Source organism: Martes martes, assembly GCF_963455335.1.
Source record: "Martes martes genome assembly, chromosome: 2".
Lineage (NCBI taxonomy): Eukaryota > Metazoa > Chordata > Mammalia > Carnivora > Mustelidae > Martes > Martes martes.
This window is the reverse complement of record NC_137889.1, coordinates 135,081,258-135,142,205: the sequence shown is the minus strand read 5'-3', so window position 1 is coordinate 135,142,205 and position 60,948 is coordinate 135,081,258. Positions and strand designations below refer to the sequence as shown.

At 40.9% G+C, this 60,948-nt stretch overlaps 1 protein-coding gene across 1 annotated transcript; it reads right to left on the bottom strand.

Annotated features, from left to right (window-relative positions):
• Positions 1–591: 591 nt before the first annotated feature.
• Positions 592–31,817, bottom strand: NOCT (nocturnin). Its single transcript, XM_080797316.1, has 3 exons — positions 31,413–31,817; positions 6,087–6,356; positions 592–3,387 (listed from the first exon to the last, which is right to left on the bottom strand). The coding sequence occupies exons 1-3, from the start codon at positions 31,600–31,602 to the stop codon at positions 2,552–2,554; spliced, it is 1,296 nt and encodes a 431-aa protein (XP_080653442.1). The 5' UTR covers positions 31,603–31,817; the 3' UTR covers positions 592–2,551.
• Positions 31,818–60,948: the final 29,131 nt, after the last annotated feature.

The following is a 60,948-nucleotide window of genomic DNA, read 5'->3' as shown; positions in this document are numbered from 1 at the left end:
AGCAAGCATTCTGGACCAAGACAGACGTAGGCCTGAATATTGGCTCTCCTATGGCTAGCTATCACTCTGGTCAAAATGATCTGATGTTTTTTACACCCATTTTAAATTAAGAGTAGTTGTAGAAAAATTAATTCAGAGTAGTTGAAAAGATCATATTGAAAGCTCTTAGAGCCAAAGGTAAGGAACTCAAATATTAGTTTTTTCTTATATATATACACCATTATCCTTTGCTCAAATGAATGAAGTGGTCATTCCTATTCCTTTTACCTTGTAGAAGGGAATCTACTGAAATATGGCATGGGGGAAGAAAAAATCCACTGCCACTTTCATTCTCTCTCCAAATATGCAGTTTACTTTCTCTTTTAAGACTCTTATTATGACCACAATTAAAGTATTATGTGATATAAAAGGAAAAGCTGAACCAAAAGGTACACGGGGGACAGAATAAGAGAAATTCATTAAATGGAACATGCCTAAAAATTGAGAATACAGATTTGTTACTTACCATGCTGCTTCTGGTTACTCTGACAGTCCATAAGGAAAAGGTGTCTACAAAGACTTAAAAGGAAAAATAAAATATGAAGTACAATCCAAGATTTAATATACTACTAAAAATTGTTTACATAAAATGCTCACATAATTCCATTTTAAATAAAGACAAAATACAAAACCAACAAACAGAAGTATACTGCTGTAACTCCAAAGGATTACTCATAAGTAGAGTTCCATTATAATTTCTGCCCTTTTTCCTTAATTTATAGGCACATTACAATTGCACAGGATTTCTAGCCTTTTTCCTCATTAGTATTCCCAGCCATCCCTAGTCTAACCCTCAACCCTAGTCTAACCCTCAAGCCTGTTAATTCATATACTGGTGGACAACATCTGAAATGCAAACATAATTTTGGCTTTCATTCTCATCTGTATTTGCTCTCTTACGGCTGCTGTCATCGTTTCTCTTCAGGTTGGTGTACTTTGGGGCATGCAAACAATATTTAATGCCTGTATGAATCAGTATTGGGTTTCTCAATAGCTGATATGATTACCATTATCACGCTAAGATTTGAACCAAATGACAGTTGGTACAGATGTTCTTCCTGCTTGCTGCTCCTTCCAGGAAGCCCCAAGATGTTGTGTATACAATGTACTGAACACCTCGCTGGTTTCAAAAGTAGATCTAATGCAGAATACTTGGGTGAACCATTTTGGGGAACTCCAACTGTGCCTAGAGATGTTACATAAGCATAGCATAGATGACTTCAATGTGCAGCTACAGATCCACTTAAAAAATGAAGGTCTGTGTGTAAATGGATACTGTGGGTCACCATGTTAACAGTATTAGAAGACCAAATCTCCTCCCAGATTCTTTTTGGACTAAAAAGACAAGATATTAAAATCACTAGCTTTAAAAGACCATTTATTATTCTTAAATATTTACAACTCATGGGTTAAAATATTTATCAATTTATTACCAATACGTTATTTGTTGGGATTTTGCTTGAAAGGGGCTTCACCTGTTATCTCGCACCACTTTTATTTCTTATGGAAGAGAATTCCAGGTTATCTTTCTAACTTTTTACATTCTTCCTTTCTAGACATTTTGAACTAGCCACCTGGCTCTCAAGGAGGTTTCAAGGATAGACTCGTTAATAGGCTTTCTAGTTTCCCACCTCTGAAAAGAAGGCCCCACTCACTTTCTTAGCTACTGCCATGTAACAGCTCCTAAATAACCTAGTGTAAGAGCACATTCCAATACAAATAGACACTGAGCGACCGCAAATGAATACCATAGCATTCCAATGGAAAGCTATAAATGTGAAACAGTGATTCAATAATGAAGACTGACTGGCCATGGAACCTCTGTTAAGAAACACAATAATGGGAACATGGAGGCATAGTGAGGATTACTTATGAAGAAAGTATCAAGGAGACCTGATATTTTCACTTAAACAAAAAAACCTCATCAGGCTAAACAGTCCCTTTGTACACTACTATTGTTAGACCCCAAATAAAAAGATCTGAGATTTAAGAAAATCACTATAAAATACTCTATAACTTATGTTTCGCATGGTTTTAAAACATTCACAATGCTCTTAATCATACATGAAAATATAAAAAAATAAATATTGCCATGCATATCTTGCTGACATTTTAAACCCTCACAAATAAATAACTTGAAATGCTATCTAGAGAAATTGCTCCTGTATACTTATTGTTAATTATGGAGGACTCAAGCAAGTCTATTTTTATATAGCATCCTTCAACTGAAAAAGCTATAAAAGAAGCCTGATTTTTAATGCCTGTCAATGAGCAAAATGTAATGCTAAGGGAAAAAATAATACAAGCCAAAAGTGGAGTGCAAACACCTCTTTTGCTGTAGGTTTTAATGGAAAAGGTTTGCGCACTAATGGGATTCCTTCCCAAGGGCATGCTGGAAACATGGAAAATGATGTTAGAGAAACTGAGAATCCTTCCTCAGGCAACTTCTTATCCTATTTCAGTTTCCTGAAATATCCCTGGTTAAGACTCTTGTGATTAAAAAGACAAGCACTTATAAAAGTCCATCGGGTTCCTCATTAAAGCTGAAGTCACACACTAGAGACAGGTGGTCTGAAGGGTAATTAAAAGATGGTAGCCGGTTGGGTCCAATCTGTTCTTCAGTGAGCAAATCAAGAGCTGACCTCACACTGAGGGCGTGTTTAGAATACCAGATATAATCCAGGGTATGCCGGCATTCCCCTGAGGTCCGGATCTTCCAGGTAGTATACGGAGGTTCTGACTGCCCATCAGCACTCAACAGCTTGTAGGCACTGTTCAGGTTGAGGCTGGAGGAAGCAAAGTGTTTGTAGACCTCCTCTGTTGGCTCTGCATTGAAGTCCCCACACACGATAAGTGGAATCTTGGCTCCTTGGGTAATGTTCTGCAAGTTCTGGAGGAGGTCACAACCTTGAGCGGAGCGAAATCGTTCCCAGCCAGTACGTGCTTTTAAGTGGGTGACAGCAATGCAGAACTGTCGGCTGGACTCCTTGCACTCTAGAGTTTGTGCGATGGCCACCTGATTGGTTTTCAGTGTCATGGCCGTCAGCCTAATATTGGCACTGTTGACTAGCTTGAATCGGTTCTGGAGGAAAAACAAGGCACAGCCATCTGGTCCATTGTTATGTTCTACATCTAGACAAGGTGACCAGGGCTTTGGGAAAAATGTGCCTTGATAGCCCAATCTACTGAGGAGTGGTTGGAAGGTGTCAAAATAGTGGTCCACTTCTTGGAGGCATAATATATCAGGCTGGTAGGCTAGGATTTCTTCGAGGATGAGACATTTCCTTTCTTCCCACTTGAGTGCTTCCACGGGGCATTGTACAAAGTTGTCTTTTCCTTCTCCAAGAGCTGAAATAAAAAAGCCAGTCAGCTGTCACAGGTACACAGAAGTCATGGTGCTATAGTAGCTAAATACCAGAAGTCTCCTTCAGTTTGACACTACTCAAGAACCTCAGAATGCTTTCTCTATTTCAGATGCTTTGGATGATTCTTCGCTGTCTGAACTGTATTAACCAACCAAACTGGGGCACCGAGGTGGCTCAGTCGGTTGTGTCCGACTCTTGATTTTGGCTGAGATTATGATCTCAGGGTCATGAGACAGAGCCCCGCATTGGGCTCTGCTCTGAGTGTGGAGCCTGCTTCAGATTCTCTCTCCCTCTACCCCTCCCCTGCTCATGTGTGTGCATGTACATGTGCCCGCTCTCTCTCTAAAAAATCCCAAAACAAACAAAACCTACCAAACTAAATAAACTCTTAATATCCAGATAAGGCAAACAATTTATTTTCCTTCATATTAAAACTGTCTCATATGACTATATTCTAAGATGAAAAACCTTAAGTTTGAGCCTTCAACAGTGTTTTTTTTTTTCCCTCTTAAGATTTTATTTATTTATTTGACAGGGATTACAAGTAGGCAGAGAAGCAGGCAGAGAGAGAGGAGGAAGCAGGCTCTCTGCTGAGCAGAGAGCCCAATGCAGGGCTCGATCCCAGGACTCTGGGATCGTGACCTGAGCTGAAGGCAGAGGCTTTAACCCACTGAGCCACCCAGGCGCCCCTTCAACAGTGTTCTTTACAATCCCAGGGACTGAAACTACGTCAGATGAAGTAATACATTTAACTTCATGTGCTAATTTTTTTTTTTTAAGATTTTATTTATCTAAGAGAGTGCACGCACAAGCAGGGGGAACAGAGGGAGAAGGAGAAACAGGGTCTCCATTGAGCAAGGAGCCTGATGCAGGGCTGGATCCTAGGACCCTGGGATCATGACCTGAGCTGAAGGCAGACCCTTAACCGCCTAAGTCATCCAGGCACTCATATGCTAGCTTTAAAAAAAAAAAAAAAAAAATCTTTGTTGGGACATCTGGGTGGCTCAGTTGTTAAGCGTCTGCTTTCAGCTCAGGTCACAATCCCAGAGTCCTGGGATCAAGTCCCATGCAGGGCTTCCTGTTCAGTGGGAAGCTTGCTTCTCCTTCTCCCACTCCCCTTGTTCCCTTTCTCACTGTCTCTGTCAAAGAAATAAAAATTCTGTAAAAAAAATTTTTATTTTTAAGTAATCTCTACACCAAACATGGAGCTTGAACTCACAGCCCCAAGATCAAGAGTCACATGCTCTACTTGACTAAGCCAGCCAGGCGCCCCCTCTATACACTCATTTTAACACCTAACTCTATGAGCCATATGAAGTGATATGGAACCTATCTTAAAGAGGCAGCTTTTCCTACTTATGGACAAACGCCTAGAAGAAAAAAAAAAACCAAATCTAAGATTGAAAAGTCAGAGTATATGCCCCTCTTTAAAAAGCTACCTTTGTTTCTTTTTCTTAAAATTGCAACTGCTACAGGAAAGGCAATACTTTAAAGGTATCTTTAATTCAGTAGACCTAGGAAAGGTGTCCTTTCTACCCTAACAAAGTAGTTATCTTTATTTTTTTTTTTAAAGATTTTATTTATTTACTTGACGGAGACAGAGATCACAAGTAGGCAGAGAGGCAGGCAGAGAGAGAGAGGAGGAAGCAGGCTCCCTGCTGAGCAGAGAGGCCGATGTGGGGCTCAATCCCAGAACCCTGAGCCATGACTGAGCCGAAGGCAGAGGCTTAAACCACTGAGCCACCCAGGTGCCACACAAAGTAGTATCTTTTTTTTTTTTTTTTAAAGATTTTATTTATTTATTTGACACAGAGAGAGAGAGAAATCACAAGCAGACAGAGAGGCAGGCAGAGGGAGAGGGGGAAGCAGACTCCCTACTGAGCAGAGAGCCTGATGTGGGGCTCGATCCCAGGACCCTGAGATCATGACCTGAGCCGAAGGCAGAGGCTTAACCCACTGAGCCACCCAGGCGCCCACAAAGTAGTATCTTAATGAACAGGGAACTAAAGCAATATCCCTTTGACCTCAAGTTCTGCAGACACATATGGGTGAGAATCTGGCCTCAAGAATACCCAGACTCAACACCACCCATAGTGCGTCTCCATTCCTTGCAGAAAGTTCTACCTGCCACTCATTCAGCAGATTTTGTTTCTCCCTTACAAATGTTATCTTAGGGGGCACCTGGGTGGCTCAGTGGGTTAAGCCACTGCCTTCGACTCAGGTCGTGGTCTCAGGATCCTGGGATTGAGGCCCGCATCGGGCTCTCTGCTCAGCGGGGAGCCTGCTTCCCCCACTCTCTCTGCCTGTCTCTCTGCCTACTTGTGATCTCTACCAAATAAATAAATAAAATCTTTAAAAAACAACAACAACAACAACAAATGTTATCTTAGCACTGTGGACTGAGAGTTGGAGGCAACAGGAAGTTTGAGACTGATAAAAGACAGGGTCCTTTAAACATGGAAGGTGAGGTATAAATCTTGAGTGCTGGATTTATTTGTGAAAACCAGATGGCCTTCTTTCTTACCTTCTCCTTCTGGGAGCTCCTGGCGCTGTCCTAGTCACCCCATCCTCCTACACCTCCATCTGCCCACACCTCTTCCCTCCGGTGCTCTCAGGTGTGTGCAGAAACAGAAAGGCAGTCACGGCAAACCTAACTGCTCAGTACAAAAGCATCAGGCATACCTTGGGCGAGGATGTTCCACTGCATGACCCGAATAGGTGGGTGGCTACTGGGGCAATCTGTCCTCAGATCCACAAAATCCCTCTGGAACCTCGGAGGTCGAGTGTGCAGGACAGCCCTGCATTCCTCAAGGAGTTCTTTAGGATCAATGGGCTCCAGATGTTCTGGGTCAGGTGACACCAAATATTCTGAGTGCTGGGAGGCAGCGCTGCTGTTCAGTGTCTTGGCAAGAGCGCTATAGAGTCTGCTCGTTCCGTTTCCCATGGAACACACTACAGAAGAGAAGAGTACAATTATACACGCAGCTCCCTTTTCGGCCTTTCTTCCATTTTCACTCAGCTCAAATAGAAGATAAAACCTTTACTGTCCAAAGAAGCCAAGAACTTGACTGACTGCAATGTTGCCACCAGGTTCATGTATGAAGCCATTTCCGCAGAGGTGGTTTAAAGGAGTTTCCAGGCTCTAACTTTCTATAGGACAGATTAATTGAAATACCAATTTTAAAATTGATCTCTGATTAACTAAGATATTCTTTTAAGAGAGAAATACCTTGATCTTTAAGGTCCCTTCTAATTTAGGATTTGCCTTAATAATTTATAAACCCTGTCTTATTATGAAAGCATAGCTAGACAAAATCCACGTTCCTTTTTCTAAATATTTTAATAAAAACTTGAAGGCCAGTTTGTAAAGAGCCAAATGTTAGAAAGCCCATGATAATCCTGAAGAAAAGATTAGGTGATAACAGGCTGCTGCTCTGGCCACCTCATTTAGACAGATTCCTCTGTTATGGAAAGTAACAGCTGGGTTAAATCCATATCCATTTCTTAGCTGTTAACTATCCATTAGGGCTCTGGCTTTCTGGAGGACTCTGAATGTCACTGAGCAATACAGTCTATAATATAAATTGCCAGATTTCTTAAGAATCCAGAAAAAGGGTTGGAGGTAGAAGGGGTAAGAGAAGACTGCCTGCCCTGTGCTGGGATCCCGAGGGGAGCCTGCTCAGTGCATTTTCTAAGTGCTTCTCTTTATCCTGATAGATTATAATGCACTTAGGAGAGGAGAGCACAATCTCCCACTAATCAGCCTGAGGGAAGTTCTACCTGTAAGCAGGTGATTCTTCTTTTCTACTGTTCAGTACAGTATAAATTATGGTCAAGTTTTACCTGGAACAACCTCCAAGATTCTGTGTTAGGATGAATCGTCATATGAAGGAATCCGGATTTCCCTACCACATCCATATCCTTGCCTTCTCTTGATAAAGACACACAGTTTTCTTATAAAATACATTATCTGGCTGGCTCACTGACTGCATCTGAAACCAGCAGTCAAGTATATTCACTGTGGCAGGTCAGAAAAGCAAGTCCAAATATTTACCAACGAATGTCCTTAAACACCAAGGTCAATAAGCACGCAAGCGTGCGCTCTATTGTTCCTTTTCATCAACTCAATGTAGTTGTCTTTTTTCCTCCCAGTTAAGACTACTAGATTAAGGCAAACACATCATACATTTAAGTGTACATGCATCTTGAAGCAAGCCTGTTTGTTCTCCCACACACATACATGTGCAATGCATGCACACACCTGTTTCCAAAGTGTTTGATTCAAATATATTAAAATTCTTTTTAATCAATCTGCTTGCCTATCTGAGTACATGGGTCCAAAGGAAGAAATTTTCTTCTTGGCTGGTAGTATAACTTGGAAAATCTTTCTTCTATACTTCTAGTTTTTAAGAAAAAGAAATTAAAGGTCTTACTGGTTGATTTCTCAAGTGTAGTCCCTCCAGAAAAGTAGCACCTGCCCAGCTGTGAGCCCAAATGTCACATAGGTGGCACAGCAAATTCACGGGGCACCATGGAGCATTTCACATGTGAAACATATGGCAATGTTTGACCTAGGTCAGCCTTTAAGCATACCACTAGCCGGATGTCCTTCAGTTTCAACAGGACTGCTCCACATCCCTTTGATATATCTTTGTCAAGCTGAGTTTGGGGTGGTTATTGTGGTAAAAAAGCAAATATGTAAAAATGATCACGAAAAAAGAGCAATAGTGTCCAACAGGAGTTTGTGTATTTGGGGAGTTATGTGAAGTCAGAAAAACCATCTTGAACTGTGCTTCCTTCTAAAAAAAGGTTAGAAAAACCTTCACATAAAAGAGTAAAAGGAACAGAAAAACATCCATTTCAGACAATGAAAGCATACCAGAAGACATGCCCAGAAAGCAAATCAAAACTATCTTATTAAAAATGAGCTAAAAGTCGTTAAGAAAATGATAGAAGAGCCTAAATCAGAATTAGGAAACTCAGAAACAAGGCAACAAAGAGAATTTGTTTTTTAAAAAAATGAAGAGACAGAACATTTGTGAGATAGTAATAAATACTATATGTTTAATTTAAGCAAAGATCCAATATATGGGCAACAGGAATTCTTGTAGCAGGAAAACCAATGCAAGGAAATGAAACAAATACTAAAAACTGCACGTAAATCAAGGAGACTTTTATTGAGAGTACAAAATTTCAATCATTAAGGGTTGAATTATATTCTGGAGGTATAATTTCAGCATGGTAACTATAGTTAATACAGTATTGTATTCTTGGAATCTTTTTTTTTTTTTTTAAAGATTTTATTTTTTTATTTGACAGAGATCACAAGTAGGCAGAGAGGCAGGCAGAGAGAGAGGGAGGAAGCAGGCTCCTGAGGAGCAGAGAGCCTGATGCGGGGCTCGATCCCAGGACCCCGGGATCATGACCTGAGCCGAAGGCAGAGGCTTTAACCCACTGAGCCACCCAGGTGCCCCTGTATTCTTGGAATCTTTTAAGAGAGTAGATCTTAAGTGATCTCAACACACACAAGGTAAATGAGGTGACAGATGTGTTAATTAGCTTGGTTGAGGCAATAATTTCACAAGGTATATGTATACCAAAACACGTGGTATACCTTAAATATATACTACTTTATCTTTTAATTATTATCTCAACCAAGCTGGAAAAAAATAAAATGGTTTAAAAGAATAAATTATGTAAGGTTAAAAGAAGACATGTATCATGGATATATTTAAACATCAGATACATAAAGTTCTGCCTTATCTTTTTATTCTAAAAAAAGGGGGAAAAAAACTGAAAAAAAAAAATAAAGAAAAAAGAAAAAAAAAAGACTCAGAACTACATATTGAAAAACACATCACATACCTGAGAATATCAACCCAGAATGACCAACACCAATTGGACTGTAAAGAAGGAAAAAAAATCCCTTGGGCATCTAGGCAAAAACATCAAGTAACTTGTAAGGAAAATAAAAGCAGGCTATCACTAGACTGCAACTGCAATGTTTTACGCCAAGAGAAAATGAAGTTACATATTTTAAATATATAACTCAAACTTTATATATTTGGCTCATCTGTATGTGAGCAAGGAATTTTATATTCAGCAACACTGGAATACTGACTCCATGAGGAAACTTTAGAGCAGGGCTGACAAACTGTACTCAGAGGTATTTTTGTACAATCCTTGAGCTAAGAATGGTTTAAGGGTTGTTAAACACACAAACATGATCCTGGAGCAGGATCCAGGATCCTGCGTTGGGTTCCCTGCTCAGTGGGAATCTGCTTCTTCCTCTGACCCTCCCCCATCCGGTGCTCTCTCTCTCTCTCAAATAAATAAAATCTTTAAAACAAGAACAACAACACACAAACACCGACATATAGACAATATGGAATAGGATCACTTTTGGCCTAAATGTTTAGCCTAAATGTTTACTATCCAGTCCTTGGCAGAAAAATTTTTGCCATCTCTACAACTAAAGCACAAACTTCTGACCAAAATGATCAGTAAGACTTTGATATAAGATGGATGGTAAGCATTAAACATATAGCTACTTAGAAAATCAAGTCTAAATGAGGTTGAGAGTACAATGTATAATGGCTATGTGATTCCACAACAAACTTATGAAGACTTAATACAACTCAGAGGGGAGGCAGGGACAGGGACCAGAATGAGGAAAATATATTCAACTAAAAGACTTCAAAATGGGGGCATCTGGTTGGCTCAGTTGGAAGAACATGCAATTCTTGATCTCAGGGTTGTGAGTTCGAGCCCCACATTGGGTGTAGAGGTTACAAAAAATTGAAAAATAAACTTAAAATATTGTAAACTGTTTTCAGTGGTCATAATTAGTAGTGGTAGTATTTGGACAGTTATTTTGACACTGTTGTGAGGATGTGAAATGAACCAAATGAATATTCCAATTCCATTATTCTCTGTTCTTTTTTTTTTGGTTTAGTTTTGAAAATGCATTTAAGAGCTATTAGCCACACAATCAAGGAAAACACTCTTGCCAAAGCCAACTCATTTTGGACCACCAGCAGATTATTAAATTTGATTATCTATCTTATTTGTAAGAGGGCCTCTCAAAGTATTCTGGTGTTATTAAAATATTAAATCTACCCTCAAAAGATAAACTTTGCAGCAAAAAAGATGAAGAACACACTGTAGCATAGCTAATAAGGCCTTGAATGGGATAGACAGTCACAGACCAATTCCAATCCTGTTCTACCACTGTGTACAACTCTCTAGACCTGCTTACAGACCTATCAAATCATGGCTTGGTAAAGGAACCTAATTTCCTCAAGAACTTTTGGAAAATGCATGTAGGTTAGAACAGGTGGCAACTTCAAAATAACATCTATTATTTATATTAGAGACATATATATTTCTAATAAAAAAAACTTGCATGTAGGGACAACTGGGTGGCTCAGTCAGTTAAGGGTCTGCCTTTGGCTCAGGTCATTGATCCCAGGGTCCCGGAATCAAGTCCCACAATGGGATCTTTGCTTAGCGCAGAGCCCGCTCCTCCCTCTGCCCTCCCCTTCGTGCATTTGCTCTTGTATGCACTGACAAATAAAAGGACAAAAACAAAAAAAAACTCGCATAATTGTTCATCCAGAATGAACAATTTCATGTGTTAACAGTACAGCTGATTCTGAACACTGGTTTAAACATGTGATCCAATTATATGTGGATTTTTTATAGTACAGTACTCTAAGTGTATTTTCCCTTCCTTACAATTTTTTAATAGCACCTTCTCTTCTCTAGCTTGCTTTATTATATGAATACAGTATATGATACAAGTAACATACAAAATAAGTGCTAATCAACTGTATGTTACCAGTAAGGCTTCCGGTCAACAGTAGGCTACTAGTAAAGTTTTGAGGGAGTCAAAAGTCACATGCAAATTTTTGATTGTGTAGGGGTCTGGTTCCCCCACCCTCCCTACGTTGTTCAAGAGTCAACTGTACTTGGGTATGGAATGCACTGAAAATAGCCTTTAAAAAAGTTTTACTAGCATAGACCTTTTACTGTAGATTCATCTACCTGAGAAAGATATCATTAGACTCAATTTCAAATAAGAGACTAGGTAGAAGGTTACTGTTAGGGAGTATTTATTAGAGTCCTGTCTTTGCTCCTTAGATCTTACAGGAACTCAAGGATGGTCCTTAACGTGGACTGATGCAAATGTGAATATCAAGTTGTGTAATAACAAAGTGACACAGCACATGCCTTCTAATACTAAAGTACCAGGCAGCAAAGCAACCTGTCCTGTACTGAGTCTGAATTAGGAGAGAGCCAGATGATTCTGAAAGATGTCTCTACCAGTCCACCCTTCCCCTGCACACCCGAGGGCCACCTATGTGTCAGGCTCTGTCCTCACAACACACTCTGCAACTGAATCACCTCTACAGACTTCTACTCCTTTGGGTGTGGTCTGGCGTAGAACTCTATTCTTCATAATCTAATCCAATCTCTCAGTCCTCAGGCATAATTTACCGCAGGACGTTGATTTTACATTCTTATTTCCCTATTCTCGGAGTTTTGAAAAGGGCACTTCATCTTGAGAAGTTACCAAGTATCTGGGGAAAGATTAACACACATGAACTAATGAGAGAATAAGCAAGTACTTACTTTGTGGAATGGGCTAGGGTATAATAAGGGTTAAAACAATCAGGATAGGTAACAATAATCAGAAGAAGACTAAAAATATGGAGTTTTAATTCCTGACTAAACCACTTACTTGGTCCATCACAGACAGGTAGCCACCATAATTTAATTTCTTGCCTCACTCTCCCAAACACACATATGCGCCCTGGATGCCAGACTAGTATTCTAGTCCACTGGATCAGTGAACAGGCAGACTAGGATCTCTGTCCTCTTTGAGCTTATGCTGCAGTGGGGAAATACAAGACAATGGTCATATGGTGAAAAGTGCAATGGAGAAAAATAAAGGAGGAAGAGGATATAGGGAATGCTAGCGGCTGGGGAGATGCTGATTTACGTGGGATGCCCAAGGAGGTCTCACTAAAAGATGGTATTTGAACAGAGACCTGAAAGTGGTAAGGAAATAAATCTGGAAGTCTTAATGGGGATACAATGGAAGAAAATTCTGGGCAGAGAAACAGCAAATGCAAAAGCCCTGAAGATAGGAACATGCTTGGCAAGGCTGATGAAACAGCAACACACTGAAAAGATTTAAAGAATGAATAAAAAGATGAAGTCAGTGAGGTAGTGAGGACGGGGGGCGGGCGGGCGGGGGGAGGCATGGATTATATAGCACACTGTAGTCCATTCTAAGGACGTGAACCTTTATCTGATATGAGAAGCCACTGGAGAATGTTAAGCAGGAATAAGAATCTGATTTACATTAAAAACAACAACAACAACAACAACAACAAAAACAACTTACTGGGGACACCTGGGTGGCTCATTCCGTTAAGTGTCTGCCTTCACTCAGGTCATGATCCCACCAGGGTCCTGGATCAAGTCCTGCATCCAGCTCCCTGCTCAGCCGAGAGCTGGTTTCTCCCTCTCCTGCTGCTGCTCCCTGCGCTCTCTGTCAAATAAATAAAATCTTTAAAAAGGAAAAAAACCCCACACTACAGTGTAGGGAAATAAGGGCAGACAGAGAAAACCCATTAGAGGACAATTACAATTATGCAGGCAAAATGCAGTAGCTTGGACTAGTGATAGCAGTTAAAGTGGCTGGATTCTGAAAAACTAGTTAGAGCCAGTAAGTTTTAATGGTAACCTGGATGTGGTCTGGGAGTGAAAGAATGGCCAAAGAGGTCCCAACGGTTGCCAGGAGAGCAATAAGAAATATGAAGTTGCCAGTACCATCTAGGATGATTCGATGGCGTTGGCAGAAAATAGAGAAGTTTGGTGATTCGATATGATTGAGGCTTAGGAGAGAGGAGCAAACTGGAAATAAATGTTTGGGAGAAGTCGGTGGGCACTTGAGACTAAAGTGAATTGAGAAAAAAAAATTAAAAAATAAAGTGAGTTGAGAAAAGAAGTCCAAGTACTGAGCTCTGGGGCAAATTGGGGAAGATGTGGTGAAGCTGCAGAAGAAGAAAGGGAACATGATCTTCCTGCAAACAAAGTAAAGAAAGTGTTCCATTCCTAAGTAGTTACCTTCTGTGTCAAATGTTGCTGATAGTTCGAGGAAAATACAGACAAACCATCTGGATTAGCAACATGGAAAACTTCAGTGGCTTTAACAATGGCGATTTCAGATTTTTGGTGGAGTTGTGGGAAAAGAGAAAATAGGACAGAGCAGAGAAGTAATTTGCGGAAATTTTTTCCTGAAAGAGGAGAGAAATGGAGTCGTGGCTAGAGGGAGGCAAGAGAATTTTTGGAGGCTATTATACATGTTTGTCTGCTAGCTGGGGTGACACAAGAGAGAGAAAAACCATGGAAGCAGGAGGCTTTGGCCACGATGGGCATGAGGGAGCCCACAAATGCTCTCCCCAAAAAGCATTAAAAATCTGGACAGAACTGTCAAAACCAACCATTTCAATGCTCTGGATATATACCAAAGGCATACAGCAAAGAGAAGCTTTTTTATTCAGGAAAGCTACTGAACTTCAGCTAAAATCTGTGTCATTCCTGAACCGGCCAGCCCCTCAAGCTCTATGGGAGTAGTTCGACTAGGTCAGCAAAGGCACTGAACTATCAAGCCCAGGCTCTGATGGGCTTCACTGGTATGTCTATCAAGTATTTAAATAAGAAATACCACTCCTTCACAAACTGCCATTTATTGCTTCCCAAGTACAGCCTCTCTGGAAGACAGTTTGACAAGTTTTTATGAATTAAACATAGACTTACCATATGGCTCGGAACTCATACCCCTAGGTATTTTACCTACAGTGAACTGAAAACTTACATTCATGCAAAATGTATGTACACAAATGTTAAGAAGCAGTTTTATTAATAATCACCCCAAACTGGAATTAATCAAGGTGCCCTTCACCTTGCGAATGGATAAACTATAGTAAATCCTTATAATGAAACAGTATCCAAAAATGAAAAGGAACAAGCTGCTGATTTGCAAGATACACCCATGCAACGTGGATAAATCTCAAATGCATTTTCTAAGTGAAAGAAGTCAGACCCTAAAACTTACATATTACATGGTTTTGTTCACATGACACTCTGGAAAAGGCAAAACTATACAGATTGGTAGCTGCCAGTGAATGGGGGTGGCGGGGAGAGGGAGCAAGGGAAGCAGAAGAGTAGGGGAGAGCTATCTGGAGAATTTTGAGGGTGACAGAACTGCTCTGTACAGTACTAGGGTGGTAGATACACAACCCTAGGCATTTGTCAAAAGCCATACAACTGTCCACCAGGAAGAATAAACTTTAATGTGTACAAACTTTAAGTATCAATCGGAAGGTGGAATGATCTCAAAACGGAGTGCAGGTTTTGACAAATGAATCTAACTGTATTACAGATGTATGGCAATCTCACAAACGGGGTTCAGTAAAAAAGGATCTGTGATCTGAGTAATTTTGGAAAAAAGCATTTTAATGGAAAACTATCCAGCTCAAGACTAAAGAAACTGTAGTTAGTAAAGTTTCTCATGGGGGTAGTAGGTGTTAACAATTCCAAAACTGCTTCACATATACATACTGGGGTTGAACAAGTAAATGGACAGTGGATGATGGGAGCCATAGTTCTCAATGACAGAGAATGAACTTACAGATAGGCAAGGAAAAAAGTCTAGGATGAATCATGTGGTACTAAGCTAGGGTCAGAGATATCAGGATGAATTCATGTTTCACTTACTATACACATAAATATATAGGTACAGAAATAATTTTAGGTACGTGTATTGTAGGACTCTGGTTTCCCACTTGGTGTCCGCCATTAGCTGACCATTTAGCTACCTCTGCCATCTACCTGTTTTCCCATGCCACAAACATATTTTACAGCTTTATATGTCCAGGATTATTGTGAGGATAAGAACAAAGACATGAGTCTAAAACATTTTTTAAGTATTTTATTTGCCAGAGAGAGAGAGCACAAGCAGGAGGAACAGCAGGCAGAGGGATAAGCAGACTCTCCGCTGAGCAGAGCCTGATGTGGGACTTGATCCGAGGACCCCGACATCATGACCTGAGCTGAAGGCAGACACTTAACCAACGGAGCTACCCAGGCGTCCCTAAAACATTTTTTATAAAACCATTACACCTAAGGAATTTTGCTTGGGTTTATGTATTTATTTTTGGCCCGAGGTGGTCCTGATGCCTTGTCTATTCACTCCTCAGCAGGCACTGCCTCTCTGTGGTGATGAACATTTTAAGTTCAAAATGTCACTAGAAAAAAAGTCATTTCACATGTTACTGTGTGAACATATATAATGCATGTATTTATATACTCATATGTGTAACTTTTAAGATAAATATTTTAAGCCAGTCAACATGAAAACTGATGTGACAAATAAAGCCTACATTCCCAACTCAGTACATACCCGTGGCATATATTAATGTCTAATGAGTTTCACAAAATGATTATTTTTTCTACAGTAAATGTGTACTATTTCCTAGTGTATTCCTTTTCATTTTTTAAAAATGCTGGTTTTGGCCCAATGAAATTGAGTTTACAACCAACTAACAAAACTGTTCTAGTAGCAGTTCCCCGAGAGTAGTCTATAGACCCTCTGGGAAGCCTGAGACCCTTTCAGAGGTATGTATTGCCAAAACTACTTTCATAATACTAAGACACCATTTTCCTTTTTCACCGTGTTCGTACCTGTTTTACCCATGAACGTGTTAAAACTGCTGCTACCTCAGCATGAATGAGGCCCTGGCAACGGACTCCACCAAGTAGCCATAGTATTCTTCACCACTACACACTCTTCAGTTTTAAAAAAGTCAGTTTTACTTAAAAGTGTCCTTAGTGAGGCAGTAGTATTTTTGTTAGACCCGGAGCCTTAATGACATGTCTTTTTAATATGTGACAAGGAAAATACACAATAAAGCACTTTTGCCCCATACCAAAATACAACAGCTTACAGAAAAGAACTTGGGTTGCAAAATGAACTAGCCCCCTTTTTTCATGGAACACCATTTTTGCCCAATGGTAAACCTGACAAATTATAGTTAATCAAATAAGGATATCAGGCATTTTCACTAATATGCGTAAGCAAACCTGTCACTTTAAGGAAAACAAAAGACCGTATTTATGTCAATGATAAAAATTTTCAAGGGAAAACTCTGGAAAAATCTTATCTGCCATCAGGAGCATGACGGGTTCCCAATACTTAAAGACTTCTGACAAGACGGGTAGTATTTTAACTAATGCTATTTCTTGGTATCGTATAGTATTTGAAAGATCTGCATAGCCCAGTTAACCAACATTTTCTAAATGACCCAGACAAAATCATTCATGGGTAAAAAATCCATTCAAAATACCAGATAAATCAGTTGATTTTAATGTCACAGAATACAAAAAGCTCACTGATAGGGCACCAGATTTCATGCTGTAAATAACTACTAACATAGACTCTACCACAAAGTATGTCCACAATGATCTAAAAATGACGTTAAAGTAATTTTTTCCAACTACGTTATCTGTGAGAGACTGGAATGTCTTCAAAGACTTTAACCAAAACAAGGTATCACAACATATTGAATGTAGAAGCAGATATGAGAATCCTAGCAGTTTCCTAATAAGCAGTCTTCAAGAGATTTCAAAAAATGTAAAACAAGGCCACTCTTTTAACTAATTTCTTGTTTTGGAAACTATAGCTACTTTTTCATAAAAATGTCATTTATGTTAATACTGATTTTATTATACTAAATGACTTGATAAACATGTTTATATTTTCTCATGTTCTACTTTCTAACATATTTATTGATATGCATATGAATATATAACCCACATAAACAAAAGTTCTGTGGGCCCTCAAAAATTTTTTAAGAATGTAAAAGGATCTGGGGTGCCTGGGTGGCTCAGCTGTTAAGCGTCTGCCTTTGGCTCAGGTCATGATCCCAGAGCTCTGGGACTGAGTCCCATATCAGGCTCCCTGCTCTCTTCCTCTCCCACTCCCCCTACTTATATTCCCTCTCTTCCTGTCTCTGTCAAATAAAAATCTTACTTAAAAAGGAAAGAAAAAAAAAGACTGTAAAAGGATCCAGAGAGTAAAAAGTGAGAATTTCTATTCTAGATCAACCATCTTTTATTTTTTTAAAGATTTTATTTATTTTTTTGACAGAGAGAGAACAGCGAGAGAGGGAACAGAAGCTGGGGGAATGGGAGAGGGAGAAGCAGGCTTCCCACTGAGCAGGGAGCCTGATGCGGGGTTTGACCCCAGGATCCTGGGATCATGACCTGAGCTGAAGGCAGACACTTAACGACTGAGCCAGCCACCCGGGTGCCCCGATCAACCATCTTTTAAGTAAGGACATCCTGTTCTGAGGGACATAAAATAAGGCAATTCCCTGGGAAGAAAATGAGAACTTTTTTTTACCTTAAAAAACAAAACAAAAAACAATAGATTGAAAGCAGACATGTATATAATTGATATGAACACAGAGCACATATCTAAATTTGTTTTAAACTGGCAGAAGGTAAAATCACAGAAGCTGGGAGGTCACTGCTGTAAAGCCATTTCCTTGCTGCTCCAGAGAGTACAAATACCCCCGAATCATGGATACTCTTCCCTTACCTCCCTCTTTTATTTCTGCTATCCAAACTAGATTTTTCTGTACTTCAAAAACATTCTTTTCAGGGGCGCCTGGGTGGCTATGGTTGAGCCTTTGCCTTCGGCTCAGGTCATGGTCTCAGGGTCCTGGGATCCAGCCCTGCGACGTCTCTCAGTGGGGACCCTGCTCCCCACCTCCCCACCAGGTCTCTCTCTGCCTGCTGCTCTGCCTACTTGTGATCTCTCTCTCTGTCAAATAAATAAATAAAATCTTACCAAAACATTCTTTTATAAAGTCATGAAACCAGAGAAAAATCAGAAAGGATTTGGGGAAGTCCCAATGCATTTTCTTTTCTTACTCTAGTCCCCAAAATGTATGAGCTTACTTAGTAATTTCTCAAGGCTGTATTTTCCAAAACTTTCTGGTAATATACAGACATCATGTCAAGGCAAGTACAAAATCCCAAGCTAGGAATTAATAAGTAAAACTGAACACCAAAGACTTCTCGTATTATTTGTGTGAAGCCAACCAAGGCTCAGACTCACATAAGGACTGCAGTGTAGTAAGGCAATGTAAATTTGAAAACAAAAGAAAGCAAAAATTATGGGGCACCTTTCTTCCCTCCCCTACCCATCCTAAAAGTAAAAAACAAACAAACAAAAAACCAACGATGCCAGTGGCAGCTAAGGATTACTTAATACTTAACATGCACCATTTACAAATTCTGCCTGCTTTGACTGCATTTTCAATTAAACCTTACTACAAATCCTAGGAGGCAGCTACTCTTATTATGCCCTTTTTACTATGAGGAAGTAACTTATTCTCATTGTTTCTCACCTGGTTGTTTTTTTTTTTTTTTTTTTTTAAGTAACATTCATTTTTTTCTTTTAGAGTATGAACCGATTTTTAAAAATTCTTCCCATGGGGCACCTGGGTGGCTCAGTGGGTTGGGCCTCTGCCTTCAGCTCAGGTCATGATCTCAGGGTCCTGGGATTGAGCCCTGCATCGGGCTCTCTGCTCGGCGGGGAGCCTGCTTCCCCCTCTCTCTCTGCCAGCCTCTCTGTCTACTTGTGATCTCTGTCTGTCAAATAAATAAATAAAATTAAAAAAAAAAATTCTTCCCACACATAAAACCATGTCCGATTCCCAGATTTCAAGCCATCCTACTTAAGCTTTATGCCATAAAAGTGGTTATTATGTGGAGCTTTGAAAAAAACCGTCCAAGGTTCAGAATAGCCAATTTTCTCAGGCAAGACAGCACAAATAATTCATCCCTGTGGTAATTAAGATACTGAAAGTACAAAATTTCGACAAAACCTCTGTTAAACTTTATCTGGCAGTCATACTGGCTTTTAGGTCAATTTTATTATATGTATTTGGGGATGGGTATTCTTGATTTGACCCCATATTGTATTTTTTTTTCCCCCAAAGTTCATTTCTTTCCCCAGGCATTTTACTAGGAAAAGTTATCAGCTGTCATCCTGAGTGTGGTACACATTGTATAAATTGTACAGGCAACAGGCAGATCAAAATGGCTTCATTTCTATCCTAGCTATGATTTAACAATAACACTTCAATCCCCTGCCTCTTCTTCTTTCTGTAACCATATTTCCATTCCCATTTAGAATTGGACGCCTTCATTCCTTACATTAATACCTCGCAGCTATTTTACTTTATAGGAACAAATAACTCTCACCTCCCTCATGAGAGCCTTTAAAGATTTGCCAGAGAATTGAGATTTAGATTCCTGAAATATAGAAGTAGTATGTAAACATCCCCCGTTTAGTCCTCTCTTTCCCAGAAAACAAAGCAGAAGTGGGCTAATCACAAAAATACAGAAAATATGTTTACTCTTTATATCACTTCTGAAGCAACAGGCAGACCACAGTATCAGTGCCTAAGAGTGCCAACCATCAGAGGGAAATGATCAGGGTTAAATGAAACACTTTCACACCAATGATCAGAATGCTGTATGAGAGTCATAACGGTTGAGACCCAAACTGGCTGGGCCTACCGTTCCAACCAGTCCTAAGAGCATTTAGAAATTACACCAGAGAGATATCTGTTCACTCTAGTTACTCAGCAGTTGCATACACTGGAGTTTGCTCAAACAATTCAGCCTGTGAAATTTCTCTCAAAATTAGTTTGAGCTTAGTCTCCTGAAACTGTGGCTTGGCAAAAATTGCTGATTAAACACCAAAAACTAAATAAAGACCAGGATAATCTGCATACACACCTGGGAAGCTGCTGGAGCTGATCAACCTCCGCCCAAGGAAACCTCAAAGAGCAGAGTACACAAAAACTGTAAGCTACCTGCATCACAGGAAGGCATCATGGAAACAGCAATCCTTTGCTACCATCTACTGGCCATGTGTTGAACTACCTCAGAAAGTTCACATCATTCCTTCAGTAGCAAGCAAATTTTCATTAGCCTTCTTAGAGTTCCTGAATAAATGCAGCCACCTTCAAGACAAATTAGTGGTGATAGGCAAAGATAAGCAACATAACCAGCTTGGATTGTTGGGTATGAGGTATATTTATTTAATATTTATTGAAAAAAAATCAGTAAAGATTTCCAGCTTCCCTGCCTATACAGCTTTATGACTCAAAAGCCCTAGTGCCTCCCTCTTCCTTCCACCTGGCCTGCTTCTCTGAAGTTGTCCTTGACATTTGAACTACAAACTCTGTCCTTTACTTATTAGACTGTAAATTCCAAAAGGGCAGGGGCTGTGTCTACTTCGTTTACCACTTCCTCAAACACCTTGCCCCGGGCGTTTAAAACTGTTGACAGAAGATGCTGAAACTGCTATAACATTGTATATATGTATATGCCAACTAAACTGGAATAATAAATAAACACACACACAAAGCCAAGACAGAGCGAAGTGCCAAGGAACCCTGTCAAAGTCCTTGGCTCTTCACAGGTAAGGACACTGAGGTTCAGAAGTTTAAGTGACTTGTCCTGAGTCACTATGAAACTTAACTAGAGTTTGGTGAGACTGTAGTTGGGGCCCTCTCTCTGTGTTAGTACACAGGTCCACTGGTAACTGCACATAAGCACCTTCAAATTTTGTGTATGAATGTGGATGTGAAGGACATTAATTCCTGGATCCTAGGGACTGGATTCTAAGTGCCAATTTAGGAAGATACTATTTTCTGGTGAGGATTAAATATTTTAGTCAGTGTCCAGTCTTCAAATCTGTTATTCAGCATCACGGATTAAATGTGACACGCACGCACAGAGCACTTAGCAATGAAGTATGTTAGTACGTGAAAGTCCTATGGCCAAAAAGCCTCAACTATTCTCAGTACCATCAGGCTATACAGTTCAGCAGAAGCAAAAAGTCTTTTTTTTTTTTTGAAGATTTTATTAATTTATTTGACAGAGAGAGATCACAAGTAGGCAGAGAGGCAGGCGGGGGGTGGGGGTGGGAAGCAGGCTCCCTGCTGAGCAGAGATCCCAATGTGGGGCTCCATCCCAGGACCCTGAGATCATGACCTGAGCCAAAGGCAGATGCTTAACCCACTGAGCCACCCAGGTGCCCCCCCAAAACAGTCTTAAACACAGGAACTCAAGTTAGGCTGGCTTGCATCAACCCCCAGCTCTTCCTTTTACTAATGAGATCCTGAACAAGTTACTCATCTTTTTGGGGCCTCAGTTTCTTCATCTGAGGTTCACTCTAATTTACTTCACTGGGTTACTGGGAGGATTGAGTTAAACTAGATATACCTAGTAACCCTAAGTGGTCAGTTAAATGTTCACTATTCTATTATATTTAGCAAAGTTCACTTCCTGGGTTTAAAGAGAAGGCTGGCTCTTAACATCTGAGAGCCCACATGCCATACTCCTTCCAAGTATTTTCATTACTCTTTCCAACAATCCACCAAAGTAGGTATTGCATTCACTATATGATAGAAACGGATACTGAGGTTGAGACAACAGGACACAGTTTTTCAAGACTGCACAACTCCTGAGGGGTCTGGCCTTGGAGAAAGTTACCCGCACCTTGTACTGTTGCTCATCAGCATCTCTGACAGGACTGACAGGACAACTGCAATGGTACCTTGCCAGGGCACACACAGGAATAAACAGAGGTCGAATTCCACCTTCTCTATCTGCCGACGTCACTGCCATCACAGCACACGCACTGGCATGGCACAGAGTGTACAGAGCAGTGTTAACAACCTGCGTGGCATTACTAGAGATACCAAGTGAAGGTCATGACTCTCAACCTAACATGTCTAAAAATACGAACACCTAGACACAGTGTGACAATCCAAACGACCTTTCTTCACTAGGCAGCAGTCACAGACTAAACAAGAATGCTAAAATGTTTTCCAGGCTAAGCCATACCTTCAGTCATGCCAGATTCATCTAGAAAATATCACTAAGAAGGGGTACCTGGGTGGCTCAGTGGGTTGAGCCTCTGCCTTGGGCTCAAGTCATGATCTTGGGGTCCTAGGATTGAGCCGTGCATAGGGCTCTTTGCTCAGCAGGGACCATGCTTCCCTCTCTCTCTGCTTGTCTCTCTGCCTACTTGTGATCTCTGTCAAATAAATAAATAAAATCTTAAAAGAAAAGAAAAGATCACTAAGGAAAAAGAAATCCCTCCACAATCAAAGCTTAGGTTAAATGTTTTAATTGGTGCTCAACTGTTGGCTGACCAACCATTTCTACAAACTGGGTTTTTCTAGCATAATGGCTCTGAAGTGAAATGTGAAAAGGTAGAAACTGACAGAATCTGGTGGGATAACTGCTCTCCACTTAATACATTAAGTCTGTGTTACTACATGATGCCTAAGAAAATGGTCTGTTTTTAGTTGTGAATGGAAAAATGAAAGCTAAAAGGAAAAATCTACTGATAATACAGACTTTTTCCTTTGTGATCAGGAGTCCACCAACTATAACCCATGAGCTGCATCTAGTCGGCACCCCTGTTTTGTGCTGCTGGTGATCTTGCACATTTTTTAATGTTTGAAAAAAAATCATAATAATAGTATTTCATGACATGGGAAAACTGTATGAAATTCAAATTTCAGGGTCTGGAAGCTTATGTCCTGTCTAGGGCTGCTTCCACACTACAATGGCAGAGCTGAGTAGCTGTGACACTGACATTATGGCCCACAAAGTCCAAAATATTGCCTACTTTTCAGCGAAAGTTTGCAGACCTCTGTTCTAGATTATACTGAAATGAAATTTTATAGCCACTTTGTATGTATTTCACAAAACCAATAAAAGATTTTCAGTCACTTGAAATAAGGGAATACGATTTTCACATACAAATTTCCATGGCCTGCCTTGAATAATTAAGGGACGTGAAGAAAAAGAATGATCTTTCACAATCTGAAGTGAAAATGTTAACAGTTTTAAAATCTCTATTCCTACCACTCATTTTTTAAAAATGGGGATTGAAACAAATAATTTAAAAAAAGAAAATGGGAGTTGAAATGTTATACTCAATAGGTCACCAGGTATGAAGCAGAACATACATTCACTCTCTCCTTCCCAAGAGCTTTCAGGAATAAAGTAGGTGTATTCAAATTTTTAAAAAGAATGAAACAATAGTATGGGAAGACAAGAAAGGATGCCATCAATGGGCCAACAATTTGGAAGAATACCAGAAAGGTAGAAACAGACAGGTATGCATTAGCAGAGAAAACCAGAGTGGAGGAAAATACAGTACAAGTTAGCACAGGTCCATTAAACAAGGTTCTTCAAAGGGAGCTCTGAAGAAACTCAAAGCTGAATCAAAAAAGACAAAGGGCAGGAGAAGCTGAGGGGCAATTGTTAGGGTAATTCTTTCAACAATGACTTCTGAAAACAGCTGAGCTAGTTGCCCTGCTTCTCCCTTAGAAGCCAGTAAGGGTGGCTTCTGCCTGTGGGACAAAACCAGAGAATGCTTCAAAGAAAAGTGGGATATAAGCCTCCGAAGGGCTACCACGGGTGACAGATCTAAAGGAAAAGCAGACGGGGGGAGCCTGGCTGGCACAGTCAGAAGAGCACGAGACTCTTGAACTTGGGCAGTGAGTTTGAGCCTTACGCTGGGTGTAGAGATTACTAATAAATAAATAAAAATTAAGAAAGCAAGCAGACAAGATCAAGGTCTAACTCTGACCTCAAGAATATTTAAAGAGGAGTTCACTCTAGCCTGCTCCCTCCTAGGGGAGCCTACCTGTCCACCCACCACATAACGCTCCCACTTACAGAACACATAAACTGCTCTCCCCTTTAGGAGAGGCCTGTGGGAGAAATGGGAGAAACAGGGATACGTATCTACATTATCTTTAAAGCTACAGGAGAGGACGCCTGGGTGGCTCAGTCATCCACCCAGTGGCTAAGTGTTTGCCTTCGGCTCAGGTCTCGATTCCTGGGTCCCGGGATTGAGCCCTGCCAGTCATCAAACCCCCGCATCATAGGCTTTCCTGCTCAGTAGGGAGCCTGCTTCTCCCTCTGCCTGTGCACTCTCTCTCTCTCTCTCCTAACAAATAAATAAATAAATAAATAAATAAAGCTACAGGAGAGTATTATGGACATGAAACAAGAATAGGATTCTATCAAAAAAGGGAAAATGTCTAGAAATTTTAAATGACTGCAAAATAGAGGGACACCTGGGTGCTCAGTCGGTTAAGCGGCTGCCTTTACAGGTCATGATCCCAAGGTCCTGGCATCGAGCCCCGCATCATCAGACTCCTTGCTCAACAGGGTTCTCCCTCAGCCTGCTGTTCCCCCTGCTTGTGCCTGCTCTCTGACATATAAATAAAATCTTTAAAAAAATTAAAAAAAATAAATGACTACAAAATAGAAATATTCAGAAAAACTCAAAAAATGGAGAAGAGATATAGACATTTAAAAAAATGAGAGAAAAGGGCACGTGGGTGGCTCAGTCGTTAGGCATCTGCCTTCGGCTCAGGTTGTGATCCCGAGGTCCTGGGATGGAGCCCCCTATCGGCTCTCTGCTCAGCGGGAAGCCTGCTTCTCCCTCTCCCACTCCCCCTGCTTGTATTCCCTCTCTCCCTGTGTCTCTCTCTATCGAATAAATAAAATCTTTGGAAAAAAAATAAATAAAAATTTAAAAAACTTAAAAATAAAAAACGAGAGAAGAGACACACAGGATAGATTCAGATGGCCACCAATCTAACAGGAGTTTAAGAACATGAGAGTAAGAGATAACAGAGTTGATTAAATGATCCAAAAAATAAGACACTTTTCCCTGTGCTAAAGAAAGGTGATTCTAGGGGCACCTGGGTGGCTCAGTCATTATGTGTCTGCCTTCGGTTCAGGTCATGATCCCAGAGTCCTGAGGTGGAGCCCACATCAGGCTCCCTGCTCAGCGAGCAGGGATGCTGTGCTTGCTCTCTGTAAATAAATAAATAAAATCTTAAAAAGAAAGAAATAAAGGTATGTCTTTAGATTAAATGGGATTGCCCAATGCTGAGACATTTTTCCTGATGGAATTTTGGAACACAAAGGATAAGAAAAATCCTGTAAGCTTCTAGAAATAATCAATACTCATAAAGACATTTAAAGTTTTTTTTTTTTTTTTAAGATTTTATTTATTTATTTGACAGAGAGAGAGAGATTACAAGTAGGCAGAGAGGCAGGCAGAAAGAGAGAGAGGGGGAAGCAGGCTCCCTGCTAAGCAGAGAGCCTGATGCGGGGCTCGATCCCAGGACCCTGGGATCATGACCTGAACCGAAGGCAGAGGCTTTAACCCACTGAGCCATCCAGGCGCCCCGACATTTAAAGTTTTGAGGAAAAAAGATTTTTCTTAATGCGCATGTTACTCCTGTAACTTTCTAAACACTTAATTTAACAAATCATCATGACTTTTTTCCAAATAAAATTCAGAATGATGAACCATGTGAAAGAGAAACTAATTACAGAATAGGTCTCAGCAAACCTATTTGACTTAGAAGATTTGAAAGACAGACTTCTTTCCACAGTCCCTCAATAATGGCTGACATTCATGACAGCAAAACATAAAAAGGAAATATGAAACTATTGTATTCAAGGTATCTTTAGAATCTGCAAACTAATTTACTTTGTACCCAGGCACAAGTTTATCTGGAGACTGGCAATGGACCTGGCTCAAGGACTTTCAGAAGCTCAAAGAGCTGGGGGAAAGAAGTCAGTGGGAGCAGGCACCACAAGATTAAGGGACTCCCTGGACATTCTACTGCATCAATTCTTTGCTGTAATTTTGTCTGCATTGTTAACTTTTATTTTTGTGGACTTCTCATACTACTCCAATTCTGAAAATGGAATAAAACTGGCTTTAAAATTTTCCTTTTGGGGTGTCTGGGTGGCTCAACTGATTAAGCATGACTTTTGATTTTGGCTCAGGTCATGATGTCAGGGTTCTGAGATTGAGACCTGGGCTCTGAGCTGGGTGTGGAGCCTGCTTGAGATTCTCTCTCTCCCTCTGCCCTCCCCTTCCCAAGCTCTCCCCCCACCGCCAAGAATGTACACATGTACATATATAAACATATATATATATATAAAACATACACACACATATCTGTATTATACATACATATATACACATATATTATACATATATATACACACATATATACATAAAATTTTCCTTTCTGCACAATCCCTCATAATTCAATAGTAGAATCTAACTTTTGGAGGCATGGGAATCAATGTGTTGTTAAGAAACTTCTAGCAGGCTTCTGTGCATTTAGTAAAACACATCTCCTCACTGGATGGGTGTCCACCTGTGTGTGTGGTCAGTAAGTAGCTGTGGGTCTGGGCTATACATCAGAATCACCAGATGCTCAAGCCCCATGTTAAAATCCAGAAGATCTGAGTGTGCACAGGCATTTGTTGATAATGGAAGGAGAAAAGAGTATTTTTTGGGGGGGCATTCAAATATGACTAATAATTTTCTTTATCCTTCTTTCCCCCTGAGCACTCCTGCCCACATCCCTGACAAAGAATTCATGGTAACAGTATGTTAAGTGTTACTTTGACACCATGTGGAGACTAGAGGACAACTAAAATTATCCACTTGAGGTCTTATTCCTTCCTGTGGGAAAGTGGTTTTGCCTTTTTTTTTTTTTTAAAGATTTATTTTAGAGAAAGAGAGAAAAGAGTGTGCACAAGCGAGCACGTGGGAGGGAGGGACAGAGGGAGAGGCAGAGAATCTTAAGCAGACTCCATGCTGAGCAGAAGTCCAATGAGGGGCTCCATCATACCTCCCTGAGATCATGACCTGAGCTGAAGCCAAGAGTCAGACATGTAACAGACTGAGCCACCCAGGTGCCCTTGTTTTTGTCTATTCCAACAATAAATCCAAAATATTTCAGCTGCTTTTTATGAAAACACAAGTGAGTTTAGTATGAAGCCAAACATCCGTGCACATCATCTTTAAATTTCTCAGCATTTATTCAAGTCTATAAATCCTGATTAGAATTTAAGCAAATACAGATGCTCCCTCACTTCCTTCTCCTCCATCCAAGAAATCAGAAATTGCCTCACTTCTCCATTAACAGACATCATTGAAACCTACATGGTTTTCTACTTACCCACTTATCCACTCCCAAAGTTGTACAACTACACTGATCCACTTCCAGTACAACGTCAGACTCAAGTTTTCCTCACTGAACTTTCATAAATACACCAACTCCTTCCCTTTCATAAAGCCTGCTTTTGTTCCAGTAAATGTTCTTGCTCAGAGGCTTCCAAAATGCCTGGGGGCCCAAGCTCACAGACTTTAACACTCTTCCAGAATCCTCTCCCAGGTTTCTCGAACTTTCCAGAAATACATACCTTTGGAAAGAGGAGTGGAGCTTATAAAATATTCCCCAAGTTTTCCAGAAAGAATCACCTGGGGGACTTGTTAAATATACAACTTAACCAGGCTTCTCCAGGAAGTAACTGACTAAAGTACGTAGGTCAAATATAAGAAATCTACATTTTAACAAGCGTCCCAGATTCTTGAAGTACCTCTTTTTCTGATGCTGTTCATCACTGCTCGCATACCTGCCACCTTCTCAAGTCATCTTCTCTCCCCATCACTCACCTTGCTCCCTTCCACAGATGTACCCTCCTTTTCCCTATTCAAAGCAGTTTTTTCCCAGTAAATCTACCAGCCACACTGATTTCTGTCTCCTCAATTTCTGCTGCATGTAGTCATGTGATACAATATTGAACCTTTTAAGTGTACTGTATTCAATAAAATTTCTGGATTAAATGAATTTCTTCTAGGTAAAGTCCAGTGTAGAGATAGCAAGCAAGATTAAATGACTTGCAAATGTTCATATGTAAGTGTGCTGAATGTGATTCTGAAGACATGATCATTAACTCAAATGCCTCCAACAGCTCACTATTTAAACTCTTAGCATTGAATGCTACAGGAAAATGATACCTTTGTTCTCCCACAAGGAAAGCAATTTATTCTGTAGAAACTTGATAATTACAAGCTTTCCCATTTCTTCTCTCTCATAAACAGCTTACTCACAGAGCTAAGGGACATACTAAATAGGGCCGCCTCCTGAAATGAGCTGGTATTTGCTTTAAAAATTGTACCAAGAAAAAAGCAACATGTTCCAGTGGTGATGAACAGTTAATTCAGCCAACTCTTAATTATCTGAGGAGGAGGGATCTGGAAGACTGCATTTAAAAACCCACAGATGACTCCTGACTGCATTTCATCTAGTACAGTAACTGTGACAATTGCTGCTTCTTTATGGGGGTGCTGTCCTTGTGTGAGAAAGACAGCAAAACATTGAGATTATCTCCAAGTTCCCCTTTAAATTGTAGTAACATTTAGGATTTGATGACTGTACTCACCTTTCCAGTGACCTCTGACTGCCAAGGGGCACAAGTTAGGAAGGAAATGATTATCAAATAGAGTCAAGGATTGGGACTCGTTACCTCCCCCATCCCCTCAATAACAGACTCTCTCGGGGGGAAGAGTAGCTTTTAGCTACCTGAAGACTTCTCTTGCCAGATGCCTAAACTTTGGGACATACAAGAATAATCTGCAATCTGGGGCCCACCAATAACAAGTCTATTAATAGGTCTACAGTAGGATCCATTAATCTGCATTTTTTTAAAAGATTTATTTTATTTATTTATTTGACAGACAGAGATCACAAGCAGGCAGAGAGGCAGGCAGAGAGAGAGGAGGAAGCAGGCTCCCCGCCGAGCAGAGAGCCCGATGTGGGGCTTGATCCCAGGACCCTGAGATCATGACCTGAGCAGAAGGCAGAGGCTTTAACCCACTGAGCCACCCAGGTGCCCCCATTAATCTGCATTTTTAAAAGCACCTAATGCTGGTTCTGAGGCTCTTTGGAAAACATTTTACAGTCTCTTCTCGCACACTGCTGCATCCATGCTTTATGCCTTTTCCCAAATAGAATATTTTAATTTCAATCCCAACCATGTTTCAAGGCTGAGCTCAAATATCAATTATGTTTTGAAGGCTAAAATGATCACCTTTGCTGAAAGGGACTTCCCAATCTCCAGCACCCGTGTCATGTGCAAACTTTAACTTGAGAGAAGAAAAGGTGTTTCATTTCATTAAACAGTTATTTTTTTGTGTGCAAACTCTTTTCTTGTTAGGGAGTAAACTCTGTAAAGGCAGACTAAGGATCACATGCTTTTACCTCTTATAATAAAGCACCTACAGTATGTGTGAGGCATTCTGCAAAGACTTCTTAAATGAATGAGATCAAGCAATAAGTGAATGTGTTCCCATGTTTCTTCTAACAAGTAGCTAAAGTTAAAACTGTAGGAAAAAAGAAAATTGCCTAGATTTTGTAGTAACTGTCTAAGTTAAAGTACCGTAAAAGGGCTTTCAAGTTCTTTTTATTTGTAAAACTAGGGTTTTCAGAGACTTTTCAAAAGTTCATTAAACACCTTTCTGTGTTAAAAGCCTAACATTCCAAATGCTCTCTCTAACCTGACCTTTTTTCATCAGCACAGTTAGCTGTATCTGTGTTACATGAGCTATCTGTATTCCCATGTACCACTACTGACTTAACTTGGCCTGAGGGACTCTGAGATATGAGCTGGTTCAGGAAGAGACCAACTGGTTTTCTTTTTTTCCTTCTCCCACCTCCAACCTAACAATGACCTGTTGAAAATTTCCAGCAAGAAAGAACACTAACAGTTATTAGGTGGCACCCATTCTAACAGCTATTTCACAACGTGCTAAATTCCTATAAAGCTGGGGGGTGAGAAGTGGGGAAGAAAAGAAACCCTGAGAATAGGAACAGTGTAATTCCATGTAATGAATGTATTCATCGCACTATAAAAACCAAAAAGCCAAAAACCTGAATAGGACTGTCAAGTCCACCCTTTCTAAAGAATATGGAGTTTAGAGTCTACAGTAACTAGGTGAACCATCCTAATTTTGAAAGTATGTCTCAGCCAAACCACCCACCAATAATAATCTGAGAAGAGTTTAAAGTCTTAGTTTCAACTCACTTTTAGATTTTAGATGATCACTTTCATTAGTAAAAGAAAACCACATTAAACATATTCTTTCTACTGCTCAATTTGCCCTAATTAAATTAATCCAAAACTTTCTGAGCAAAATGTAGTTATTTATAGTGTAGGATGGTTTGATGAATGTCTTGAACAGCAATAACCTAACTTGAGCACAGCCAAAATGCACTTTATAGTGTGATGAATTGCCAGTTTTGAAAGAGAACCTTCATTTCTCATTTTAAAAAGTATCATTAATTTGTATGTAAGTTGCGGACACGGCAAGGTGTCCTCCGGCAGAAACGGAGGTAGCACAAAAGGGAAAGTCCAGGGTAGGTGATGTATAAAATTGGCTCTTGACAAGAGGAAGGCATCACCTTTACAAGATCTTAACCCAGGTATACAGGACACAGACTAAGTAGTAAGAGCGGAAGGCTCCGAAAAAAATCCAAATAAATGTAAAACAAGTAAATGTGTGTTATACGATTAACATGACTTAATAAAAAATTCGTAACATCTAAATCATACAAGCTACATGATAAAAAAAAATCACTTTAGGTGACTTTTTCCACACAAAATCTAGCGCAATAAGAAGTAAAACAGACAAAACAGACACAAGGTAATTTGCGGCCTTGGAAGGGGCAGGTTTAGCGCGAAGTCAAGAACGCGAAATGCCGAAGGCACCGCATACAAGGATCACACGGGACCCCCAACAGTGTTCCAGTTCTTACTGGACGTGCAAGCCCCAGGATAGGTAGGGCGAGGAGAAAGCGGAAAAGGGAGGAGGGAAGGACCCGCTTCTCGGCCTGACCCCCACACCCCAGCAGCCCGGGACTTCCCATTCATTCCGCGCCGTCTCCAGGCGGCGGCCGCGCTCGGAGCCGCGGCGTTCTCCGCGCAGTATCGTGCACTCACCTGTTCGCGAACACGACCTCGCGGCGCCCGAGGCCGCTGAGGCCGCCACCAGGAGCCGGGGGGACGCGGGTCGGGGGGCGGCCGCCGGTGGAGGCGACTGGCGGCGCAGTCCGGGGGTGGGCAGGCGGCGCAGGCCGGACGCGTCTCTCTGCAGCAGGGCGGAGCAGAGCCGCCGCGGGCTCTGATACATGCCGGGCGCCGCCGCCGCCACCGCCGAGGCCCCTCACGCGCGGGAGGAGCGGAGCCTGGTCGAGGTCGAGGCCGGCGAACCCAACAGACTCTTGGGAGCCGTCCGAGCGGATGCTCTCCGGGTCCTCGTCGCCCGGCCCAGGCCTAGGGGCAGTCTTGGACAGGCAAGCCCGAGACGGACGAGCAACAGCAGCTGGGGCAGCAGCGGCGGCGTCTGCTGCGGGCTGGCGAGAGCTAGAGGGTAACCGGCGAGCGCCGCGCGCTGACAAAGCGGGCGCTACCAAGCGAGACCAGGAGGGGGGATCCGTGGGCCCGGACCCTGGCGCGACCAGGCTGGGGTTCCCGGACTCAGGGTAATACCATTTCGACAGGAAGACGATCTTAAATTCTTTGTAGGGTGGAGGCTGTAGGAGTTCTAAAGTAATGAGTATCTGTTAGAGTGTTTTATAGAAATGCAGCCTCCCCTTCTACTGGCTGGAATGGAAGCGCCCACAGGCTAAGAGTCCAGAGACCGTTCAGGGCTGTGGCCCTAGGGACACGTGTGTGTCCAGGTGGAAGACGGCGTCTGTGTGTGCGTGTGTATGTAAGTGTGAATACAGAAAAAGGCATCCACCCCATCCCTTCGGAAACATAGGTTGCGTTAAGTGAAATGAAATAAATTAAGCATATAAAGCACCGACTGTGTGCAAGGGCCATGATGAATATGACAATGCCCCCTTCCTCAGTGGTGTTATACTCCAGCAAAGGGGGCAGAAGGTAGCAAGAGAAATCAGACGATAGATAAAGCTCTACGAGGTAGATTAAAATTAGTGCCACAAGAGCCACAAACTTGGCATTATAAGTCATAACAGGCTTGAGGAAAAAAGAAAAAGATAAAATTGGAAATTTAAAAAAAATGTTTGGGAAAAAAAGTCTTGAGGATTATCAAAAGTTTATTAGAATTGGCATTTAAGTTGGGCCATGACTAGGAGGTCTAGAATTTAACACACCTGGAATTTGGGAGGGGGAGTGGTGGTTATTTATACAAGAAGAAAGGAAATAAGAAAGCCCTGGGTGTGTGTGTTTGGGGAAAAAACAATTCTTAGTTATGTAGGATGGAAGCTAAGGAGTAAGAAGACAGATGCTTAGATAGGTTATGGTGCGGATGGCAGAGATAATACCAGACTTAATTTGGTAGGAAATGTGACTTATTGAAGTTTTGTGAGCTACACAAAGATATGATTAGGGTCATGTTTTAATTGGAGATCATGTGTCTCTGGCACATGAAAAGGCAGGAGACAGTAGACCAGCTGAGAAGAAAGATATTCTAGATCTGTATCTAGTACTGGAAAAGAATGGATGGAAGAAACATCTCCCATCGGGTAGGAAATGACTAACCAGGAATGGAAGTAGAATGAGGGGGAGGTTGGCCCAAGACTGAATTCCTCTTTGGATGACTTATGAGTTAGAAATGTTTTCTTGTTGGTTTTCCCATGATTTTGCTGATTCTCTTATCTTGTGGCATTGGAAGCTTTTCATTAGCAAGAATATTAAAAATATTTTTCAGACCCTGATTATATATCCAATACTCAGAGAGTATGGATGAGTCAGCTGGCACAAGTTGATCACAACTCTAGGAGATAATCTCCTTATCAAGTCATTAAGCCCTCTTATTTCCCCCTATGTTTGGAAATACTCATAATAAATGTGTTAGGGGAAAAGTGCTTTGAAAAGTTAAAAATACTGTTCAAATATAAACTGTCATCATTAAAAGGATTTCAAAGGACAATTCTACCCTGAGAATGGGTCAGTAGTATTATTTTTATGACACATTAAACACTGTACACTTTAAGCAATCAGAAAAACATAAAACTTGCTTCAAAAATTCATTCAGTAAACATTTGTTGAGTACATATTATGCGCAGGCTCTACATTATGGCATACAATAATGAACTGAACAGTCTGTTCACAGTTTAGTGGGTGAGACATTGTGTAAAACCAAATATAATTATCTGATAATAAATGTAGAATTATGATATGAACAAGATACTGGGGAAACACAGAAAATGCCTAATTGCCTGGAAAAGACAGAAGAGGCATTTGGAACACAGTGACTTCTAAGCAGGAAGGGATGAGGGATGAGATCCACTGAGAACAGCAAGGAGAAGAAAGGAGGGATTCTCCAGGAACAGAAAGTACCACACTTTGATAAGGCTTGAGTGCAGAGTGCCCATAAGGGAGTGGCAGGAGATGCGGTGGAAGGCTGTGGGCAAGAACCAAAGTGTGAAGGGTTTTCAGAAGAGTCTGGACTTTATCCTGAGGGTTCTGAAGAACCGCTGAAAAAATAAGCAGATTGTTTGCACTATTAAGGTTGCGTTTTTGAAAGATCATCCTGTCAACAGTGTGGAAGGTGGACTGGAGACCTGGGAAGAATCAGAACAGTGTAGGTGAAAAAGAGCATGTGCTGGTTTGGAATCTTGGGAGGAGGGGGAGTGCAAGCATGCTTATTTATTAATCGTTTTTTTTTTTTTAAACCACACAGGTGATTCTGATGGACATCTCTCTTCCACTTTCAGCAAATAAGTTAGGACCAGTGATGTGGAAAAGAGAAGGGTTTAAGAACTATGAAAGAGAAACCACAGTGTTGAGTGACAGATTAAAGGTCGAGGGAGGAGAAGACAGAGTCTAGGTATGACTTAGGTAGTGGATAACAGTACCAAATAAGGAAAACAGGTGGAAATGCTGCTCTTAAGCACTGAGTTAAGGTCAGAACATTTAACTGTGATGTGCTCATAGAACACCTAGGTGGAGTGACTTTGTAGACAAATAAAAACTAGGGACTTGGAGTCCATAACAGGGTCAGGGTCAAACACTTTCAAGAGCTCCAGAATTTAAGCCATGGATAGTGAGGTCACTCACGAAAAGACTTTTGAGTGAGATAAGAAAAGCACTAAGGATGAAATCCCTGTAAAGCAGGAAGCCTGGGTGGCTCAGTCACTGAAGCAGCTGCCTTTGGCTTAGGTCATGATCCCAGCCCGGGTCCTGCGATCAACTCTCACATCAGGCTTCTTGCTCAGCGGGGAGCCTGCTTCTTCCTCAGCCTGAAGGTCCCCCTGCTTGTGCGCGCTCTCTGACAAATAAATACAACCTTAAAAGAAAGAAAGAAAGAAATCCCTGTGAGGCAAGTACCTTTAAAGATTGGTAGAAGGGAGAAAGACTTGAAAGTTGGTCAGAAGAGAACAAAGAGAGATTGGTGTCATAGAAGTAAGGGGACAGAAAGTTTCTAGACGGGTGTAGCAATGATGAATGCTCCCAAGAGATCAAGGTGGGGACTGAATCCATTGACTTTTACAGTTAGGTAGGCGTGGTCATGGTGGAAGAAATCAGATGGCTGATTAATGGGACCAGAAGGCAGGAGACCTATAAAAAAACAATGGGATAAAGCACCACGTGAGTTTTCTTTTTCTTTTAAGATTGGAGCAGCCTCAAAATATAATTTGAGGAGAAGGTGCTCAGTAAACACAGGAGACACTGTAGTGTTTTTTTTTAAATTTTTATTTAATTATTTTGACAGGCAGAGATCACAAGTAGGAAGAGAGGCAGGCAGAGAGAGAGAGGGAGAAGCAGGCTCCCCACTGAGCAGAGATCCCGATGTGGGGCTCCATCCCAAGACCTTGAGATCATGACCTGAGCTGAAGGCAGAGGCCTTAACCCACTGAGCCACCCAGGTGCCCCAAGACACTGTAGTTTAAAAACTATTGAGACTCTCTGCTTAGCCCTGTTTGCCCAGCAGTTCTGTTATTATCTCTGTCTATTAACATGAGCTGTCTGAAGCAAAGCTACATAAGAAGAGCACACTTGCAGGCTGGAGGGCAGGGGAAATCTTTCTTCCTCTTTTTTTTTTTTTTTTTTAAAGTAATCTGTATGCCCAACGTGGGCCTCAAACTCACAGCCCCAAGATCCAAGAGTCACATGCTCCATCAACTGAACCGGCCAAGCGTCCTCTCTTCTGCTTCTTATAAGGCCACCAGTCTTTTTGGATTAGGGCGCAACCTTTAGGACCTCATTTTGTTACAGGATTTTTTTCTCCGTCAGTGCCCGCAGTTCTTGGTCACGCCGCTTCAAAGAATGAAGAGGTAGACCAGACAGTGGTGGGCAGCCAAGCAAGGTTTATTGAACGATAGCAAAGTGATAGTGCAAAGTGATAGTAGAAGGTTCCCAAGGAGAGAGGGGTTTGCCACCAGATTTTCTAAGTCTAGGGGTTTTTATGGGGTTGTTGGCCGACTGTTTTAATCTGATTAACCTTCCCTGCACCTGTCATTCAATCAGATTTTTGTCACCTATCATAGGGAAAAAGGGTGGAGGGCTCCTTCCGGGGTGGTGTAAAATCCTTTTACGGGTGGATTCCCTCTAGTCCCTGCCTGCCCACCTTCTAACTATCCTTCATCAGTTTAACCTTAATTACTTTCCTAAAGGCTTTATCTCCAAATAAAGATATCTCCAAATAGAGATGTTGGTGGTTATGGCTTCAGCCTATGAATTTTGGGGGGCACAATTCAGGCCATAGCACTGTCAGAGACTGGAAATATATCCATTGATGAGTAGTCAAACAAAATGAAGCAAAGTAGTAAGAACTCTCAGATTCCATTACTGTAAGTTATTCTTTAGTTTTTTTTTAATTTTTAAAGATTTTATTTATTTATTTGACAGAGATCACAAGCAGGCAGAGAGGCAGGCAGAGAGAGGAGGAAGCAGGCTCCCTGCTTCCTAGGACCCTGGGATCATGACCCGAGCGGAAGGCAGAGGCTTTAACCCACTGAGCCACCCAGGCGCCCTATTCTTTAGTTTTTAATAACTGAATTAATAAACTAAATTTATTTTTAAGTAGGCTCCATACCCAACATGGAGCCCAACGCAGGGCTTGAACTCACAACCCAGAGATAAGACCTGAGCCTAGATCAAGATTCAGACACTTAACTGAGTCCACCCACATGCCCCAATAAACTGAATTTAATAACTGATATTGTTTTGAGCATATCTGAAAGTGCAGAAAAATCCCAGTTGCTTTGACAAAATTTTTTATAGCTAATATTTTCACTCAAAAATCTATGTTAGACTCCTTTGGAGTTTTTTCATTCGTTATATGTTTTTTCTCCAAAGGTCACATTTTTATAAGTTGTCTTTTCAGAGACTGGAATCATCAGGCATCCTGAGTCAGGAGAATGTGCCTTCTTACATCTGCTGTGACTACAAAGGTGTGATTGCTCTGACCCCCATCACCGCTGTGGTGCTGGGGTCTTGCTTCCCACAGCGCAGCTGATGTGTGCTGAGCTTGCCAGGGGCACCAAGGCAGTTGGGTTCCTGCAAAATGTAGGACTACTTAGAGAAGTAATTGAATTGGCTCCGTTACCCCACACTGGCCTTAGCACATTCTCTGAGAACTGCATTGCCACCTAACGTTCCTTTTTCCTTTTCCTCCCTTCCCATGTTACCTGTATCCTGCCTCAGACCTTCTGCAGGATGGCAGCTCTCTCAGCCTCCTCCAGGTCCTTCCAGTTTCCTTCACAGACCTTGCCCTGACAGAACTTTTGCATGTATTAAATGCCTGTTCCCAAATATCACCAACGAGATAAAACTGAGTTTATTGTTCACCGTTGCACAGAAGAATTACCACCTCAACAGAGCTTCGTTGTGTCTCAAAGGGGGAAGGGCGAGCCCTGTTTTTAGGGAGATTTTGCCCAAGTTTGGTTTAAAGCAGGTCTGTCAATGAGGCTATTAGGTACAAATTGTGATATGACTGTGATTTAGGATTGGTGGAAATGGCAAGGGAAGGATTAGGAGACCAGGAGTCAGAAGAGTGTTGGTAGGAAAAAAGTTGATGCTTTCTATTGCAGAGTTGATGATCTTTTGAACAAGTTCTGGAATGAACAGTAAAGCCATTTGCCTGGGCAAGAGTATCCTGAGATAGTAAAGTTATGCTAATGAAGACATGGAACAGTAAATCAGGTTACTGTAGACTGTGGGGGTGGCCGGTTTAGATTTCACAGTTAATTACTCTTGGCCTCTACTTCTCGGAGGACAGACTTACACAGCTATAAATAAAAAAGCAAATTTCAAAATCCTTTCCCTGTTTTCTTTGACTCCGTAATGGACACTCAAACTCTTGCTGTAGTCCATGACCAGAAATTAGATTTTAATCTCTTACCCTGCTTGGCCTCAAGGAACCATCAGATTTCCTCTTTATTCCTGTGTTCTAACATCCAGAGGTATTTCATGGTCTTACTCATGGAAGTAAGGTCCACTGATGCCATATGAAATTATTAGTATTCCCTCCTTCCTATTTATGGACCCATATTCTTTCTTATGATTAAAACTAAAACATGGCAATTAGCTTGGAATAAGAAGCCCATATCTTATCCTTTAAAAGATAAGAACATAAAGCAAAGGAATTTATTATTGTTTTCTGTCACCAACTTTTATTATGATTCACATGTTTCTTAGAAACAGGAATGTAGCAAACGGGGTAAAATGGAAAAATGTTTCAAAACTGCAGGTTTGTACATGTTGCTCAGTTTACATCTGGAATGGGTTCTCACCCACGTCAGGCACAACAGCTGCACTTGCCGATGTCTCTTTGGCAGAGGCAGCCCGAGGCACACTTGGCACAGCCCACAGGGCAGCGGGAGCAGCAGCTCTGTTTGCAGGGGGCGCATTTGCCCCTTTGCCTGTGCAGGAGCCCGGATGGAGCAGGAGCAGTTGGAGTCCGTTTTGACCCAAGGAGAGGAATGAAGTCAAAAGCAGGCAATACAGAGACACTGGTGTGGCTGGAGATGTGGTTGATTTCTCCTTATTTTTATTTATTTATTATTTTTAAAAGATTTTATGTAGAGAGAGAGCGTGAGTGAGAAATGGAGCAGGGGGAGGGGCAGAGGGAGAAGTAGACTCCACTGAGCAGGAAGCCTGCCCTGGGGCGGAATCCCAGGACTTAGAGATCAGGACCTGAGCCGAAGGCAGACACTTAACCAACTGAGCCACGAAGGTCCCTCTCTCCTTATTTATTTTTCTTTAAAAATTTTTTTTTTATTTTTAAAGATTTTTAAAAATTTATTTACTTGACAGAGAGAGCACAAGTAGGCAGAATGGCAGGTAGAGGGAGCCTGATGCAGGGCTTGATCCCAGGACCCTGGGATCATGACCTGAGCTGAAGGCAGATGCTCAACAGAATGAGCCACCCAGATGCCCCCACATATAGTTTTTTTTAGGAAGGGGCAGAGTTACTTAGATGAAAGGCCATGAAATGCCACTCTCATTTAGGATCTGGATGCAAAACGGGGATTGAAACTAGGTTAACTTGCATTGATTGGGTTAGTATGCAAAAGAGAGATGGTAAGTGGTCCCCAAATTGTGTTGGCTCCTTTAGAAGTGAGAAATGTACAGGAAGGGTTCAGGTGTCCTGGTGAGGACGGAGTTAAGTCCAGGCAGAAGGCCTGCTGCTGGCAAAAAGTTCATGGTTTCTCTGATGAGGAAGTGCATAAATTCCTCCCTTATGGCCTCCTGACCCGAATTAAAAGAAACTCTTAGTAGGCCTGCTTGACCCGTGTTGAAATCTCCTTTTACCTCTCCACGTCACCAGAGCTTCTGATTCTGATGGATAACCGGAAGGAAGGCAAGCAGGGACAAGGGGCCCCTGCCCTAAGAGGAAACCACCCTTAAAAGGATTTTACACCAGCCTGGAAGGAGCCCTCCACCCTTTCCTACGTCATAGGTGGATGACAAAGACCTGATTGGGTGACAGGCAAGCAGAGGTTTAATCAGATTAAAACAACCCACTAACAAGCCCATAAAACCCGCTAGACTTAGAAACTGTCAGTGGCTGCACTCTTGGGTTCCCTCCCTCTTCAGGAGCTTTGTATTATCACTCTATAAACCTTGCTTTGCTGCCCACCACTCTGTCTGGTCTACCCCTTCAATCCTTGAAGTGGCCTGACAAGAACCACAGGCACTGAAGAAAAAGGAATCCTGCAAAAATTCCTTATATTTTTCTGCTCTATCATCCACTGAACAGAGTTTCCATCCTTCAGCTTACCTCATTGTACAAGATAGGGCTGTTGAGGGGCATCTGGGTGGCTCAGTTAGTTAAGTGTCTGCCTTTGGCTCAGGGCATGATTCCAGGACTCTAGGATGGAATCCCGCATCGGGCTCCCCGTTCAGCAGGGAGCCTGCTTCTCCCTCTGCCTGCCGCTCCCCCTGCTTGTGTGTGCGTGCTCTCTCTCTGACAAATAAACAAAATCTTTAAAAAAAATAGAGCTTTTGGAACTATCATGTACACAGCAAGCAGCAGAAGAAAAACAAAGGACCATACCAGCTATTTGTTCTCATTTTAAAGAGCTTTCCTAAAAGGACTTCCAAAATGTCCATGTATATCCCACCAGTCATTTCTACACCTGTCCGTAGGGAGATGTGGTCTTCTCGCTGAGCACATTGTCTTCAAAAAAGCAAGAGAAACCGAAATTAGATTGGGAACTAGTAGTTTCTGCTACATATGGGCACTAAGGAATGCAAATTTTGTATTTGAAGTAAGCATGTGATAAACAATTAAAGCTTCAATTGTGTTATGATAAATAATACCAGAGAATGAAGGATATAGGAACGTATTCACTTTCCAGTGCTGTTACAACCAGCAATTGAAACTTGCCACTTGAGTGTTGGAACTGATAATAATAATGATTAAAAAATAAACTTTTCTTTATTTCATTTGTTCTTGAAACAGATATTTAAATGTCTTCCATCTGTCAGGCACGGTTCTAGATGTTTGAGATATATCGATAAACCAAGATTCCTGCCCTTGTAGAGCTTATATTCTAATGGGGATATATAGACAATGAACACTAAATAAGTAAATATTTCTCTTTTTTAAAGCTTTTTATTTGTTTATTTGAGAGAGAGCGTGCACATGTGCACTCATCAGGAGAGGTGGAAAGGGGAGCAGAAGGAGAGGGACAAGCCGACTCCATGCTGAGGGTGAGCCTGAGGCGGGGCCCGATCTCACAACCCTGAGATCCTGACCTGAGCCTAAATCAAGTCAGATCCTTAACTGACTGAGCCACACAGATGTCCCAGTGAATATTGCAATGATGAAAACCTAACTTAGAAATGTCAGGTTTTAAGTTATACGTTGTAGCACACTAAATCTATCTTAATTATGCCTGTCAAATGACAAAACTATAATAATTTAGTAATCAGTTTGATGTCCTTTATTCAAGGGAAAACAATCTATGTATGTCTAGGGAAGTACAGTGCTTCACAAGTGAGAATGATCTTTCTGAGGGATCTGGGACAAGAGCGAGTCTCGCAGAGCCGTAGAAGGACAGTGTGATTAGCTATGTCGGGGATTTCCTTATAAGGCTGGGAGGTCCTGTTTTCTAGGGTAAGGTAAGCTAGCTAAAGCTGAGTTGGATGATTATGATTGGTGTATGCTGGGTTTCCTTGACAGGTGTTCCTGTGCAGGCTGACTTAAGTTTAGATTTGTGACTTGGCCTGGGACAACCTCCATTTTGTGGGTCCTGGTACATGAATTACATTAATAACATCACGTCTCAATATAAATGTAAATTGGTACAACTTCTTGAAAAATGCTATGAAATGGTCATGTCCTTTGATTCATTAATTTTAATTCTTAGGAATTGGAATCTATTCTAGGAAATATCTAAATACCAAAAGCTTTCTGTGTAAAGATACTAATCTTTTTTTACCATTACTTCACATAGGGAAAACTGGAAGCATTCTATCTGTCCAGTGATAAGGCAATGGTTAAACAAACCTCCACTGGCATTAAATGATGTTTATAAGAACTACTTAATGACATGGAGAAATGCTTATAGTGTTAAGTGAAATAAAAACAACAACAACAAAAAGCACACTACAGGGTAAAATTATTGGAAGAAAACACATGGAAAAATTAATAGTGATTATCTTTGAAGGTTGGGCTCCCCCTCCCCCTCCCCCTACTAGGATATGTTTTTCTAATTTTCTTGATGGTCATTTATAAACAGGGTAAAAACAAGAAATGAGTACAACTACTGGAGACTTGATTAACTGTTCTAGTGTGACTCCTAGGTAACTGACCTCCACAATGTTAAACTCACATTGTTATGCATCTGTTGTCTTTCTCTATATACAAAGATCTGCTAGAGGTTTTCATAATTGACCCTGCTCATCATCTAAGTAAATTGAAATCATATCAGGTTTTGTCTGTTTGGATCTTTTTTTTTTTTTTTTAAAGATTGTATTTATTTATGAGAGAGAGAGAAAGAGAGAGAGAGTAGCAGCAGCGGGGAGAGGGAGAAGCAGACTCCCCACTGAGTAGGGAGCCAGAGGCATGCAGGGCTATATCCCAGGACCCGGAGATCATGACCTGAGCTGAAGGCAGACACTCAGTGCTTAAGGGACTGAATCATCAAGCACCCCTGACTGGCTCTGAGGAGAAAAAGAAAACCAGCACTTCCACTGACAGAGTCCAAGCTCTTTTAGTGTCACAGGAAGAGCTTTCAGAGATCATCTGCCAATCTTTTTTATTCACAAACGAGAAAACTGAGATCCATAAGGTTAGGCTGATAATAGCTCAACAGGGATTGGGAGTTAGGTTTATAGAATTTCTAAAAAATCAAGCCACTGCCTGGGTGGCTCAGTCAGTTGAGTGGCCAGCTCTTGATTTCCACTCAGGTTGTGTTCTCAGGGTCCTGGAATCCAGCCCTCCATCGGGCTCCATGCTCAGTGGGGAGTCTCTTTGATGATCTCTCTCTCTCTCCCTCTGCCTCTGCCCCATCCCCAAATCACATGCTTTCTGTCTCTAAAATAAATAAATAAATCTTAAAAAAGAAAAAAAAAAAAACCCAATTCTAGAGTCTAACCAGAGCCTCATGATTCAATTCCTCAGTACTGACTATAATTTAAAAAAGAAAAGAAAAGAGAAGATAATCTGAAAATACTGATGGTAAGGGGAAACGGAATGACTAGTTGTCAACTCAGTATTTGGACCTCTGCTTGAAAATGTAAACAAAGAGGCGATTTAGGGTTTTCTTTTTAACACCTTTATTGAGATAAATACCATATAGCTCACCTATTTAAAGTATACAATACAGTGGTTTTTAATACACTCGCAAAACTGTGCAACCATCATGGCAATCAGTTTTAAAGCATTTTGATAACCCTAAAGAGAAATCCCATAGATACAGCAGTTACTCTTCATTTCTCCACGAATCTCCCATCCCCAGGCAACCATGAATCTGCTTTCTGTCTCTGTAGATTACCCTACTGGTGACATTTCATATAAGCAGAGCCATGCAATATGTGGTCTTTGGGGGCTGCTTCTTTCACTTAGCATAATGTTTTCAAGATTCAAGTACTTCATTCCTTGTCATGCCCCAAAAATATTCTATTGTAAAGATGTACTGCATGTCGTTTACCATTCATCAGTTGCTATATTTGAGTTGTTTCTGCTTTTTGGCTATTATGAATAATGCCGTTGTGAGCAAGTGTGCACAAGTTTTTGTGTGGACATATGTTTTCCTTTCTCTTGTATTTATACATGAGAATGGAATGGCCGAGCCATATGGTAACTCTATATTTAGCCTTTTGAGGGACTATCAAACTGTTTTCCAAGGCAGCTGTACCATTTTACATTCCACCAGCAGTGTAGGAAAGTTCCCATTTTCCCTGTCCTTAGCAGGACTTGTTACTTTCTGTTTTTTGCTTATAACCAGTTTAGCTAGTGGGTGTGAATTGATATTTTAGTGTTTTTGATTAGTGGTGATCAGGGGTATGTTTTTTCATATTTTTGAACTGAAAAAAATTGGATGATTTGTCTTTTCATTACTAAGTCATAAGTATTATTCTTATGTTCTATATAGAAGGCCTTTATCAGATATATAATTTTCACATATTTTTTCCTATTCTAGGGTTGTCTTTTTGGTTTCTTGATGGTACTATTTAAAGCACAAAACTTTTAAATTTTGATGGACTTGAAAGATTTGTTTTATCACTTGTGCTAGTGGTTTAATATCTAAGAAACCATTACTTAACCCAAAGTCACATAGACTTACCCTTATATTTTTTCTAAGAGCCTTGTAGCTTTTTTGTTTGTTTGTTTTGTTTGTAAGTAATCTCTACACTCAACATAGGGCCTGAACACTCCCAACCCTGAGATCAAGAGTCACATGCTCTTCCAACTGAGCCAGCCAGGTGCCCCACTATGATCCATTTTTAGTTCATTTTTGTATATGGTGTTAGGTAAGGGTCCAACTTCGAATTGTTTTGGCACTCTTCTTGAAAAATCATTTGGCCATGAACCTAAGGGTTTATTTCTGGATTTTCAGTTCTATTCCATTGATTCATATGTGTCTATCCTTTTGCCAGTACCGGACTTTTGCGGGGGAGGGGCAGAGAGAGAGGGAAAGAGACAATCTTAAGTTGGCCCTGCCCCCAGTGTGAAGCCCAATACTGGGTTCAGTCTACTGACTCCAAGAGCATGACCTGAGCTAAAATCAATAGCTGGAGGTTCAACCAACTGAGCCAACCAGGTGCTCCCAGACTGTCTTTTACTGTAGCTTTGTGCTAAGTTTTGAAATTGGAAAGTGTGAGTCCTTAAGCTTTGTTGTTTTTCAAGATTGTATTGGCTATTGTTGGTCCCTTGGATTTCTGTATGTATTTTAGGATCAACTTAACAATTTCTGCAAAAAAAGCTAGCTGGGATTTTGATAGGGAGTGTGTAAATCTGTAGATCAATTTGGGTAGTATTGCTATTTTAACAATATTAAATCTTCTGATCCATGAATGTGGACATCTTTCCATTTATTTAGGTATCCTTTAATTTCTCTCAGCAGTATGTTGCAATTTTTAGAGTACAAGGACTATCTGGTTTTGTGGAAAGAGCAATAGCTTTGAAATTAGTCAGTCTGGATTTGGATCCCAGTTTTACCACCCAAAAACTGAATGACATTGGGAAAATTACATAATTTCATGGAACTACATTCTTCATCTGAATAATGAGAGCAGCCATACCGTTTTTACAGTTAATGTTAGGATTAGATGAGATAAGAAAAATACCCTCAGCAATAGAGTCTAGCACATAGTAGATATTCAACAATATTAATTTCATTGGGAAATTCCTCAGCATTACATCACAATTCTTTCCTTCCTTCCTTCCTTCTTTTTTTTTTAAGCAGTCTCCTTGACCAACATGGAGCTTGAACTCACAATCCTGAGATTAAGGGTCCCCTGTTCTACCAACTAAGCCAGCCAGGCTTCCCTCATGGTGTACTTTCTGATTGATTGATGTCATTGTTTTGCTTTTGTGTGACCTGTTTTTAAACTGTAAGTTCCCTGTCTACTCTTGTCTATTTTCTGCACAATGGTAGCCAGACCAATTCCTACAATAGCGTTTCCAATTATATTATATTCTGTTGAGCAGCCTGCAGTTTTGCCCTGTACTTTCTCTATAGAGTCCAGACTTCTCTAACTTTCCTAGGTCTCACACTACCCAGTCAGCATTCTAGTCAGGGTAGTTTTCTCTCTCGAGAAATTAGACCAGAGATTCTATGTTGTGTAGGAAAGCAAAGAGAGTTGGGATGCCATCTTGGGCTTTCTGCCACAGACATCTGTTCTTCCATCTCCACGATATGTGCCCAACAAACCAGGTTCGGATGGTGCAGGCAGCTAGACAATTAAGAGCGTTCTATCTTCAGGCTTCCGGTTGCATGGCACTAGTATTAAGCAGAACTCCTCTTTATTGATAGCAAAGTAGCGAAATATAGACGGTCTCAGTTATACAGACAGTTGATGAGATTGGAAATTTAGAATGTTAAAAGCAATAGTCCAAATCCGTCATTCAAAATATAATAAATAAATATAATATAAATATAAATAAGCAGAGAAAATATTACACTGTAATTATGAATATAAACATGATAGGATAGAATCTTTTTTTTTTAAGATTTTATTTATTCATTTGACAGACAGAGATCACAAGCAGGCAGAGAGAGAGAGAGGAAAGCAGGCCCCCCGCTGAACAGAGAGCCCGATGTGGGACTCGATCCCAGGACCCTGAGATCATGACCTGAGCTGAAGGCAGAGGCTTAACCCACTGAGCCACCCAGGCGCCCTAGAATCCTTTTTTTAAAGAGATTTTATTTATTTATTTGACAGAGAGAGAGATCATAAGTAGGCAGAGAGGCAGGCAGAGAGAGTGGGGAAACAGGCTCCCCGCTGAGCAGAGAGCCCAATGTGGGGCTCAATCCCAGGACCCTGAGATCATGACCTGAGCTGAAGGCAGAGGCTTAACCCTCCAAGCCACCCAGGCGCCCCGGGATAGAATCCTTTTGACTAGAGTTATCAGTATCCACCTGATAGAATCCTAGGCCTACCATGGCAACCAAAACGTATTTAAATTCCCAGTTTCCATCAGTGAACAATGTAACCTGTAACAATAAAAAACAAGAACAACAAAAAATCAACCCTATAACATACCAATTGGTTTAATGACCATGTGGGTTCCACACTTCCTTGAAGGTATTTTTTGGGAATAAGAAATCAGTTGAATAAGTTTCTCTGTGGATCTCTAAGACTAATGCTGTGGGCTTAGAGCTAGGTGTGACTATTTCAGTACAAATTAATGACTTCACAGGGCCTACAGACTGACACAGATCTTCTTTGTAATGGACTCTAGTATAATAATAGTCCTCCCATCAAAGATCCGAATTAACCTGGCCTACAGTTTTTCTGAACACATACCCAGTTCTGAGTCTTGTCCCAACAACATTTCTGCTCCCTAAAACAATTGTCATTATGGTTTTACATACATTTCTCTTTGGCTTCTTTCCCAAAGAAAAGTGTGTTAAGGAGATGTGTGCCTCAGTCCAGTCCTTGTCTCCCATACTGTGTCATCCATTCTAAGATATGGGTTTGATTTTTTTTCCCCTTCACCTTTCAACACCTCGGACTTTGAGGTGATTTCTTAAGCTCGATGAAATTCATCATTTACATTCATCAGAGGTATAATTATAACCAACCTTCTCCTAGATCTTTTTTGAGATCTGGTTTTGTTCACCTAATACTGACTTAGAAGTTTATGGTTTTCCTGCCTTATGCTAAATCCTGGTTGAGTGCACCTAAACTCTGTTAGTGACAGGGTCAACCTAGAATCTGGAATCTTGGATCCCAAAGGACAGAACTTCTGTGACTTTCAGGACGTTCTTAGACATTTTTTCCCCAGTGTCTAAATATTCTGTCTTCCAGTGTAGCAAATGCAATGGCCCCAATCTTACTTTTTTGTTTGGCTTAAATATCGTCTATTTATAAGAGCCCAAGCTATCAGAAAGTGCAATTTCCCATGTCTAATATTTCACATGTTCCCTCCTCTCCGTTTTCCCGACCTAACCACCTTGAAAAACTGTGTTAGTCCTAAGGCAAACTGACCAAGCTGATTTTTGTTAACATTGGAAAGTCTCTGAGCTACTTGTCCACATAAATTATAATCCATTTATCTCATTATAATCAAACTTTGGTATACTTTGATAAGCCCTTGCGTATCTGTGCTTTAAAAAAATATGTTTTCTATGTATAGCTCAATCTTCTCATTCGCATACCTCTCTGTCAGATGTTTGGAACCAATTTGATAGTCCTCCAAATTGTATTCTTAAACTTTTCATTAGCTTGTATAATAATTGCAGGGAGCAAACACCAAAATTGGTAGTATTCTACCAAGGCTTTATTTAAAATTGAAACACAGCCTTTAAGCAGACATCATAATAGGATGTCATCAGCCACATGAAGCTCTACAATTAAAAGTTCCACCCATGAAAGATATATCTGCAGGAAACTTTGTCTGGAAACTTAGCATCAAAGGAACTGCTAGGCTGTGAGTGTAATCATGAGTTAAGACTGTATGCCTTCAGGGTCACATAGGATTATTTATCAGAATCGAGACCCTTCCTTGCAAATCAGCAGATATTCTTAAGGCTATGTGAAATGATTGGGAATTTATATTTTGTAGCAATAATAATATTATTACATAGGGACTGTATCCAAATGCGATCTCCGGTCCTTTTCCAACTTTTAAAAGTTGGAAACTTTTCTATTAAAAATCTTTCTATTAATGTTAAAAAACATTTCTATTAAAAATCTAAGTTAAAAAAATTAATTGGCCGTGTTAAAAAACAAAACTAAATCAAGTTAATTTGAAGAGCTAATTGGCGTTATCAAATGATTAATGAATCGGGCAGCATCCCATCTATCAAGTAGAGGACAGCTCCTGAGTTGTACAAAATTGAAGGTTTTACTAGGAAGGAGGGTGGGCAAGAATATTAGCAAAAGAAAAGGCTGGTGTCAGGCCAGACCACCTACCTTCCCTCACTAGGGAGGGCAAGGGGTCTTATTATGCAGACCTCATTTTGTGTGTGTGTGTGGTGGAGGGGATGGTGAATACCCTTGGGGCAGATTACCTTATTGGTATTTCTGGGAAAATTATCCATTAGGACTTAAAGTTCTAGGGGAGGTTGAAGCTGCAAGTAGGTTAGGTATTAAGCCTGTTTGGTGCCTCAGCCTGGCCCACGTGGCACCATCTTGGGTCTGTAGGTTTCTTTTTAACAGCAGCCCATAAAAATCAATACTATGTAAGACGTGAGTACTACGGGGATGTAGAGGCTGTAGGTTCCACGTAGAGTACACTCTGCAGCTGATAAGGTCAGAAAACAGAAAGCTGTTAACTAGACTTGTAGCAACAAGCAGGAGAGCATAGTGGAAACTGCAGGGCAGTCCACAGCAACTGACGCATTGTAGTATTTCTCCAAGTCTCTTGTTTCATCATAAAAATAGATGTGAATTTGGTCCCGTACACCATGTCTATGTTTGTTTCAAGTAAACTTATTTTATTCCTAAATCCTGCAGTAAAATGTGTATCGCACGAGTGTGCTCTTTGCATCATGTGGCTTTGTTACAGGATTTCTTTTCCTTTGCTGCCTGTGGTTCTTGGTCACGACGCTTTGAAGGAGGAAGAGGCAGAACAGACAGAGTGCTGGGCAGCAAAGCAAGGTTTATTGAGGGAGAGTGTAAAGCTCCAGAAGAGGGAGGGGACCCAAGAGGGTTGCCACTGGAGTTTCTAAGTCAGGAGTTGGGGGGTTGGGGGGTGGGGGGCTTATGGGCTTGTTAGAGGATTGTTTTAATCTGATTAAACCTCTGTGTGCCTCTCACCCAATCAGGTTTTTGTCATCTACCTGTCACGTGGGAAAGGGTGGCGGGCTTCTTCCAGGCCGGTGTAAAAGCCTTTTAAGGGTTGTTTCCTCTTAGGGCAGGGGCCCCTTGTTCCTGCCTGCCTGTCTTCTGACTCTCCTTCATTACCTTCAGAGGAGCTGGCATAGCGCCCAGCTCCAAACTCTTGTGCTGAGGATGAGCTGGGCTAGGAGTGGGTGTTGGGAAGGCTGCCGGCTTTGGAACGAGAGAGATCTGAGGTGCAATTCCAGCGGTAGCTCCTACAAGCTACGTGACCGTGGGCAAGTTACTTAACCAGTCTGAGCTTCAGTTTCCTCAACTATAAAATGGTTTCAGTGATGTCTGTCTTAGAATGGCTATTCACATGTGCTATGATGAGTGCTGTGAAACGTGTAAACCTGGCGATTCACAGACCTGTACCTCTGGGGATAAAAATATATTATATGTTTATTAAAAAATTTAAAATTAAAAAAAAAAAGAAGAAGAAGAATGGCTATTCATTTCCTCCTTCCTCTTGAGTAACAGCACCCGGAGTTTTAGTAGGAGACCATATCCCGGGCTCAAAGACTACATTTACCAGCCTTTTTTGCATGAAGGTGGGGCCATATGACTGAAGATGGGTTAACAAGGTGTGGAAGGATGGGTTATACGGTACTTCTGAGAATTCTCCAGGGTGTTTCCTGGAATGCGGGTGTGACGACTGGAGCTCTGGAAGTCCTTTTGAACCATGAGGACAAGGGTAATACTTGGACAAATAACGAAACGGAACTGAAAGGACCATTTTATGGAGCTGGCATACTACTTCAGAACTGCTTACATAAGGTCATGTTTTACATGAGAGAAAATGAGCTATTGAAAAATATCTATGGGGCACCTGGGTGGTTCAATTGGCTAAGCATCCAACTCTTGACTTCGGCTCAGGTCATGATCTCAGGGTCGTGAGATGGAGCCGCACATCAGGCACCACACTGAGTGTGGGGTCTGCTTAAGGTACTCTCTCCATTTACCTCTTCACCCCGCTGCTCATGCTGTCTCTCTCTTAAAAAACAAAGCAAAAACAAAGCAAAACATAAAACCACCACCACAATAACAAATAACAAAAAATACAACAGGAGGGAGAAAGTTCTTTTATATTCAGTTGAGCCTAATCCTAACAGATAACTCCCCACATATATATATGTACACATACACATATATAACATATAATATTAGTATATTACATATGTAGTACTAGTCAAAGGAGATAAATTGTCTCATCCGTACAAGATCTGGAACTCAATAGCTTCTGCCAAGCAGCATCTGTTGATGATTTTGTCCTAAATCAACGACTACTGTGATTTTTACAAAAGAAGAAATTTGGGTCCATCTTTTGGTCGACATTTATTAATTGGCATTCTAATTTAAAGAAGAGCTTTCCCTTTTCCTTCACTAGGGAATGTATGAATGTAAGTGAATATGCATGTTTGTATGTGTGACTATCAGCTCATGGATACTCAGTTTACTCTAATAGGGTAAAAGTCATTATTTTAAGTATTTATTTATTTTCATAATTAAACTGTAGTGTCTTTGGCCAGTGGTAGCTCCTTCAAGCTAGCTCGTGTGTCCTTCCACATACTCCTACCATTTGGGGGGCTTAGCTTCATATTCGGGCACAACAACACGTTGCAGGCTCCTTGTGCACGTTCCCTGCCCCAACGCCAGAAGCATCCGCTTCTTTAAGGAGGCTTGGTTCTTTTCAGTAGGAAGTAGTATTATTACTTTTTAAAGATTAGTGTTTGGGGGCGGTGCCTGGGTGGTTCAGTCAGTTAAGCGTCTGACTCTTGATTTTGGCTCAGGTCATGATCTGGGGATCTTGGGATGGAGCCCCGGTCAGGCTCTGTGCTCAGTGGGGAGCCTTCTCTAGATTCTCTCCTTCACTCTCTGACCCTCCCCCTGCTCTCTTGCTAAAACAAATAAATAAAATCCTTAAAAAAACCTAACTTTTCGAATGATGAAAATATTCATATGATAAAAAAAAAAACAAAACCCCCCCAAAAAAGCATGAAAGGTGTCAGGGAGCAAGAATGTCCTGTCCCCTTCAAGATTCTTCTAGCTGGACTAAGAATCAAATTGACATGAGGCAGATTAACAGGAGAAAATAAAATATAATAGTATATGTATGGGGAACCCATACAGACATGGAAATTCCAAAGACAGTCAATCAAAAGGCGATATATATACATATATATATGTGTGTATACATATATATGTACATATATATGTATATGTATGTATATATGTATATATACGTATATATGTATATGTGTATATATGTGTATACACATATATGTATATATGTATACATATATGTATATATGTGTATATATGTATATATGTGTATATATGTATATGTACATACATATACATATGTATATGTATACATATATATGTATATATATCGCCTTTTGCTTGACTGTCTTTGGAATTTCCATGTCTGTATGGGTTCCCCATACATATACTATATATATATACATATACTATATATATATATACACATATATATATATGTCATCTTGAACTAAGGAGAGGGGGGTAGACATCTTGGACTTCAAAGGGAAAGAACGCAATCCTCAGGAAGATGAGAAACGGTAAATGTTTGGTAAAAAATGTTTGCTGGACCATACAGAAACAATGGACAAAGGGAGGACTTTGATCACACAAGCCTTATTAGCTTGTTCTGTGGCCTCACACCTAGTTCATATCATAGTATAGTTATCAATGGTGATAACTCTTCCTGGAGCAGGTCCTCTATCTAAATTACTTTAGGCAGTTTGTGGAGAAAGTAGAGCTTTTCCTGAACCTGATGGGTTTTGATTGCTTTTTAACTCAAAATACTCTTTATGCCAAAGTGTTCTGTCTTAAGAGTGGTCCGCTGCTGGCTCCTACAAAGGTGGTAGAGTGGAAAAAGTAGTCTCTCTTCTTCCATTGTCCCCTCACTCGGCCCCTCTAGAGACCATCTCTGTCACATTTCTTGTGTTTCTTTCCAGATACGCCATACGCATACAAACACATATGCAAGCAGAAACATATGTATATGTTACTCTGCACTTTGCCTTTTTTACTTTATGTATCTTGAAAAACTTTTTGTACTTGACCCTAATGCTATTTTTTCCATCTTCATCTATGATTATTGTTTCTTGACTGTACCCAGAATGACCTGTACCAATGGCAAGTACTAGCTGATACTAACAAATACATGTCCCATTTTTAAATTAGTGGACTGACAATGTGACTTATAGTGGTCTCTCATGTGTTTGATTATCTTGAACTTGTCAGCTCTCCTCCAGATAATAGCATCACCAATTAGCCTTTCCTCCAATTCTGAAACCTGATGTTTACCATTGCTGGATTTAGTAAATCAGATGCAAATGCTCAGTTAAATCTGAATTTTGAATAAACTAAAAATTTTTTATTTTTATTTATTTTTATTATTTACTTATTTATTTTCAGAAGAATTTACTTATTTATTTGACAGATAGACATCACAGGTAAGCAGACAGAGAGAGAGGGGGAAGCAGGCTCCCTGCTGAGCAGAGAGCCTGATTTGGGGCTCCATCCCAGGATCCTGAGATCATGACCTGAGCTGAAGGCAGAGGCTTAACCCACTGAGCCACCCAGGCGCCCCTAAAAATAATTTTTTAGTATAAGTATGTCCTGTGTAATATTTGGGAATACCAATACCACAAAATTATTCATTAGCTTTGGTCTGAAGTGCAAATCTAATTGGGCATCCTCTAATTTTATCACATAGCTCGTACTTCTCAGAATCTCCCAAGGCAGTGCAGACCGACCGCTGTCTGAACTTTAGAATGCTCTCTCTGTATCTCCCATTTGGCTTCCCAGCTTTACAACAATCCTCAGACTCCCTTGAAGTTAGATAGAGCCAGGTGACTAAGTTTTCCAAAGGAACATAAGCAGGGCAAGATATGTGCTACTTCTAAGCCTGCCATGTGCTTTCCTTCATATTCTTTCTCTCCTCCTCTCAGGAGCTGAATTGGTCTTTCCAATGATGACCAGAGTGACTTGGGAAGCAACATATTAAAGATGGCAGAAACTCCGGCCAACGTTAGTTGGTGGGGTGTCTGCCTTCGGCTCAGGTCATGATCCAGGGGTCTTGCAATTGAGTCCCGCATCAGGCTCCTTGCTTGGCAGGGAGCCTGCTTCTCCCCCTGCCTGCTTCTCCCTCTGCCTGCCGCTCCCCCTGCTTGTGTGCTCTCTCTTACTCTCTGACAAATAAATACATAAAATCTTAAAAAAAAAAAAAAAAAAGATGGCGGAAACTCAGTCAGCCTAGGCACCTGAATGACTGTGTGACCCAGAGCCCTCACCAACTTGGGAATCTCTGCCCCCGAATGTTATTTGAAAAGGAAAGAAGTTTGGTTTTGAATGACTAAGTTTTAAAATCTGTTTGCTAGTGCAGTTTGCCTTACCCTAGCTCATGCCCATATTTTAATTGGTTTTCTTTAAATCTAACAATGCCCTCTGCTCTGTTATGTGCTGGGGCTGGCTTGGACTGGTTGGTGAGAGCCAACTGAGAGCATTTCTCTTCGGACCCTGTTCAGTAGCATCACATTAGTAGCTTGAAAATGGCCATGGTGCTGGGGTGCCTGGGTGGCTCAGTAGGTTAAAGCCTCTGCCTTCGGCTCAGGTCATGATCCTGGGGTCCTGGGATCGAGTCCTGCCTCGGGCTCTCTGCTCAGCAGGGAGCCTGCTTCTTCCTCTCTCTCTCTCTCTCTCTCTGCCTGCCTCTCTGCCTACTTGTGATCTGTCAAATAAATAAATAAATAAAATCTTAAAAAAAAAAAAAAAAAGAAAAGAAAATGGCCATGGTGGGAATATTTGCACCAGGGAAATGGGCAGGTGCTACAAAATGAGGGCTCTCCCAGCTGTTTGGTAAACATTTACCAGCACACCACTGCCCTTACTTCACTGCATTTCACTAGTTCAGGCACTTATCACCTTATATGTGGCACATTTCATTACCTCCTAAATGGCTTCCTTGCCTTTCTATTTTACCTAAAAATCTCTTCTATGTTTCCTTGATGGCTTCAGGTTTAGTTCTGATTCCTTTCTTTTCTTTGTTTTTAAGATTTTATTTATTTGACAGAGAGAGAGACAGCTGGAGAAGGAACGCAAACAGGGGGAGTGAGAAAGGGAGAAGCAGGCTCCACACTGAGCAGGGAGCCCAATGCGGTACTTGATCCCAGGACCCTGGGATCATGACCTGAAACGAAGTCAGATGCTTCACTGACTGAGCCACCTAGGTGTCCCTAGAGGTTGTTTTTAAAGTAAGATTATTTTCTCTTTTTATTATTAGTAATACATGAGAATAGGTTCACTTTAAGACATTTAATCATTCAAACAACGGAAGGACAGCCTCACTTCCAACTCTTCCTTTCCTCCCAGGTAACTCTTACTCACCTCACTTGGGAGTGCCTGGGCCAGCAGAACAGAGCAGAGAGGAGGTACCTGAGGGGCATAGCACTGGAGCAATGTGTCTCTTTCTCCATTGTTCCTTCAGTTTGCTAGCTTTGAAAGGATTGTTTTTCACTATTGGAGGGATAATTATATCTAAAGAAGGACTGGCTCTTTAGAAACAAATATGCTTTTCCCTAGAATACACAGTGTTTGAGAAACATAGGCAGATTTCTCCTTCCGGTGCTCGCTTTTTAAGGCTCCATTTGAACTACATCCCTCTGTGTATAACTCGAAAGAAGTTTAAGTTTCTTAACATCTCTGTATTCCAGTCATGTCTTCCTGAGGACACACGGTAGGTGGAGATTAGCAAGCACGCCGTCTTTTCAGCAACATCTGAAAGATGTGGGTTCTTGCCATTATGTGTTCTCTTTTCAAATGGTAAATTTCCCCCAATTTTATCTATTTTGGGGGTGGGACAGAGATATCTTCTTAACAGTAATTCTTAGCACATTGAGTATTTCCCTTTTTCTTTAAGAACAAACTTCAGACTATCAATTCTTGGATTGCGGGATACTTGTCCCGCGATGTGGCGTGCATTGAGAAGCTCAGTTTCATGGCTACTACTATTTGGGGCAGAGGGTTTATCCACAAACACTTATATCGAGCACCCACCTTAGCCCAGGCAGTACTAGGTACTGTGGGTATAACGGTAAAAAAAGACAGACAACGGTGCCTTATGGAATTCACATTCTAGTTCAGGGAAAAGACACAAATAATAAGCCAGCAATTATACAGTGTAGTCAATGCTATGAAGAAGCTAAGGGGAAGTGATAGAAAGTAACATTTGAATTGAGCCTGAAAGATGAGAATGAGCTCCCATGTGGGATGAGCTGGGGTAGGAACTTCCAGGGTAATGGCCTTGGGGTGGGAAAATCCGTTTAATGACTTGAAAGGACAGAGGGAGCCAGTGTGATAGAAGCTGGATCACAACCATCCTATAAAGAATTCGGATATTATTCTAAGAGCACTGGAAAGCCATTGGAGGCTAAGCCACAAAGAAACAATATCTGACTTATGCTCTTAAAAAGAAAACACATTTAAAAACGTAGCATATAAAACATAAAACATTCGGCTGTGGGGTGGAGAAGGCGTTGAAAGGGGGCATAGTACAATGGAATCCGATTCTGCTCTCTCCTTGATTTACGAGCTGAGGACAGCGGTTCTATGCAAACAGCAGGAGCAGGAAGCTCCCTACTTTCAATTCCCCTCTTCATAACCACAGGATTTTTTTCTCCCTGGATCCCAGCACTATGGAAAAGCCCTGTGAGTGTGTGAAGAGAGCAGATAGGGGACAGGGAGACTTGAGCTTCAGGGCCCTGAGGGCCGGGAGAGGTCTTAAGGTCTTTTCTCAACCCCTTTTCCAGACTTTTCTAGAATTTGACTATGGTTCTCTGGACTAATGGAAAGTGCCAGTTGCATGGGTGATGACTTAATGATCCGGCCACAGACTTGTGTCACAGGAACTGGGGCAATATCAGTTCATGATAATGAAAATGACAGTGAATAATGAAATATGAGCAAAATACCAGATGAAATTACCCTCCTCTGCCCGCACCCCCCCCCACCCCCCGCAAATCAGCCAGGAGCAGGAACAGGACCTCTAAGTCTTTTGACCCAGAAAAGAAGCATAAAGGAAACTTAAGAAGCCTTGTCACCCCAGAAGTTTGATATATAAATGAAGTTAAATATAAAATAACTTCCTTCTCTGGAGTAAATTTGCAGCAATATAAGCAGTCTTTAGGATGAGGAGAGAAAACGAATCAAATATAATCCACCCTGTTAACAGGCTAAAGAGGAAAATCACATGATTTATATTAATTGATGTGGAAAGAGCATTTCACAAAATTTAGCACCCATTCGTGACAAAAATTTTCTGAAAAATAGGAATAGATGGGAACTTTCTCAAGTTGGTAAGGAGCATCTACAAAAAACCTACAGCTAACATTATACTTAGTGGTGGAAAAGTGCACACATGCTTTAGCTCTGTATTAGTTTGCTAGAACTGGCATAGCAAAGTACCACGCTCAATGGCTTAAACAATAGAAACTTATTTTCTCAAATTCTAGAAGCTATAGCCAAGTGTGAACAGGGGTGGTTTCTTATAAGGCTTGTCTCCTTGGCTTGCAGATGTCCATCTTCTGTGGTGTCTTCATGGAGTCCTGCCTCTATGAGTTTGTGTCCTAATCTCTTCTCATAAGGATGTCAGTCATATTGGATTAGGGCCCATCCTAAAGACCCCTTTTAATTCATTTACAACTTTAAAGACCCTATCTCCAAATAAAGTCACATTCTGAGGTTTTTGGATTAAGACTTTAGCATATGAATTGTGGGGGGCACAATTTCAGCCCATAATACTCCCCAGTTTGGGGGATAAGGCAAAGATATCTTATTCAGCATTCTTATTCAATTATAGTGCTAGAAGTTTCAGCCACAACAATAAAAGAGGAAAAAGAATTAAAAGGCATTACAGATGCAAAGGAAGAAATAAAATTGTCCCTATTTTCAGATAACATGATTTTCTTGGTAGGAAATCATAAGAAATTTATAAAAAAAACCTTCTAGAACTAATAATGAGTTCCTCACATTCATGTAATAGAGGATAAACATCAAAAATCAATTGTGTTTCTGTATGCTAGCAATGAACATGTAGACATTGAAGTTAGAAATATAATACCACTTAGAGTTGCTTTAAAAAAAAGTAGTACTCAAGTGTAACTCTAACAAAACATGTACGGGGTTTGTATGCTGAAAACTACACAAAGCTGATGAAAGAAATCAGAGCAAACCAAAATAAATGGAGAGGCATTTGTTCATGGATTGCAGAACTCAGCATGGCAAATATGACAATTCTCTCCAAACCAACAGAAAAGTTTAATGCAATTCCTATCAAAATCTCAAATTTTCTTTTATAGATGTAGATGAGATTACAATTTATGAGAAAAGGCAAAGAAATAAAATAACTGAAACATTTTTGAAAAAAAATAAAGTAGGAGGAATCAGTCTATCCAATTTCAGGCTACTTATTAAGTAGCTATAGTAATCAAGAGTGTGCAGTACTGGTAGAAATATAGGCAATTGATTAATGGAACAAAACGAGGAACCCAGAATAAAACCCACATAAATATGCCAACTGAGTTTTGACAAGATGCCAAAGCAAGTCAATAGAGGAAAGGTAGGCTTTTCTTTTCTCTCTCTCTCTCTTTTTTAAAAAGATTTTATTTATTTATTTGATAGGGAGAGAGGGAACACAAACAGGGCGAGTGGGAGAGGGAGAAGCAGGCTTCTGGCTGAGCGGGCAGTCCGATGTGGAGCTTGATCCCAGCAGTCATGACCTGAGCCAAAAGCAGATGATTAACAAGGGAGCCCCTCAGACACCCCAAGGTAGCTTTTTCAATACATGATATTAGAGGATCTGGATATCCATAGGGAAAAAAGGAACCTCGACCTGTCATACACCTTATATAAAAATCAGATCAAAATAGATAACAGGCTTAAGTGTAAAATATACAATTACAACATTTTAATTTTTTAAAAAGATTTTATTTATTTATTTAGCAGAAAGAGACACAGTGAAAGAGGGAACACAAGCAGGCTTCCCACTGAGCAGGGAGCCCAATGCAGCGCTCAATCCCAGGACCCTGAGGTCATGACCTGAGCTAAAGGCAGACGCTTAACTGACTGAGCCACCCAGGTGCCCCTATGAAAGACTCTGTTAAGAGGATGGAAAGAGAGGCACCTGGGTGGCTCAGTGGGTTAAAGCCTCTGTCTTCAGCTCAGGTCAAGATCCCAGGCTCCTGAGATTGAGCCCCGCATCGGGCTCTGCTCAGCAGGGAGCCTGCTTCCCCTTTGCTCTCTGCCTACTTGTGATCTCTCTCTGTCAAATAAATAAATAAAATCTTAAAAAAACAAAAAAAGAATGGCTAAAATAAGAAGTGGCAACACCAAATGCTGGCAAGGACGGGGAGAAACTGGATCTCCCATACATCATTGGTGGGAATATAAAATATTACAGCCATTCTGAAAAAGAGTTTGGCAGTTTCTTGTAAAACTAAACACGCAGTGGCCATCCAAACCAACAATAGTACTCCTGGGCATTTATTCTAGAGAATTGAAGACTTATGGAAGACTTATGTACCAAAATCGATCCATGAATGTTTATAGCAGCTTTATTAGTAATAGCCCAAACCTGGAAACAACACAGGTGTTCTCCAACATGTAAATGGCTAAGCACACAGGGATATACCCACACCATGGAGTACTATTTAGCAACACAAGAGAGAACTATCGAGTCACAACAACCTGGATGAGTCTCTAGAGCATTAAATCCCCAAAGATTATATACTGTGTATTATAATATAATATATTATAAATATATATAATTATATACTGTGTGATTCCCCTTATGTCACATTCTGTTTGCCTTCTAGAAGATAACAGATAAACAGCTGCTAGGGTTTAGGGTGGGAGGCAGGTAGATGTGATTGGTACCGCCCACCATGCAGGACGCTTTGGGTGGCGAGCTGGGCTGTGTCTTGACCACATCATGGTCACTGTCCTGGTTGTGATGTTGCAGTATAGTTTTGCAAGATGTCACCACTGGGGAAACTGGGTAAAGGCTACACAAGATCTCTCTGTATTATTTCCCACAAGTCCATGTACATTTACAGTTACCTCAAAAAAAAAAAAAAGAAAAGAAAAGAAAAGAAAAGAAAAAAGCTTAATTAAAAAAAATACAAAAATCAGCTTGTTCTATTCTCTGGGTCCCCCTTTCTTGGCATTTGCCTTGATCTATTAGGGAGGCCTTGTTCTTATCATCTTCCTACTCTGGGCACTGTGTCAGTTCACCAGAAAGTGTTTCTGATGACTCTTCCAAATATGTCGGAGAGGACTGCTGTTTGTCAACTTGTAGGGGAAGTAGCACAAACATTTCCTTAGCAGATTTCTGTGATTTCTGTGGTTAAAATTGGCAACAGGGACATTAGTGGATTACCACATGAATTCCCATGGGAGAATCCATGTCAAAAAAAATTAAGAGTTTAGAGCTCTCTGTTATGTTCCCTAAAGCTTGAGAGGAAGCCAGTGGGGAAGAAGTCAATAAACAACTCTTAAGAGAATTTGCAGCATTTTGCAACCTTACTGTGGCTTCTTTGCCCTTTCCCTTGTCCCCGCCCCTACTGGAGAATACATTTGAATTTAGACGGATATTCCTAAGAAACCCAGCTTTTCAGTTCACTTATGGGTTGTTTCTTTGTAGTCCTTGTCTTCTTCTTTTTCTATCAGTAGATGAATTTTTTAAATGAAAGAATATGTATAAATGTTGTTTCATTTTTATTTTTTTTTAAGATTTTATTTATTTGTTTGAGAGGGAAAGAGGGTGAGGGAGAGCACGAGAGCAGCAGAGGGAGAAGCAGACTCGCATAGAACAGGGAGCCTGACATGGGGCCGTATCCCAGGACCCTGAGATCATGACCCGAGCCGAAGGCAGACACCCAACTGACTGAACCCACCCAGGCGCCCCTGCTGTCACTTTCCCATGGGTGGCATATTAATTCTAAATTAATGTATTAAGTGCAGTCTCTAGGATGGCAAAATAAGAGTTTTAAAGCAAGTGTCTAGCTCAGGTAAAGGTTACCAAAATGCTGTAAAGTCTTTTTTTTTTTTTTTTAAGATTTTATTTATTTATTAGTCAGAGAGAGAGAGAGAGAGAGAGAGCACAGGCAGACAGAGTGGCAGGCAGAGGCAGAGGGTGAAGCAGGCTCCTTGCCAAGCAAGGAGCCCAATGTGGGACTTGATACCAGGTCACTGGGATCATGACCTGAGCCGAAGGCAGCCTCTCAACCAACTGAGCCACCCAGGCGTCCCCAAACTGCTGTAAAGTCTTAAGAGGTCTCTTTGATGAGGAGTATCTATGGCCAACTGAAATTTTCTCTACCAGTTTGTTTTGGTGTTTAATGCTGCTGTGCTGTAAATCCTAGATTCTAGCACCAGAGGAAACACAGGTGCGACCTCTTCTCATTTACAGAGAAGGAAACCAAGTGCTCAGCACTGCACAGTGAGAGTCAGAGCTCAGATCAGTTGTTTGTAGACCAGGGCTCTTTCTAGTTTAGCATGTTGGTACGGAAGGAATACTCGGTTTATCTTCCATAGTCAGAACCTCTGTGTATGGGAGAAAGCCTAGGCTAGTGCTTCAGATCACACACTCAGATATCACCAGACTCCACCTCCAGGATATGGGACCTGAAACAAGCTCTTAACACCCTAAGGTCTGTTTCCTCTTCTGTAAGCTGCGATGACAACAGTACCCACCTCCTAGGACCGTGGTGAAAATTGGATGAAATATTGCATGGAAGTGCTTAGAACAGAGCCTGGCCTGCAGCAGACACTTGATAAACTTTAGATAGTATCGTATTTAAGCAAGGGGTTTGCGAGGAGATCATAAAGAAATGACCGGTCCTTACGGAGATGATTTGTTTAATTATTTATTTAATTTTTAAGAAGATTTTACTTATTTCTTTCAGAGAGAGAGGGAGCAGGAAAGAGAGCATAAGCAGGGGGAGCAGCAGGCTTCCCACTGAGCAGGAAGCCAGAC

Coding starts and splice junctions, on each gene's coding strand:
- NOCT (XM_080797316.1), bottom strand. CDS start 31,602: ATGTATCAGAGCCCGCGGCGGCTCTGCTCCGCCCTGCTGCAGAGAGAC. Junction 6,357..31,412: donor GAGGTCGTGTTCGCGAACAG/GTGAGTGCACGA, acceptor TCTCTTCTGTAG/TGTGTTCCATGGGAAACGGA. Junction 3,388..6,086: donor GTGGAACATCCTCGCCCAAG/GTATGCCTGATG, acceptor TTTTTATTTCAG/CTCTTGGAGAAGGAAAAGAC.